Raw genomic sequence first — 71,481 nt, forward strand, 5'->3', positions numbered from 1 at the left:
GCTAGAAGCTGGTATTTAGGTTACCCCGAAGTGAGGAGCCCCGAGCTCCTCCCAAGTAAGGAGCTCCCAAGCTCCTCCTCAGTGAGGAGCCCCGAGCTCCTCTTCAGTAAGGAGCCCTCCGAGCTCCTCCTCAGTAAGGAGCCCCCGAGCTCCTCAAGAAGGGAGCACCCCGATCTAAGATCCCTGGGTAAGGAACATCCCGAACTGAAGGCACTTCGTGTAAGCTCGCCAGTAGGCTCCTGCCCAAACCTAAGTAGCCGCCTCAAAGACTTACTTCGAGTAGAAGCACCTTGACATGTCAGCAGTAGCTCGGTACCAGGTAACTCGGTGTATTGCCTGACAACCGTACCTGCCAGATCTGGAGACTGCACCCATGTCACTGGCTAGGCGGCATCGTGCCTGCCAGGCTCTGACGAGTGTCCCCTACCTGACAGAGCCGTACCCTGTAATGGTTACCTGCGCCCACCAGCTCAACTCTGGCAGTAACGGCTGTAGCAGAGAATCAGAGGCAGTTATGTCAGATTTGACAGGGCATCAGTATAAAAAGGCCCCAACCCCCAAGGGACAAAGGTAATTGCATTTGCGCTATCTACACTCTAGCTTTCTTCATCTTCTCTGCAATTCTCTCAGAGTTCTAACTTAAGCATCAAAGTGTTACCGCCGGGCGAGCCCCCCGGGAATCCTTCATCTTCTTCTCCTTCTCAGGTGTCGTCCGTTGCCAGGTAGGAGCAAGGCCCCTGCCAGCTAGGAGTGACCAGATCGCGCCCTATCATTTGGCGCTATCTATGGGAATCGCTTCAAAAGGCTTTCCTACACCAAACACTACAACTTTCAGTAAGACTTCAATGGCTTCCTCCAGCAACGTCAGACGAAGTGCCGACCAAAATACCTCCAAGGAACGACTTCAGCTCCCTACCGTCTGCATTGGCCAGTTCACTCTTCCCCTCTCCATGGACGGAGTTCCTACCCTGAGCGCGCCTCAGATCATGGTGCCAATAAGTGCTCCACTCCCCTCGCCAGTAGAGACGACCTTTGCAAAACCGTCAGTTCTCCCGGTGGCCGGACAGAACCAGCTAGAAAACCTGGTACACTGCATGCGGGCTATGCAAGCTCAAATGTAGTAGGTCCATCAGTTCCAGTTGTACCAGCAGAAAATGCTCCACCACATCTACCAACAGCAGTTCCCACCGCTGCCTCAGCATCACCAACAAGTTCCACATCGACACCCCACTGCGCAGAAGGCCCAGCTCTGCCGCCGCAGCGAGCGTCTCCCCTGCCGAGAAGAGACCTCCCGAATCCATAACCCTCTCGGAAGCCAGGTCTCATCCCATGGTAGGAAGGAAAGACAAGTTACTCCCCCACCTCGTAGCCTGCAGTCAAGTTGGGGGCCTCTCAGCCAGTCAGACCCGTGTCGCCTCGGCCTTCATAGTTCGAACTTTCGCTCGCCAGAAACCAGTTCGAGATCCTGGCCGCATACTGTAGACAAGGCCCTTCAGTTCACAGCCATCAGTAGCAATCCGAGCCCCTTCCTGGGCCCATCGAGCTCGGCAACACAGAAGCAAGCAGTACTAATGCCGAGCCAACAAAGTAGCGGAGACGCTGCCAAGCTCGCCGAACTACCACTCACAACCTGCCCGAGCTAAAGGGTAAGGAAGAGGTGAGCTCGGACAAGGTAAAAGCCACTCCGCTCCTCTCGGTTTCGTCCCCCCTGTCTCCAGAACTTCTAGTCATCCCTATGCCGAAGGACTTCAAGCTTTCCCCCTTGGACAAGTACGACGGATCGTTCGATCCAAATGACCATGCCGACGCCTTCCAGTCGCAGATGCACTTGGCTAGGGCCAATGAGTCCTGCATGTGTGTTGCCTTCTCCACCACTTTCAAAGGGGTAGCCCGCACATGGTACAGGAACCTGGCGCCCGGGTCAATAAGAAGCTGGGCGCAGTTCGTGCAAGTCTTTACCTCCCATTTCGTCAACAGCAAGCGGTATTCGAGAACCCAGGAGAGCCTCCTCGGCATAGTCCAGAGGGAAGGAGAGCCCATCCGGTGTTACATCAAGCGGTTCAATGATGCTTGTTTACAGATACCCGACCTGGACCCTGCAGTGCGGCTCACAGTAGCCAAGAGAGGCATCACACACAAAGAGTTCAAGTGGCACGTGGTGGTCAATCGGCCCAAGACGGTAACCGAGTTCCTCAAGCTCACAGACCAGTTCATAGGGACGGAGGAGGAGATCAACTAGAAAAATGAAAGTGTGCCCGAGAAGAGGAAAAGGGATGGTGAGTCCTCGATCCAAGGGGACAGCAAGAAGAAAAAAGACCCAGCTCGGGCGGCAAGGCCAGGACAACCTTTCCAAGCTCCTCCGGCAAAAAGAAATGACTACACACCCCTGAACGCAAAGCGGGCCGAGATCCTTATGGCGATCAAAGACGCCTCGTATATGAAGTGGCCACCCCGGCTGAAAGGGGACCCCAATGTAAGAAATGAGAACTTGTATTGTAATTTTCATAAAGATCACGGTCATAGTACCGAGAATTGTAAGAACCTCCGCGACGAGATAGAAGAGCTCATCCGTCGTGGATACTTAAGAAATTTTGTACAAAATAGTAATAATAAAGCAGGTCCGCAGGGGGAGCAAGGTAGAGATGCTCCCGAATCCAACAGCAGGCAAGCTGAGCAGCCACAGAGGCAGCCCCTCGAAGAGAGGCCAGTTCGGGGCACCATACACGTGATCGTCGAAGGGTCGATCGTCGCGGGCTGCACCTCGGCTGCAGCTATGACTTCAGCTCGAGAGGTCGGAAGGGAAGAGCAAAACCCCTCGAAGCGGCCAAGGACAGAAGACCCAATTTTCTTCACCGAGGATGATGCGCGCGGGGTCCACTACCCCCACGATGACGCCCTCTTCGTAAAGATAAGGATTAATGACTTCGAAGTCAAGTGTGTCCTCGTCGACTCCGACAGCTCGGCAGACATTCTTTTCAAGGCAGCATTCGACAAGCTTCAACTCTAAGAGAGCGATCTCAAGCCCGCAAGTACTCCCTTGGTAGGCTTCAGCGGAGAGGAGGTCAGACCCCTGGGGAGAATCACAGTAACTGTGGAAGTCGGCACCTGGCCTAGCATAGTGAGGCTCAACCACGACTTCTTGGTGGTCGCAACTCCCTCCCCGTACAACGCCTTAATAGGTCGGCCCATCACCCATGCTCTTCGTGCGGTGGTCTCCACCTATTATTTGGCGATGAAGTTCCCCACGGACTTCGGAGTTGGGGTAGCACGAGGTGATCAACTCGAGTCTCGCAAATGCTACGTCGCCGCCCTCAAAGGGAAAACCAAGGTGGCCGACGACCTCGAGCTGGAGCGACCTACGGAGCAATGTGAAGAGTGAGTTGCACCTATCGAAGAGACTGTTTCTGTGCCCACTTCGGCGGAGGATCCAGATCGGACACTCTAGATCGGTGTCTCAGTCCAAGAGCCCCTGCGATCTCAACTGGTAAGTCTTTTACTTCAAAATTTAGATGTTTTTGCATGGTTTGCGGCAGAGATGATCGGCATAGACCCAAGCATCATCACTCACAGGCTAAATACTGATCTTGTAGTTAGGCCCGTTAGACAGAAGAAACACAACTTAGCCCCGGAGCGTTGGAGAGCAATTGACGAGGAGGTCGGGAAGCTCCTCGCAGCCGACTTTATCAGAGAGGTCCATTACCCGAGCTGGGTAGCCAACCCAGTCCTGGTAAAGAAGGCCAACGGTAAATGGCGTATGTGCGTCGATTATACCGATCTGAACAGAGCTTGCCCGAATGATTGCTTCCCGCTCCCCAAGATTGACTGCCTGGTGGATGCGACCTCAGGGCACGAGTTGCTGAGTTTTTTGGATGCCTACTCGGGCTATAACCAAATAAGAATGGACCCTACTGACGAAGAAAAAACAACTTTTATAACCGAGCTAGTCCTATACTGTTACAAGGTCATGCCCTTGGGACTGAAAAATGTCGGGGCTACCTTCCAAAGACTTGTAAATAAGTTGTTTGAGCCGTTGATCGGCAAGAAAATAGAATGTTATGTAGATGACATGGTCGTTAAGACTCAGTTTTCACATGATTTAATAAAAGATTTGCATTATGTTTTCAAAATTCTACGTAAGTTTAAAATGAAACTAAACCCAAACAAGTGTGCCTTCGGTGTCACCTCGGGTAAATTCCTAGGGTACATCGTCAACCAGTGTGGCATTGAGGCCAACCCGGATAAAATCAAGGCTATCCTAGATATGAGACCACCCCGAAAATTGAAGGAGGTTCAGTGGTTGAATGGCCGCATAGCCACTCTGAGCTGCTTCATGTCCAAATCGGCAGATCGCTGCTTGCCTTTCTTTAAGGCAATTAAAAGCAAAGGCTTTGAATGGACCAAAGAATGCCAGCTCGCGTTTGGCGAGCTTAAAAGGTACCTCGCTAGTATCCCGATCTTAACCCGACCCAAGGAGGGTGATGTTTTGGAGTTGTACCATTTTGCAAGTGACAAGGTGGTAAGCTCGGTACTGATAAGAGAAGTAGATTGGGTCCAACGACCTATCTACTATGTTAGCAAAGTGTTGTAGGGTGCAGAGACGAGGTATCCAAAGATCGAAAAGTTGGCGTATGCGCTAGTCGTTGCAGCTCGGATGCTCCATCCGTACTTCCAAGCTCATACTGCCGTCGTCCTCACCAACAAGCCTCTGAGGCAAGTCTTGCTCAAGCCCGAGGTCTCTGGTAGGTTGACGAAGTGGGCCATCGAGCTCAGCGAATACGACCTCCAGTACAAGCCGCGAACTGCTATCAAGGCCCAAGCCTTAGCTGACTTTGTCGCAGGATGCACTTTCAGCACTGAAGTCCCCAGGCCAGTCGAGCCCGAGGCCCCCAGGTTGGATGAGCTCGAGGTTCCCAGGCCGGTTGAGCTTGAGCACCGTGAGGTAGCAACCCATGCGGCTTCTCTCCTAGTTAGATTGAACCCGACCTGGGATGAGGAGCCCTAGATCCTTCACGTGGATGGCTCATCCAATCAGCAGGGCAACGGAGCTGGAATCGTTCTGTATGGGCCAAGCGGGGTGAAACTGGAGTATGCGTTATGCTTAGATAGTGATGATGTGCAATCCGGCCGGTCTTAGCTGTCAACGACCTTGCCTCTGAACTGAGTAGCAGGGAACCTGAAACAGAGGAGATGAGGAAGCTCCGGGGGGAACCCGGTGTAAAGGCTCCGAAGCTCAAGTTAGAATCCTTCAAAGGCAAGATAAAACCAGATAGCGCAAAGTTTGCATACCTCTTCTTTGGGGGGGTGGAGAGCCTTTTATAACCACCTCGCGCACTCACTCTTAGACTTTTGTTAGGTCGGGTATGATTACTTCTGTGCTTCTACTAGTTCGGGTGTCATCGCCTCTACTAGGGCAGAACCGACACTTATCTTTTTGTCGGAGCCGTCTCTATAACTAGAGATGGCAGTGGCAGGTGACAGTGGCAGGTGGCCGTTGAAATGCGGCTATCAAGCGTCAGATCCCAAGTCAGTCAGGTGCGCCGCCCCTGGATACGGACTCCTTCGGTGTCAGGTACGATGTGGTTTGTCCAGTTCAATGCCCTGGAGGCGAAGTGCTTGCAGCGGTGTGCGAGGCGAAGTCTTGAGTTCAGATAGGGGAGTATCCTGAACTGCCAAGAGACGGGCCAGTTCGGGTCACTGCTTTGTGTGGCTCGGGGCCAAAGGGAGAGTTCGGGCTCCTCACAGGGAGTTCGAGCTCTTAGTAGGGAGGTCGGGCTCCTTTTAGGGAGTTCAGGCTTCTTGTAGGGAGTTCAGGCTCCTATTAGGGAGTTCGGGCTCCTCGTAGGGAGTTTGGGCTCCTCGAAGGGAGTTCGGTCTCCTCGAAGGGAGTTCGGTCTCCTCGAGGGGAGTTCGGACTACTGGTCTCTTCCCTTTGGTGTTTGCACCCCGGGTACACTGCTTCAAGTGCCAAGCTACTTGCTTTTTGCCACGTGGCATAATTGCAAGGCCGGGCCAAATCTTCCTTCATCAATTGCCCCCACTCCTCGTGCTAAGGGTCTTGCCCTGACGCGGGGAGTTCGCAAGGTGTCATGTAGATTTGCCCTGCACTTTGAATCTCGGTTCTGACGGCGCGAGGTGCGTTGTCAGGGTTCCTTGGGTTTCTTCGAGCGTCCAAAGGCGGGGAGCGCGCCGGCCTGCCTAAACGCTGATGGATGTGGCGGCGCGCGCTTTACTTCGAAATTTCAAAAAAGCGCGCCACTCGGGAGGCACGATAGCGAGCGTCTTTTCAAATATGAAAAAGACGTGCCGCTGCCACTTTTATTGAGGAGACGTGCGCTGGCATTCCGTCAATTTCGGAAAGATGTGCGCCGGTGCTCTGTCAGTTTCAGAGAGACGTGCGCCAATCACGTCTCGGTCTCAGGGGACGTGCAGTCAGTGCGGTTGTAGGCCGTCGGATTGGCTTTGATCTATGTCGTCGCTTTTCGGTCACTGAGAGTATAAATAGCGGCGGGGACCCCAATTGCTGTCACTTCTGTATTTCTCTCGAGCTCGCGTCCGAGTTTCAGCTCGCATCTACTTCGCGTCCAGGTCTTTTCAGTTCACGTTCAAAGTCTTTCGCTCATCCGAGCTCCTGTGGTCTACAGCCTTTTTCCGGGTGAGTACTTTCCTGGATCCCACTCACTGCTCGATGTCTAGCTTGGATGGCTCAAAATGTCCTTTTAGCGGGTCTGATGCAGGTTCTACGAACCGAGTTGCATCCCCCGATAGCCCTAGCGAGCCGGAGGTAGAGCTCGAGGAAGAGTTCGAACTCGTAGGCCGAGGCGCTTCGGGTAGTTTGGCGTCCACCTCTCGTTGGGGTCGGATGTTAGACAAGTTTGGTCTTTTGACCATGACGCCCGAGGGGCTCCAATCCCTCATTACCTACTATCACTTGCCCGGGGAGTACGCTTATTTCATACCTTCGGGTAGCTTTCCTTGGGAACACGGTTCTGATGAGATCGTGGTATTCCGGGAGCAACTCGCCGCGGGGCTGCGATTGCCTTTCCATCCCCTCCTTGTCGAAGTCTTGAACCACTTCGGCGTGACGGTCAGCCAGCTTCACCCGAACTCCATTCGAAATTTGGTGGGGACAATCTCCTTATTTTGCAAAGAAAGCTTTCCATTGGACTTGGAGATTTTTTCTTCAATCTTGATGCTTAAGAAGCAAACGGGTCCCCTCCCCGGGCGTAGGCGGGCATACTACCTATCTCCTCACCCGGGCTTCAAGCTTTTACATGAGCTCCCCAACAAGGTCCCAGCATGGAAGCGGGCCTATTTCGGGGTGCAAAGTGTGCTGGGGTGGCCGTTTAAGACCGGGTGGGGGATGACCACTCCTGACTCGGGGGTCACGCTTGACAAAGAGACGGCGAAGGGCCTCCGGCAATGGGCACGGCTTGGGCTGAAGTGTCAACAGTATCTGACGGAGGCCAAGCTCATTGCGGCCGGCCTGAGTTTGAGTAGGTTCTTCACTTAGAAATTCAGTCTTGTTGTTTTTCTTGCTTTTTACTGATGGCGAACTTCTTTTCGCAAGTGTGATGGATTCTCGAGGGACCCGAGGTGGGCACTTGTTCCAGGGCATGAAGAGGAGAAAGTGGGTTGCCAAGCGAACTCGCGCCGAGATGCCCCGGGATGCGGAGCCCGAGGTGCCGGACTATCAGCCAGAGGATCTGCCCAAGGAGCCCGAGATGGTTCCTCCAATGCAGGAGCCGGCAGGGGGCCCTTATGCTGAGACTACCTACATAGGGGCTCCTACATACTCCGGTGCTCCTACTTACTCCGGGTCTGCTCATATGCGAGATGGGCCCTCGGGCTCGGGAGCCCCGGGGGATTTCAGGAGTGTGTTGTCACCGACCCATGCTCTTCAAAAGAGTAAGGAGGCTATTTTCCCCAAGGAGGTCGTGGCATGGACTGATCTCCCTCTACATCAAGTGGCCTGTCGTGTCGTTACCCATGCCATGGTGGTAAGTGTTCTCTTTTTTTTAGAGCTCCTTGGCTTTCGTTTTGTTGGTTCTTTTGATCACTCGGTTCCTTTTGGTAGGTGAATTCTTCTATTCACGCCTTGGCGGCTCAGGTGGAGAGGAGCTCGAGGTAGGCGCTAGCTGCCGAAGAGGCTCGTCGCGCTGCCGAAGAGACTGCTCGTTTTTCATGGATCAGGCAGGCGAGGTCTCAGAAAGATGCCGAGGCCATGGGAGTGGTGGTGAAGCACATGGCGGACTTGAGGCTGGATCTGCAGCATCAGGTCGAGTACCTTCAGGAGGACATCAGGGAGAGGACGCAGATCTTTTCTCAAGGTATCGAAGATGCCAAGAAGAAGGCTGTCGATGAGTACATTGCTTCGCTGGGTTATGATGATCTGATGGTGGATTCATACAGGAGGGGTTTTAAACTAAGCCGGTGGATGATCCGGAATACGTACCCCGAGCTCGATATTAGCGCCATATCCACTTCGCGCATAACTCAGGAGATGGCCAATGCTACTGACGGTGAGCCAGACTCCGAGGGCGAGGCGGGGCCTTTGGGTATTGTTGAAATGCCTTCTGATAATGAAGAAATAGCTCCGGGCTTGTAAATTTTCTTTTTTTTTTTATGTACTACCTTACTTCTGAAATGGAATGACTTTTGTTTAAGTGTTGGTTGTTCTTTCTCCCGAACTGAGCATATTTGCCATACTAATCATTCATCCAATCTGTTTCCTGTCCGGGCTACCGCACGCGTGCGGCCTGTTTTGGTGGTGATTTTATCCATTTTGCTTGGCGGTCTATAGGTAGTATCGCCTTAGGTTAACAATGTTCCATGCTCGGGGTACTTGCTTTCCCTCTAAGGTTTCGAGCTCATATGCCCCCCCGAATGCTTTCTTTACTCTGTAGGGTCCTTCCCAATTTGATTCGGGTTTTCCCACGCCGGGTTCGGGTACCATGATCTTACGGAGAACCAGGTCGCCGATGCGGAAGCTCCTCTTCTTTACTCTAGCGTTATAGTACCGAGCTACCTTTTGCTGGTAGGCCACAGTTTGGATGTGCGCAAGGTCTCTTACCTCGTCCAGTAGGTCGAGGTTGGTGCGTAACTCGTCTCCGTTTGTCTGCTCGTCGTATGCTTCTAGTCGCAGCGTAGGTACTTCGATTTCCACCGGGATTACCGCTTCGGTGCCGTAGGTGAGGTTAAAGGGGGTCTCTCCTGTGGCGGTTTTTTCCGTGGTTCGGTGAGCCCATAGAACACTTGGTAGCTCGTCCGCTCACAACCCTTTAACTCGGTCTAGTAGTGCTTTCAGTCCACGGAGGATGGCTCTGTTCATTACTTTTGTTTGACCGTTTGCCTGTGGGTGTGCGACCGACGTGAAGTTCTGACGAATTCCCATACTTTGGCACCATTCTTGGAACTTAGTATCCTCGAACTGTTTGCCGTTGTCGGAGATCAATACCCAAGGTAGCCCGAAGCGACATACTATGTTCTTCCAAAAGAAGTTCTGTATGTTTCGGGCTGTAACTGTTGCCAGAGGTTCAGCTTCTATCCACTTTGTGAAGTAATCTACTGCCACCACTAGGAACTTTCTCCCACCTATTGCTGGCGGGAATGGCCCCAGAAGGTCGATGCCCCATTGTGCAAAGGGCCATGGACAGGTGAGGTACTTGAGGTCGGCAGTAGGCTGATGGTGGATATTGGCATGCTTCTGACACTTGTCGCATTTTCTGATGAGCTCGACAGCCTCTGCCTTCATCGTTGGCCAGTAGTATCCTTGTCGAAGTGCCTTTTGAGCGAGGGCTCTGCCCCCTAGGTGTCCGCCACACAAGCCTTCATGAGTGTCGCGGAGTACGAGCTCGGCTTCGGCAGGTCGCAAGCAACGCAGGTAGGGGAGCGTGTAGGATCGTCGGTACAACTGTTCGTCTATTATGACGTATTTGGCTGCCTGGCGCTGCACCCTCTTGGCTACATTGCGGTCCGCAGGGAGGGTTCCATCTAGCAGGAAGCTCGCAAGTGGGTCGATCCAGCTCGGCTCTGCTTCAAAGACGGGAGCGACCTCTTCTGCCCCATCGAGAATGCTGGGCCGAGGTAAGTCCTCTATGTACACAGTTCTCATGGCGTTGTGACTCGTGCTGGCTAGCCGGGACAGGGCGTCGGCCTCAGTGTTCTCTGACCTCAGGATTTGCCTGATGAAGTGTGACTGGAAGTTGAGCAGAGCCTCCTTTACTTTTGCCAAGTACGCAATCATAGTGAGCTCGCGTGCTTCATACTCGCCTGTAACTTGGTTGACCACGAGCTGGGAATCACTGTAGATAACTACGTGCTTTGCTTCGACCTTGTGTGCTAGGTTCAGCCCGGCCATCAGTGCCTCGTACTCCGCCTCGTTGTTGGATGCTGCGAACTCAAAGCGTAATGCGTATTCCAATTTTGTTCCACTCGGGCCACGTAGCACTATTCCAGCCCCGCTGCCCTACTGGTTCGAGGAGCCATCTACGTGAAGGATCCAGGGCTCCTCATCCCAGTTCACGTTTGGTCTAACCAGGAGAGACGCTACATTGGCTGCTACTTCACGGGGTTCAAACTCTATTGGCTTGGGAGCTCCTAGCTCGCCCGAACTGGGGATTTTGGGCTCGATCGGCTCAGGGGCTTCGAGGCTAAACGTGCACTCGGCGATAAAATCTGCCAAGGCTTGGGCCTTAATAGCAGTTCTTGGCTTGTACTAGAGGTCATACTCGCTGAGTTCGATGGCCCATTTCGTCAGTCGACTAGAAACCTCGGGTTTGAATAAAACTTGCCTTAGAGGTTTGTCAGTCAGGACGATGACGGTGTCAGTCTAGAAGTACGGGCAGAGTTTCCAAGCTGCTATCACCAGTGCGTAGGCTAGCTTTTCTATATGCGGGTACGTTGTCTCTGCTCCCTGCAAAATTTTACTAACATAATAGATGAGTCGCTGGACCCGGTCTGCTTCTTTTATTAGTACCGAACTGACCACTTTGTCGCTTGCCGAGAGGTACAGTTCTAAGACTTCGCCCTCCTCGAGCTGGGCTAAGGTTGGCACACTAGCGATGTAACTTTTTAGCTCGTCAAACGCGAGCTGGCAGTCTCGGGTCCATTCGAACCCTTTGGCTTTGATTGCTTTGAAGAAGGCTAGGCAGCGATCTGCTGATTTGGACATGAAGCGGCTTAGAGCGGCTATGCGGCCGTTTAGCCTCTGAACTTCTTTTACTTTCTGGGGTGGTCTCATATCTACGATGGCTTTTATCTTGTCCGGGTTGGCCTCAATACCGCGCCGGTTGACAATGTACCATAGGAATTTGCCCGAGGTGACACTGAAGACGCATTTGTTAGGGTTCAACTTCATGCTAAATTGACGCAGGATTTGGAAGACATAATCTAAGTCTTGTATTAATTCCTGTGGAAACTGTTTCTTGACGACCATGTCATCTACATAACTTTCTATCTTCGTGCCAATCAAGGGCCGAAACAGCCTATTTACAAGTCTGTGGAAGGTTGCCCCGGCATTTTTTAATCCGAATGGCATGACCTTGTAGCAGTACAGGCCGAACTCGGTTATGAAGCTGGTTTTTTCCTCATTGGATTGGTTCATCCTGATTTGGTTATAGCCCGAGTAGGCATCCAGGAAGCTTAGCAACTCATGTCCCGAGGTCGCGTCCACTAGGCGGTCAATTCTGGGGAGGGGGAAGCAATCTTTCGGGCAAGCTCGGTTCAGGTCGGTGTAGTCAACGCACATGCGCCACTTGCCGTTCGCCTTTTTTACCAGCACTGGGTTGGCCACTCAGCTCGGGTAATGGACTTCCCTTATGAAGTCTACTGCGAGGAGCTTCTCAACCTCCTCATCGACCGCCCTCCAACGCTTTGGGGCTAAGTTGCGTTTCTTCTGTCTAACGGGTCTGACTACAGGGTCAGTATTAAGTTTGTGAGTTATCAGGCCGGGGCTAATACCAGGCATGTCGGCCGCGGACTAGGCAAAAATATCTAAATTTTGAAGTAAAAAACTCACCAGTTCGGTTCGTAGGGGTTCCTCGACGGAAGCACCGATCTGTAGTGTGTGAGCTGGGTCCGTAGCCGAAGTCGGGACTGCGACCGTTTCCTCTATGGGCGAAGCTCGTTACTCGCCTTTCTCCGCAGGCCGCTCCAGTTCAAGGTCGTCAGCCACCTTGGTTTTTCCCTTCAGGGCGGCAACATAACACTTGCGGGACTCGAGCTGGTCGCCCTGCGCTACCCCCACACCGAAGTCTGTAGGGAACTTCATGGCCAAATAGTAGGTGGAGACCACCGCCAGTAGGATATGCGTGATTGGCCGCCCTATTATGGCATTGTATGGGGAGGGGGTCACGACCACCAGGAAATCATGGTTGAGTCTGACCGTACAAGGCCATGTGCCGACTTCCACAGGTACTGTTATTTTTCCGAGGGGCATAACTTCCTCTCTGCTGAAACACACCAGAGGAGTGTTCGCGGGCTCCAGCTCGCTCCTCTGTAACTGTAGCTGGTCAAATGCTGATTTGAAGAGGATGTCCGCTGTGCTGCCCGAATCTACGAGTACGCGTTTGACCTCGAAGTCGTTGATCCTTAGTTTAATGACAAGCGCGTCATTGTGGGGGTAGTGGACCCCTCGCGCGTCGTCTTTCGTGAAGAAGATTGGTTCTTCGGTCTTTGGTCTTTTTAGGGGGTTCCGTTCCTCGAGGGTCGCGTCGCAAATTGAAGCCCGGGCTGCTGCCGAGGTACATCCTGCTACCACCGGACCTCCCACAATTACATGGATGGTTCCCCGAACTGGCCTCTCTTCCGGAGGCTGTCGCTGCAACGGTTCGGCAGGTCTGCTGCTAGATTCTGGGGCATCCTTTTCGTGCTCCCCTTGCCGACCTGCCTTATTGTTATTATTGTTATGCTGTACAAAATTTCTTAAGTATCCGCGACGGATGAGTCCCTCTATCTCATCCCGGAGATTATTACACTGCTCGGTACTATGACCGTGGTCTCTATGGAAACTACAATACAAATTCTTATTTCTCTCGTTCGGATTTCCCTTTAGGCGAGGTGGCCACTTTACGTATGGGGCATCCTTGATCGTCATTAAGATCTCGGTCCGCCTCGTGTTTAACGGCGTGTAATCCATCCGAACTGCTAGGGGAGCTCGGAATGATTGGTTCGGCTTCGGCTCCCGGACCGGGTTTTTTCTGTCGACCGGGTTGGAGGGCTCGCCTTCCCTCTTTCTTTTCTCGTTCCCGCTTTCGGTTCGTTGGTAGATTTATTCCTCTGTCCTCAGGAACTTGTCCGTGAGCTTGAGGAATTTGGCCATGGTTGAGGGCTGGTTAGCTACCATGTGCCATTTGAACTCTTTGTGCGTTACTCCTCTCTTGGCCGCTGCGAGCTGCACCGCGGTATCTGCAAGCATGCTTCATTGAATCGCTTGATGTAGCCCCGGATGGATTCTCCCTCCCTCTGGACTACTCCGAATATGCTTTCCTCTGTTCTGGGACACCGTTTGCTGGTGACAAAGTGTGCGGTGAAGACCTGCATGAACTGGGCCCAGCACTTTATCGACCCGAGGGCCAGGTTCCTGTACCAAGTGCGGGCTACCCCTCTGAAGGTGGTGGTGAAGGCCACGCACATGCACGATTCACTGGCCCTGGTGAGGTGCATTTGGGACTAGAAAGCGTCAACGTGGTCGTTGGGGTCGAATGACCCATCATACTTGTCCAAAGGTAGGAGCTTGAAATCTCTGGGCATGGGGACCGCCAGGAGTTCTGATGCGAGGGGGGAAGGAACTGAGAGAATCGGGGCTGCTCCTACCTCGTCCGAGCTCTGACAAGACACGGGTGGCAGTTCGGCGACTTCGCCGACGTCTTCGTTGTTGAGTGGGCCTGGTACTGGCGCTGCTGGCCTCCGTGTTGCCGAGCTCGATGGGCCCGGAATGCTGGTAATCTGCTACTAGGGCGCCAAATCGATTTTCCGTGAGCGGGAACTCAGGCTTGGAGCGCCGAGGTGCCGATCTTGCGGGCGAGGTTCCCGACCCGCCAGCGAGCTGCGAGGCGGGGATGATTTCTCTCTCTTCGGCCTGGGGACGAGGCCTGGCTGTTAGGGGGGTTCTGGGGCCGGGAGGCCTTTCCTTGGTGGGGGCGTCCATCCTGTGGGGAGGCCTTAACCGGCCTCGGAGCAGGGTGTCGAGGTGGAAGTAGTGGTTGGTTCAGCGGCAGTTGGGGGAACTGCTGTTGATAGTGATACTGGGAGATGTTGTGCAGTACTTGGTGTTGATGAAGCTGGTGTTGCTGGAACTGTTGCATTTGGGCTTGCATTGCTTGCATGCACTGCATCAGGTCGTCCAACCGGTTTTGGCTGGCTGCCAGGGGGACGGCAGTTGGTTCAGTAAAGGTTGTCTCAATAGGGGGAGAAAAGGGGATGCTCGTGGCAGGAAGGTTTACGGGCGCCACTGCTTGTGGCGCATTCAAGCTAGGGATCCCATCCACCGAAAGGGGGATGGTGAACTGTCCAACGCTCACCATGGGGACTTGAAGTTGTTCCCCGGTGGTGTTTGTCCCCGTGTCACGTCCGGCGTTGCTAGAAGAAGCCATGAGTGTTGGGTTTTTGGAAGAAAAGAGGTTATGAGAGTTTGGAGGGAGGCTTTTTGAAGCTTTTCCCACAGACGGCGCCAATTGATGATGCGCAATCTGGTCGGTCTTAGCTGTCAACGACCTTGCCTCTGAACTGAGTAGCAGGGAACCTGAAATGGAGGAGATGAGAAAGCTCCAGAGGGAACCCGATGTAAAGGCTTCGAAGCTCAAGTTAGAATCCTTTAAAGGCAAGATAAAACCAAATAGCACAAAGTTTGCATACCTCTTCTTTGGGGGGGTGGAGAGCCTTTTATAACCACCTCGCGCACTCACTCTTAGACTTCTATCAGGTCGGGTATGATTACTTCCGTGCTTCTGCCAGTTCGGGTGTCATCACCTCTGCTGGGGTAGAACCGTCACTGCTCTTTTTGCCGGAGCCGTCTCTATAACTGGAGATGGCGGTGGCAGGTGGCCGTTGAAGTGTGGCCGTCAAGCGTCAGATCCAAAGTCAGTCAGGTGCGCCGCCCCTGGATACGGACTCCTTCGGTGTCAGGTACGGTGTGGTTTGTCCTGTTCAATGCCCTGGAGGCGAAGTGCTTGGAGCGGTGTGCGAGGCGAAGTCTTGAGTTCGGATAGGGGAGTGTCCTGAACTGCCATGAGACGGACCAGTTCGGGTCACTGCTTTGTGTGGCTCGGGGCCAAAGGGAGAGTTCGGGCTCCTCGCAGGGAGTTCGAGCTCTTAATAGGGAGGTCGGGCTCCTTTTAGGGAGTTCGGGATCCTTGTAGGGAGTTCGGGCTCCTCGAAGGGAGTTCGGTCTCCTTGAAGGGAGTTCGGTCTCCTTGAAGGGAGTTCGGTCTCCTCGAGGGGAGTTCGGACTATTGGTCTCTTCCCTTTGGTGTTTGCACCCTGGGTACGCTGCTTCAACTGCTGAGCTACTTGTATTTTGCCACGTGGCATAATTGCGAGGTCGGGCCAAATCTTCCTTCATCAGATAGCACTAGTGATAATACCATGAGAACCGTGTATATAAAGAACTTGCCTCGGCCTATCATTCTCGGGGGGGCAGAGGAGGTCGCTCCTGTCGTTCAAGCAGAGCCAAGCTGGATTGATCCGCTCGCGAGCTTCCTGCTATATGGGACCCTCCCCACAAATCACAATGCCGCCAGAAGGGTAGAGCTCAGGCGGCCAAATACGTCATAATAGACGAACGGCTATACCGAAGATCTTACACGCTCCTCTATCTGCGCTGCTTGCGACCTTCCGAGGCCGAGCTCGTGCTCTGCGACACTCATGAGGGCCTGTGCGGCGGACACTTGGGGGGTAGGGCTCTCGCCAAGAAAGCGCTACGACAGGGATATTACTGGTCAACGATGAAGGCAGATGCGATCGAGCTCGTTAGAAGATGTGACAAGTGCCAGAAGCACGCCAACATCCACCACCAGCCTGCCACCGACCTGAAGTATCTCACTAACCCGAGGCCTTTCGCACAGTGGGGGATCGATATACTCGAACAATTTCCACCAGCGATAAGGCAAAGGAGGTTCTTAGTGGTGGCAGTTGATTATTTTATCAAGTGGGTAGAAGTTGAACCTCTCACAACGATCACAACGCAGAATGTGCAGAACTTCTTTTGGAAGAATATAGTGTGCCATTTCGAACTTCCCTGAGTACTGATCTTTGACAATGGTAAGCAATTCGAGGATATTAAATTCCAGAACTGGTACAAAGATATGGGAATTCAACAAAATTTCACCTAGGTGGCACACCCTCAAGCAAATGGCCAAGCAGAGGTCACGAATAGAGCCATTCTCCGCGGACTGAAGGCACACCTCGATCGAGCTAAGGGGCTATGGGTAGAAGAGCTACCAAGTGTACTATGGCACCGAAGCATTCATCCCAGCTGAGATCGAGGTTCCCACGCTGCGTCTGGAAGTGTACGATGACGAAGCAAACGAAGACGAGCTACGCACCAACCTCGACCTACTTGACGAGGTACGAGACCTCACAAACATTAGAACCGTGGCCTACCAGCAGAGAGTAACTCGGTATTATAACGCTAGGGTCAAAAAGCGGAACCTCCGCGTCGGAGACCTAGTTCTTCGTAAAGTCATGGTACCTGAGCCCGGTGTTGGTAAGCTCAGGCCAAATTGGGAAGGACCCTACCGAGTAAAGCGGGTGCTCGGGGAAGGAACGTATGAGCTCGAAACCCTAGATGGGAAACAAGTACCTCGAGCATGGAATATTGTCAACTTAAAACAATATTACCTATAATTACCGAGCTGAGTGGACCACAAGTTGCTCCCAGGGCCTAAGGGCTAAAAAGCCGAGCTAAGGACCTCGACACCTAGTCGCCTCTTTGGCATGGGCGAACTCCAGGAGAGTGGACTATTAAGTCGCTCTCCCAGCCTAAGGGCTAAAACGCCGAGCTAAGGACCTCGGCACCTAGTTGCCTCTTCAACACGGGCAAACTCTAGGAGAGCGGACTATAAGTCGCTCCCTCAGCCTGAGGGCTAAAGCGTCGAGCTAACAGAAGACCTCGGCACCACATTAGACCTAGTCGTCTCGTTGGCATGGGATAAGTACATTTAATGCCAAGGCATGGGCAGCTCGGGTGTGAACCCTATGATGCATAGCCTGCCCCGACATACAATAGGTTGAACCCGTTAGGGACAACCGATGTAAGCTTAAGTAGCCCGGGTGCAGACAGTTCGGGTATATACCCTACTATGTTGCTCACCCTGGTGTACATCCAGAAGTTACCCTTACTAAGTACTGGGAAACAGTTCGGGGTAACAACAGTTGAGAAATCCCCACATCGGGTGCTTAGCTCGATAGCTTGACAGTTCGGGGAAACCCTTACACCCATTATTCCGATAAAAAAGGATAATTGCACAAGAAGGTCAAATGCACAACACTTAGCAAAAAACATATTTCATTACCAGAGTTTCATTACAATGAGTTCGGTACAAAAAAAAAAGAAGAAGAAAAGAAAAACTGAGCTCGTAGGCTCAAAGTACAAGGATCGTTCGAACTACTTGGGGAACTTCTCGCATGGGGCCTTCGCAGAAGTGCCGGCCTAGTCGGCAGCCTGGTCAGTAGCGCCGACCTCCCCAATGTCTTCGTCACCCTCCTCTTCAGAGTCTGGGTCTTTGGCAGCTTGACGGGCTACCTCTCCCATGATTCGCGAGGTGGTGATGGCGCTCACATCGAGCTGGGGGAACTCACACTTTATTAACTACCGACTGAGCTTGAAGCCTTTGCGGTAGGCGTCCACCATCACCCCGTTGAACTCCTCCGACATCATGTAGTCTTGGACGGCCTTGACCTTGGCCTCCTCCATAGCACCAAGAAGGATGTCAGTTCGCTCCTTGACATCTACTTCGAGGTTCTCTACTTGGCGCCTCAGAACTCCCTTATCTACCTCAAAGCCCTCCACCTTGCGCAGCAGCTCCTCCTTCTCGCGCTGCCACCCCTCCTTCTCTGACATCAGTGACGTAACTAACTCTTTCTGAGCCAGCATGTCACCCTCCAGACGATGGATTTGGTCGCGAGATAGTTTCAAATCAAAGTGGGTTGCACGGGCTGAGTCTTTGGCAGCCAGAGCTCGCTTTAAATGCTGCTCAAATTGGTAGGACAGGGCATGCACGACATTGTTCACCTGCCAAGAGAATGCCAGTAAGTGTCAGTAAAGCAACAATTGCAGAAATTGAAGTCGAAGTGCAACGAGACTTACCACCATGCAATGGGTAGCTGCTCGAGCTCCGAGTTGAGCAGGCGTTAGCTCGGCCCAGCTCGAGACCTCATCGGCACACGCAACCCCTTTGCTCTTCTGGAGGCTGTACTGTGGGTTCAGAATACTCCGGGCTGATCCCCCACTTCCCGAAGTAGTGGCAGCAATCTCAAGAGTGGGCTCCGTAGTTGTCTCGGGAACGGGCTCCGCAATCGCCTCGGGCTCCCGATGTGAGGGGTTCTTCGACTCCTCCAAGTTAATCACTGGAGGAGCATCAACAGTCCGCTCAGCAAGTCGCTCAGCAGGCCGCTCGGGTTTGGGAGTAGATGCCCGTGGAGATTCAATACGAGCTCTCTTTGCTGCTCGCTTCTTTCTCCCCTTCATCTTGCCGAAGAGTTTCTCTGTGCTGAATTTCTCCATGCGACCTGTAACAGAGTTCGACGTCAGTAATACTACCAAGAAGTAGAAACTGGCTACCGAAGGAAAAAATACTAACTCTTGACAAGGCGACCTACCGGGACTCAAACCGGCCTCAATAAGCTTGTTCTCAGCAAGGTAGTCCTTGTAGTCGAAGCCGTGCTCCACCCAAGACTGAAGTACCTTACTTGTATCCTTGTCTAGCCTAATGCTGGAGTCTTGAATGGCCACCCTCCAGTGAGTAGGGGAGGGCCACCCCGTAGTGTTACGAACTACAAAGTAGTCTCGTTTCCAGGCCGGGACTTTACTGGGAAGCTTATGTAACAACTTGAAGCCCGGGCGGGGGGACATGTAGTAGGTCCGCTTGTGCTCGGGGAGAACGCTAGATGCATTCTTCTTTATCGACAAGATTGAAGAAAAAATCTCAAGGTCAAGAGGAAGGGCGTAGTCAAAGCAGAGGGAAATCGTACCAACTACATTTCGGACAGAGTTCGGGTGGAGTTGATCTATGGTTACATCGAAGTGATTTAACACTTCAACAATGAGGGGGTGCAGTGGGAGGCGGAGTCCAACCGTGAGCTGTTCCCCAAAAATAACGATCTCGTCACGACTGTGTTCCCAAGGGAAGTCGCCCGCAGGAAGGTGGTAGGTGTACTCCCTAGGAAGGTTGTACCGAGCTATCATGCCCCTAAGCCTGTCTACCGTCATAGTAGAAGGACCGAACTTGTCCGGTACCCAACCTCGATTAGAGGTGGATGCCGGGTTACCCGAGGTACTCCGCACCTTGTAAGTGGAATGTGCCTCAGAGGCACCTACTTGACCCGAGGTATCCACCTCGGGCTCATCCAAGAAACTATCTGCTGGAGCCGAGGCACCCACCTCGGGCTCGTCTAAGAGACTGTCGAAGCTATTGTCTGACATAGCTATGGACTGAGAAATGAGCTAAAGGAAGCTAACTACGAAATTGAAAAACTGGAAACGAACTGAAAGAAGGAGCTAGGGAGACTCACCCAAGGAAACTTGAGCTGAGGGATTTTTGCACGACCTCAAGGCGAGTTCTAAGAACTTATGGCAGGGAAAAATGACCTAGGACCCCCACTATTTATAGCCGCTATGCTCGGGCATTAACGGTCAAGATCAAGATGATCTGACGGCTCTCAAGAAAACCGGCTACATGACCCCGAGGTGAAATCGGTTTAGCGCGTTTTTTGATGTCCGCGGAGTCTATAAATCGCGTGACGTCCGCGCGTGAACTGTACGCGACCCGGGTCACCCTTGATTGAGCCGAGCAGCGAACTAGTCTGACCGACGATCTGCCTAGCTAGACGCCTGAACTCCGAGCCAAATCCACCTGTTGTATCGTGAACTCCTCGCGCTGGGTCAAGACCCCTAGAACGGGGAGTGAGGGGCAATTGATGGAGGGTGATTTGGCCTGACCTCATAATAGGGGGACACGTGGACATGACTCGACATAAGTGACAACTCGGCATGACAGCCTGGCCGCAACTCGGCGTGATGAGCTCGCTGGAGCCTAGCCTGACAGCTCCGCATGGGCAGCAGCTCGCTACAAGGTGGTATTTAGGTTACTCCGAAGGGGCAGCGCCCCGAGGTCCCTCCAAGTGAGGAGCCCCGAGCTCCTCCCAAGGAGCTCCCGAGCTCCTCCTCAGTAAGGAGCCCCCCGAGCTCCTCCTCAGTAAGGACCCCCTGAGCTCCTCCTCAGTAAGGAGCCCCCGAGCTCCTCAAGAAGGGAGCACCCCGATCTAAGATCCCTGGGTAAGAAACATCCTGAACTGAAGGCACTTCGTGTAAGCTCGCCAGTAGGCTCCTGCCCAAACCTAAGTAGCCGCCTCAAAGACTTACTTCGGGTAGAAGCACCTCAACATGTTAGCAGTAGCTCGGTACCAGGTAACTCGGTGTATCGCCTGACAACCGTACCTGCCAGATCTAGAGACTGCGCCCACATCTCTGGCCAGCGGCGTCGTGCCTGCCAGGCGCTGACGAGCGTCCCCCTGCCTAACAGGGTCGTACCCTGTAACGGTTACCTGCGCCCACCAGCTCAGCTCTGGCAGTAACGGTTGCAGCAGAGAATCAGAGGCGGTTATGCCATATTTGACAGGGCATCAATATAAAAAGGCCCCGACCCCCAATGGACAAAGGTAATTGCATTTGCGCTATCTGCACTCTAGCTTTCTTCATCTTCTCTGCAATGCTCTCAGAGTTCTAACTTAAGCATCGGAGTGTTCCCGTCGGGCGAGCCCCCCGGGAATCCTTCATCTTCTTCTCCTTCACAGGTGTTATCCGTTGCCAGTTAGGAGCGAGGCCCCTGCCAACTAGGAGTGACCAGATCACGCCCTATCAAAGTGTAAGCGCATAGGGGTGCAAATGGATGGTTTGATCCGATTCGAGTTCGTTGAATTCGGATCACCCCTATCTGATTCGATATATGATATATATTTGTTTATATAAATATATATATATATATATATATATATAATACATATATATGTTATTTAATTATTTATTTATAAATATATTATTTATATTATATTTTTGTAAATTTGTTATATTGTTTACTTTTTTATAAAAACATGTATATATATTATGAAAATAATTAAAAAAACTTGTGTTTTTTTGTTTTTATTTGAATTACTATATTTTATTTTTCTTTTAATAATGTATTAATTTTTAAAGAAAACAAATTGGACCGAATTAGATCCAAAGATCCAACTTCTCGATCGGAATCAATTCAGATCCTTGCTTGTCAGATCCGATTGGATCTTCGAATTGGATCGGATCCACCATAAATAGTGTCAGATCGGATTCAAACATACCTTGATTCAAATCCAATCCGATCCGTGTGCATCTCTGTATAAAGTGCACTGTATGCAGGGTAATATTGGCGATGTTTGGCATCAATGTCACTTTTTGAGAAAAACGGCACCATGTAGGTGCCACATTAGAGAAAATGGTGCTTCAAACAACACCCTCTTGTTTAGTATCGTTTTCCAAAAAAACATTGCTCCAGACCATGCCTTAGAAATCGGGAAAGTGTGAACTGGAGCAACACCAAATTCAATATTTTCTACAAAAACGGTATATTGCTGCCAACGATATAATGACGTGGTATCAATATAACATTATCTTAAACGTTAAATAATATAAATCAATATTGAAAATATTACTGGCAGCATTAATATCAAATAAAACCAGTGCTGTTTTCTGTACATGCCCAGCACCCCTTCCCTAAGAAAACGGTATGATGTTCACACTTCACAGCACCGATGCCAAATACCTACATTATGGCTTTTGCGATTTTTTCATACAAAGGAGAATTGATGCTTCATGGGATGTTTCGTACTGAAACAAACCGGTTAAGTTGATGTGTGCATCTATAAAATATAGATTGAGAAGTTAGTCCGTGCACGACGTGCACCGTGCACGCACGGATTTCCTTGGCATAAAGAACACAGTTGCATCAGTGAAGGATTAAACATTAACCCTTAATTGTAGTGCACCGACCCTATGGTTAATATTTTATAGTTCACCGCCTGTCAATTTAGAATGGATTATTATCATTTAATTATTTTCTTTAATCCAAAAACAGTAGTATGTTTGTCAGATGTGAGATGTCTCTCCTATCCCGTTTAGGCTTGTATTTGGTTTAAGGAAAAAGCATAAAATTTTTTCATAAATTTTATATAGATTTTTTTGCATTTTCCTTCGAACCAAACATAGCCTAAAAAAAAGCGTGATCTGCCCAATTTACTTTGCTTGAAGATATCTTGCCATCCCATAATCCCATCTCGTTAAGGGCCAGCTTTTGACAAAGTGGGCAGCTAAGATAAACGACTTACCCATCTTATTACAGGTGCAGGCACCCGTACAAATTTCATTGCTTTGAGGTTAGTCAAACCGTATCTATACGTGGTTGAATTTTATACCGTCGATCTTGTACTACATCCACGGTATTCAACGCAGCCGCATGTAAAGTAACATCTTTTTGACCAACTCATATTGTTGAATGGTACGATGGTACTGTGATCATCATCATACCACTGTCCCTTCCAACGAAATTATCACTCCTTTCCTCCGTAACTCCAAGGTTGAAATCAGCGGCTAAAATCCAAGAAAACCATGTCATTTCATCTTTCGGATTTCAGTGCTTACATCAAAGAAGAGTATAAGAATATGCACGTGTCCATGCACAGATTCGGTCCCAAATCGTTTGTTTTCTTTGTTTGGGTACCAGTTTCCCATCCTTTTCATTCTTTGCTGTTTTGATAATTTTATCGCAACTATAACTTAAGCTGACTAATAAATAAAAAGCAATGGGGTAAGGGGGACGGTTGGTGATGGGATCACTTAGCAATGAGACTAAATTGGTACAGGAATCTTTCACATGGCAGTTTAGGTGGTGGTCCAGGAGGACTCGTTTACTGAAGATGTCTCCCTCACATGTGGTAGTTTTGTCTTAATAATGTTCTCTTTTGTGTATTTGAACTTTTTAGTTTTTATTAATGGAAATCTTGGAACTCATGTCAAGTGTGACCAATGAATGATAAACATTGTAGTTCATTAGATTGAGATAAGTAACTAATAAAACATAGTAACACGTAGCTACTCAAGAGGGTCCAATTACAGCTTACTAAATACTCAAATTTGGATTTTAACTTAAAAAATAAAATATTAAGATTTGGATTAAATGGGAGCAGAATCTTGTTCGCATCTTGATGGCATATGTAATTAATTAAAATGGCTTGCACATAATTATATGCATCCATATTAAAAGAAGGAATTGAGTTATTACATCAGTTTTTCTCTCTACTAATTATTCCATTTCTCATCTTCTACCTCTGACAAACCCTAGTGGCAATGGGATTCGATCCTACATTTATACACCAATAAAGCAGGATCCTACCAATTGAATCATCAATCAATTGATGATTAAGTGGTAACCCTGCCAAACTAGGCTTTGAATGTGCCAAGGGGTCAGTTCTGCCTGATTGTCTGAATTGAATTGATCATGTCAGTTCTAGTTCCATGATTTTGCTCCAATTAATACTTGGGTTGTTTTTTATTATTGTATGTCTTAAATGGATTATTTTATTAAATGTATATAAGGTTTTTTAGTTTTCTTGTAATTTTTATAATATTTTATATTTGAAATGATAAATTTATAAATAATATATAAGATAATAAATCAAGTCTATTGGGTTAGACTTAGAGCCAGTTTGTTTCCTCTTAACTCTTATTTCTTAAAAAGAATCTTTTAACTTTAAGAGAAAAATGATTGTTCGTTTCCTGTTATTTATTAAAGTGTAAATAACTCTTATTTCATTAACAATTGTTCGTTTCAACTACATCAATATAACCCTTTTCGTTAATGATATAATAATAAACAGACCAAATCTTTACCAATAAATTTACTTTTAATTGATAATTAGCATTTGCTTGTATACGTAGGATGAAACTTGGATCTGATGCCTTCTCTTCAATCGTTAATGAAAAAGAAAAAGGAACAAAACAGACTCAAGCTGTTGAATGCTAACAAAGCTAGTGAAACAGGCAACGAGTTGAGTGTTGAGGCATTAATTTACAGCTTGAACAAAGTTTACCTACACAACATATAAAAAACGCGAATGATATATAAATATAAAATATTAATAAAATTAATTTTAAATTTAATTAAAACGGGCAAAGAATCAAATTGGTCAAAACTTCTGAAATTTAATCTAATAATCTAAAGATCTAGGTTCTAAATATCAAAATGTATCGTCAATGCATATCAGTGATGCATATTGATTTTCAGAATCATCAAGACCCTGAATAAAAAGTGTATGGAATATCACATCCGCTATAGCCTTCGCTGTCTGGGTTTAAGTTCAGAATTTTTTGGATCAATGAGACGTTGGGATTCAGGCATCCATGGGTGGTGTTACTTCTTTCCACGCAGCGCCCATTTTGGAGGGCTGAAGTTTTAGTTGAGTTTCTTCAGAAAAATCACTGAAAGAGTCTTCAACGGAAAGCTGTTTTATTTTTATTTGTTTTTTTTTTTTCACCAGACATTACTTACAGGCTGTCTAAGAGAAGTCACCTTACAACGCCAAAAGCCACAATGGGAAGAGAGTTTGGTTTCAGTCAGTGCAAGTCCATATTCACACCATTTAAACAGTCTCTTGCAATCTTGTATTGAGAATATCTCCTCATAAAACAAAATACATAAGTATAGAGATATTCCCAATGCTAGGCTGCAAAGACTGTTTGAACGGGGTTATACTGACGGAAGCCCTCTCCCAAAGGGGGCACGCCATTAACTGCTAATCTGAGATTCAAGGAACAATAACCATGCAAAGAATAGTTGTTTCTTGTTTGTGTCTCAACTGGGTCCTCAAAAGGTGTCCAGATTTTCTGCCCATTACTCTCTACTCACCTTGATGTACATTGCCATTTTGTATTGTGAGATGTGCCTTGCTTTATATTGTGAATAGGGCATGGATAAAAGTGATTATGAAATCTGAATTCCCTCAAAAAGGTCAACAAATACAACCCCACATCTAGTAAGCCTTTTATTGGGCCAATAAACTAGCCACAACTTGATCCATTACTTCTGTAAATGGCTAAATGCTCAAGTGCTAATTGAACTAATGCTTAAGCTGTGTTTGGTTGCAGTGCAATTTTATTTGTATTAATACAAATGTATGGGAGCACAAATGAAAAAAATGCAAATTCTTGTTTAATTTTATTTTGATTTTTAATTTATTCTGCTTTATGTCTTAATTTATTTTATTTGTATTGCGACCAAACAAAGTAAGCTAAATTTTGAAACACAAATAGGTAAGAATTTACACTCAAATCATTCGTGTTGCCATAATTTTACATAAATGCAAATAAATTTGCATTGCAATCAAATACAGCCTTAGGGTCAGTTGGCCTAGGAGTCCACTTCCATTTGATCTTTATGGCCATTAACCCAAATTATTCCAAGGCCCATGCAGGCACGGCCCACTTCTTTGGTTCTTCATAGTTATCCAAATATCAGCCCAAGCTGTCAAAAACTAAAAGGGATTTCACCTCTATGATGATGGCTTGGCTCTAAGTGTTTTTTATGGTATTTGATTTTGTGGCCGTTTATTTGAAAACTGGTGTCAATTCATTGTTATATAAACATTTATTCAAAAATGTTATTTGATAATAATGTTTATTAAATAAATATTTTATGTGTTTGTGTAAGAGCCAACAGTTGAAAGAAATACTATTTTTAATATTTCTCTAACACCAAACTGTTCATTTGTTATTCAGCTTATGTGACACCTTTTAACTGTCAAGTAACACTAATAAACGTTTATCAATCGCTTTCTTATTTTCTACAAATATTTATTAAATAAACGGTCATGGTACCAAATATCTTCCTTGTTAAACATGTTACCGGGCTAATTTGAGCTTTGTCTGGGTCTGTGCCAAGACTTATATATCCGATCGAAACCCAGCACGTAATAGTAATAAAATAATATAGGCCCATGGATGCAATTAAACTGAGGCGTGAATGAAGCCGCTACATAAGTTTTGAATATGGTGCAAGTGTGAGCTATCATGGAGCCATGGACAGACTCTGGGCTTTATCCTTTTCAAATAACAACGCAGAACTTGGCCCAGTGGATCTGTATGTATTGACTGACCATGGATTGTTAAAGAGTTGGGACAAGGGCCCATTGTTCATTTAGCCCATTAAGCTGCTTTTTCCAATTGGCTGAGATAGGTGATTCTACGGTAAACATGTTTTGGGAATGCATAAGTACTTATTCTAATAAGCACTATGAGTGTTTGGTGAAAAAGTATTTATTTCAAACAGAGTAAAACAGAATAATATAAGTATTTTAAAAATGATGTGATAGAAGACAAATTAGAAAAGAAATAAATACTTATTGAATAAATATAAAAAATAAGCCCAAAATTTAGGTTTTTTGAGTAATACTTATTTTTATGTATACACTTATTTGGGCCTTTCCTAAACACAAATAAGTGCTTATTAGTGTGGTCCCAACTCAAAATAAGTACTTTGTCAAATAAACACATTAAAATAAGCACTTCCAAAATACTCGTGTCTTTTAATTGGCAAAATGTTCAGTTTCAACCATTGTTTCAGAATGCTATTGAGGTGAGGTCAAAGGCCTGAGTCTTGAGGCGAGGCTAAGAAAAAAAGGCCTGGCCTCAATAGCCTCATACCCTACTAAGAAGGCTTAGGCCTTGAGTTATTTGAGGCTTACACCTTTGGGCCCTTGACCTCAAAATGTTCAAGGCTTGGGCCTCAATTGTTTGACATGTTAAGGTTAAATATGAAGGTTTATATAAGGCTAAAACAAAAATTTAAGGAAAAAAAACAATGCTTTGTTTTGTATAGATTAGTGTATTGAATAAATAAATAAACATGCAAATAACAAATAAATGCATGTAAATGTTTAAGAAAATAGCTTGCTTTATTGCTCATATTCTGTATTGTTCATGCTTTTATTTTTCTTACCCACTTGCCCACTTCCCCATACTTGATGATTTATTTTACATCACATAGTTGGTCATTATTCACTATGTATATAAGTGCAAGAAACTAAACTAGAATGCTTTATTCTTAAAAGTTGGTTCATGTCCCTGAACTGAAAGTCGGATCAAAGTATCGATCCAATATGCATTGGGGGTACTGATGCCCATTTCTAAGGCATTTAAAAAACTATTTTTGTTAATTAAATAACATATAACTAACCATGCTTTTGATGCAAAATTTTGAAAAAATTTTAAAAAGGAGATATGTATAGTTTAAAGTGTTTAAATATTTGATACACCCCTTTCGGCATATTAATACTAATTTTGTGTCTAATATATCAAATAAATTATATAAGATTTTAATTTTATGTTTTCCTTGTTTTTATTGTTTTATTCTTGCTTTTTTACTTGAGACTTTTGCGCCCCTATGAAATCCAATCACCTCGCCTCCCTCTGCTTTTACCCTTTTTTAAAACCTTCATTTTAGCCATTAATGGGATTTTTTATAGATAAAAAATTTTTGGAGTTTTTCCGTTTCACTTCATCCCAGAAATCCTAATTCAATATTATAATTCAGGACAAATGTCAGTTCCAAATTGATGCCAATTCGCGGGTAGAAATCTTATAGATTGGTGTTATTTACGTACTTTTGCTCCACCCAATTTGACTCTTGAGTCTAGACCCTAATTTTTTGGGTCGAGTTGGATTGAGGATGGCCCGACCTAAACCTATTGAAATGAGGCGACAGAGCATCGCTTTTTTCCACGAACCTGCGATTCATGGGGAATGTACGGATGTTCCTCAAAGGACGTGATCGGAAAGAAAAGTTCGTTTTATGCTTCCGTTCCCGGCGTCACTAGCGGCACCAAGTTCCTCTGCAGGCTGGTCCCATGACTCGTCAATCGTAAAGCGTTTCTGTTAAATATCGTATTGTAACTCATCCTCTCCATCTTCCGGCGTCTCGTACCCTACATCTTTGAAAAAGCAGAAGAAAACCCTTCATGTTAAGTAAAGTTCGATTACCTTTCTGAGTCCACTTCTCTATATTCCTGCCTTTTTTTCCCTTTTCATCTTTCGTCGGCATTTGTTTGTAAAGGAAAAGAAGAAAGCAAGTGAAGTGGTTCGTGGGTTCTTTTTGGGTGGCTTGTATGTCCAATTCGCATTTGAAGCCATTAACTAACAAACCCTTATAAAAAGGATCGAAGGATCTATCTCCTGAACTCGCTCGAATTTTTCATGGTAATCTATCGTTACTTCCCAAGAACTAAGGAGTGCCTTATTTTATTTTTGATGTTTTGAGTTGTTTATCATTTTGACGACGATTTAAGAACGGAGCTTGATTTGGGAAAGCTTTGATAAATTATTTTTCTTTTGTTTACTTATTTATGTTCCTTTAAAATTAAATTTGCAGATACACGAGCTTGTAGTTTTCTTGTTACTGAGCCAGTGAATCTTGGAAGTTGTTCATAGAAACTATTATGCAACATTAGGTTAAACTCATAATTACTGACAGATAGTTTTATCGGGATTTTGACTGTTATAGGTTTTTCTAGGCTACGGTCTGAAAAGGGTTATTTAACCTCTTACAACTGCGTACTGCCATTAGTTTGTTTGTGCCGAAAGGTTCAAATTAGAGATTTGATTTGTCGCATGATGTTTGTAATCTCTAAATCTGATACACCTTGACCTTGTATGGGAACCTCTTACATGCTCGACCATGTTCAAAGGAGCGGTCATACAAACATTTTATTAGCATGTTACCGCCCCTGCTACCTTGAAAAGTAAACTAGCAACCAATGATTCCTGATTGTCAAAATGCATACTTTTGTCTCTGAAGTGCCCAAGTCACCTCCTAAAATACACTTCTCATGGGCTTTCTGTGCAATTCACTGTGCTTAATACCGATTTGTATTTGATCTCTAAACTCCTTGCACACTGATACATCCTTTTTCTACTGAATTACTTATCCTTAATGCTTATTATTATTCCTGCATAAAACAAAATATACCAGAGGTCAAACCATATTCTATGGGTTAATAATTGATCTGTCCTGAATCCCAAGTTCTAACATATTTATCTCCAACCAGGCCTTTTTAGATTCAATTTGTGTAGTGAATTTTGTGCACTTTTTTTTCTTATCTTTTGAATTCTTAAGGGGCTGTTACCCTGAGAATCTTCAGTTGTGTTGTGTAAAATGCTTGCAGATAGATGTGCTACTCTTAATCATCATGTTGTAATTGGAAATTGAAAGTTTTAGGTGTTATTTGATTTCACCTTTTATGTATACTCACTGCTTATTTATTCTTTCCTACTGAAGGCTATTCCTTTCATATAACTTTTTGCTATACTGAGCAATGCTATCTTCTTGTTTCAATACAAATTAGAAGCTAGAAATGAGTACCCCTCATGTTCAATATCATGCTTTGGAGATCGTTTTGAAGGATATCCTTTCTGCAACCAAACCAAGACAAGAGGATTGTGCCATTCGAGTCCATATAATTAACGAGTTCCGAGCTGTGGTTGAATCTGTGGAAAGTCTGCGAGGTAATTAGTTCTGTAGTTGTTTATGATATTTAATCTTACATAACATTTTGTTATACAAAGGAATTCATTTTGACTCAATTCTCAATGTTTACTCCACAACAATGAAATAGTCTTGGTGGACCATCAGATGACAAATTATATTCCACTTCTAATGCATTGTGGTTCAATGACTTATACTTTACCTAAAAAACGTAGATCAATTACTGATAACCTGACATTATCCAAAAAAAAAAAACTGATAACCCGACCTCATTTTCACCCTCTTGTGTGAAAGGGATGCCATTTTTGGCTTGACTACATTCCTAATTCTTGTTCCATACTAGCAAAACTTAATGTTATCTTTTTGTTGGATGACATAGATTATATCCTCCATTTACTTAGACATGGATAAGGTGAATTTAATATCAATTCTAGAGATATTGTCTCTTCTTTTTGGAATTGGCCTGATATATTTGTTTAGTTAGCAACTGTAGGTAGTATGATCCTGCATGGTTCTCAACACCCAGAATGCAATTGACATTATCTAAATGAATAAGAAAGGACCAATAAAATGTTCCAAGCCTCTTACAAAGTAGAGAAAATGGCAAAGGCCTTGTGTCTTAGTGTTCTTCTTTTAATGTGCCTTTAATACTGGGAGCCTGTGATATGTAAACGTGGAGAAATAATATTTGGATAACTTAGAGGGACTTTAACTAATGGATAGAGGTGGAACCCCCTGCCAAATGTGCAAAGAATGTTTGACCCTACCTTTGTTAATTAGCATAAATAAGAAGAGGGGAAGAACTTTATGGAGATGTACAAGGGCCGCAGTTTGCTGGGCATTATGGGAAGAAAGAAATCAGAGGTTGTTTGAAGATAAAGTAAGAAGTAGGGATGCCCTAATTGACGTAATTGACATCATTACATTATGGAGATACATAGGGTGAAATCTATGAAGCTCTTTGATGGAATTCCTGCTGCCAATTTGATGAGAAAATGGGGAAAAGTGGCTGACTTTGTTCCCATGGAGGTAACAATGCCATCTTGGACTCCCCCCAGAAGTGGATTTGTTAAATTGAATTTTGATGGTAGTAGTGAAGGTAATCCTGGACCATTGGGCATAGAAGGAGCCTTTAGGGATGGGGATGGCAGAATAATGGCTCTATTCTCTGGTCCTATTGGTATTGGGGATTCTTTAAGAGTTGAAATATTAGTTGCGGTTGGAAGGAATTAAGGAAGCAAAAGAATTAAATCTCTCTAAACTGATAATTGAAGGAGATTCAAAGCTGGTTATTGACTGGCTCCAAAAGGAGGAGAGAGGGTGGTGGGACTGCATCAATGAGAAAAAGGAAGTTTAGATTCTTGACACAAGGAATGAAAATTTAGTTGATTTGGTTTAAGAGGGCTGCCGACTTTTTGGCTGACACATTGTCCAAACAAGGGGTGGGAAGAAGCAATATATTTTGGGCCATGTTGTAATTTTTTATTGCATATGTTCAGTGGAGCTAAGAAAGTTTATCTCCCCTTTGTATTCTCTTTTATCCTTTTTCTATTTAGTGAATTGATTTTCAGTTATTGATAAAAAACTAATGGATAGTCTATGTTGGCCACTTCATCTCTCTGTATGCTTGAGATTGTATAGTCATCTGTAAAATAAGTATAAGTAAGATTTATATAACCTTTTTTTTTCTGTATATGATTTATGGACAAATTCAAAAAGAAATCTGATAATTGAATAATATAGGATAAGAAATTATGCACTAATAAATAAAAAATGATCAACAAGCGAAAATATATTAAAAATATGATAAAGAAATGGCTGGTTCAACTCTTGCATCTTTTTATCTGGGTAACTTGGTGTAGACACCCATTCAAATACATGCACACACACACACACAGCACAGTACATGCAATCAAGGCTATATTTTATATGTACTAGGTATAACTTAGCGGTGGAGCCAGGGATTTTTTATGAGGGGGACCAAAATCTAAACTTGGGGGGGGGGGGAACCATTGGGGTGGGGAGTGGGGGGGAGGGGAAAAATTTAAATGGAAGAGTCTAATTTAAGTGGGGATTTCTGGGCCATAGCGGGGCCATGGCTCCCCTGGCTCTGCCCCTGGTATAACTTCTATCACTATCTTAGACTATATATACATATTCTTTTGTTTTTTACTTTTTTGGATCACATTCTAACTTAAGATGGACTAATAGATGTTAGATAACCAAGTTCACTTAAGATATCTTTTCCCTTACAAAATTATGTTTCACTTGTGAAAATTCACTGTCACTAGATATTGCTTCTACTTATATGGTTGGGTATGGGTGCTATCATTTTTATGATGCAAATAGGTACAACTGTTGAGCCATTTGGATCATTTGTTTCAAATCTATACACAAGACGGGGAGACTTGGATATTTCTGTTGAAGTACCCAATGATTCACTTGTTTCTGCTGCTGGAAGAAGGCATAAGCAGGACATACTAAAGGATATACGAAAAGCTTTGAGAAAGAGAGGTAATGTATTTTCCCCTGCATGTATTCTTTCTTTCTTTTGTCATCATCACCATCATATATAAATTTTGTGTCTCTATATCACATTGCTTGCATGTGGACCTTTTTTGGATGCAAATTTGCATATTTTAATTTAAGATTAGTGCTCAACATAGTTGTAAGGCCCAGCTATGTTGTATGGAGCAGATTGTTGGGCAGTCAAGAAACAACATGTCCAGAAAATGAGTGTGGCAGAAACACAAATGCTAGGATGGATGAATGAAAAAACTAGAAAGGATAGGATCAAGAAAGAAGTCATCCGTAGGAACCTAGGAGTAGCTCCAATAGGTGATAAAATGAGAGAGAGTAGACTATGATGGTTTGGTCACGTCCATGCAAGACCACTAACAGATCCAGTTAGAAGAAGTGATTTGTTACAAGTTAAAGGGGCCAGAAGAGCTAGGGGTAGACCAAAAATGACATGGGTAGAAGCAGTAAAAAATGATTTAAGGACTAATAATGACGTCAAGCTCTTTTCAGACCTTTCAAGGGAGGAGATCTCTCACTTTCCGAGCAACAGGATCTGGATCAGGCCTGTTCCATCAAAACTAGCCTTTTTGTTTGGTCTGCAGTGCTGGATAAGATTTTAACCAAGGAGAATTTAGCTAGAAAAGGTTTAGAAGTGACAGTTCTGGAATGCAGATTCTGTAATGGAAATGTGGAAAGTACTAGTCATTTATTACTGCATTGTGACTTCACTTACTGGGTTTGGACAAGACTGCTAGTGTTTTTTGGAGTTAATTTATGTTTCCCAAAGGATGTGAAGGATTTCCTAGAGGCTTGGTTCCTAGGTGGCCTCAGCAAGGCTGGAAAAGTAGCTTGGAGTATCCTCCCCGCTGCTGTTTTCTGGGCAGTGTGGGGTGAAAGAACTATTAGAATTTTTGAAGGAAGGCAGAAATCAAAAGAAGAGGTGCTCAAAAGGATTATGGGAATGGTGTTTTCGTGGCTGACAAACCATCCACTCTTTAAAAACCGGCAAACTTGTTCTTTTTTTGAGCCTGATTTCCTTTTTGTAAGAAGAGCATAGTGTTCTTTTGAGTTGTTTTTTGGAGCTTGGCTTTTCTGAGATTTTTCTGTCTATTTCTGCTGTACAGTCTCTCATTGTACAGGGGCCTTTTGTATGCTGCCCTTTTGTTATTAATGAATTACTTTACCTTACAGTTTTCAAAAAAAAAAAAACAGTGGATATGGCTTTAAATAGAATATTCATAAAAAAGATATGGCTTTAAATAGAATGGATTGGCGAAATAGGATTCATGTAACCAACCCCATATAGTTGGAATAAAGCATGAATGATGATGACAGTGACTTTGTACTTCAATTGGAAGATAGAAGAAGTTCAAGGAGTCTGATAAAATGATCATGACAGAAACCTAAAATGATTATATTATTATGAAGACATATCATGTACTTTATACATACTAACATACCTATTCATTTAGATTGTCCAATCTTCCTATCTATCCACATGAATTACCTACTTGAGTATTAGTTTTCTATGTACATTTTGTAGTGCTAACCATCCATTAGAAGGCAAAATTTTTTGTGACCAGATGCTAATATTAACTGATTGACTTGATTTTTAGGCGAATTGTGATGCAATATTCAACTCTTTCATTGGATGATTAATATCTATGAGCAGGTGCACCAATTATAGATTTGGTGGAAAACAGGTTATTATAATCAATGTTTTAAAACAAGGAGGTGTGACGCGAGGCATTCCACTACCTAGAGGCGTGAGGCATAGTTCAGAACGCAAGAGGCATAAGCCTCCCGAACACAAGGAGGCGTAAGCCTCCTTAAGAGGAGGGGGGTTAGGAGGAGGATGAAGAGAATGGGGGGATCTCATTTTTTTCTTTATTTTTAATAAAAATCTTTTATATTAAGAAGAACAAAGATGCATAACATTAGTTCAAAGGGGGGGGGGTCTTGTCGAAGCGAAGAGCAAGACCCCCCTAACTCAAAAAAAACAAATTGGGCTGCATCGAAAAGGGGGCGGGGGGATCTGGGGGGCGAAGCTCCCCAGCCGAAGGGGCAAGGGGCAAGCCACTTTCTTTCCCCTTATCTTTTCTTCTCTTCTCTTCTCTTCCCTTTCCTTTCCTTTTTTCTTTTTTTTTTCTTCTCTTTCTTTTTCTTTCCCTTCCCTTTCTTTTCTTTTCCTTTTTTTTTTCTGTCTTTTTATATCAAATGTGCATGAGGTGCATGAGGCGTACACCTCTAGCACGCCTCATGAAAAAAGCGCAAGAGGCGTATGCCTCAGAGGTGTCAGTGCCTCTGGCATATGCCTCGGGGCATTTTGGGAGCGCCTTGCCTGGAGGCATGCTTCCTGGCGTACGCCTCCCACGCCTTTTAAAACACTGGTTATAATTTATAATACTGTAGCTGTTATGTTTTTGCACAACACATTCAATTGCTTGAAAATTACATATAATGTAGTGATATATTTTATGTTAATCATCTATAACATCTACTGAAAAGACAACTGTGCAAAATCACTATTCTAAGAGCTAGTAGACTCTCTAGCCAGGGGTGGATTGCGGATAGCATATAGATCGTGTAAAGGGTCCAGTTCCCCTCTTTTTTCTTTTCTTTTTTTTTTTTTTTTTTTGTGTGGTGGGGTGAGGAAGGGAGCTAAGGACTGAGAAGAAGGAGGTTGGTTTATTGGTAATTTGGTATGTTCCCCCCCTCCTTTTAGGCTGTGTTTGGTTTCAAGGAAAAAGGTAGGGAAAGGAAGGGAAACCTATACAAACCTTGTATAGGTTTCCCTACCTTTTCCTTCAAACCAAAAGCAGCCTTAGGGACTGTATATTCTTGTACATGTTCTTTCTTTTTCTTCATATTAAAAAAGATTTCTGATCGGGGCTGCCAATAGAGAAATAAAAAAAAAAAAAACTATTTTAGGATTTATGGATCTAATGATTTCAGTACAGTACAATGTTTGTTATGTTGCTGATGAAGTTAGACTCTTCATATCAACATGTGTTCCATTTCTGATATATAAATATTCATATTGGAATATATTACGTTTTCACATGAAATATTATTGGTATCAGGTGGCATACATAATTTGCAGTTCATTCCCAATGCAAGAGTTCCAATCCTTAAATTTGAGAGCAACCGGCAGAATATCACTTGTGATATCTCAATCAGCAATATTCTTGGTCGAACCAAATCCAAATTATTGCTTTGGATCAGTGAGATAGATGAACGCTTCCGTGATATGGTTTTACTGGTCTGTTTTCAATATTATATCAATATTTTCTGCTAGTGTTCTGTACAAATGCTTGTGTTTTATGTTTCATTCCTACATGCAGGTAAAGGAATGGGCCATGGCACAGAATATTAATGATTCAAAGTCTGGAACTTTAAATTCATACTCTCTTTGTTTGCTTGTTATCTTCCATTTTCAGGTGATCTTTTGCTGTTTGAAGTACTCTAGCTGTTAGTATTAATTATCAGAAATAATCTAGACAAGAGGTCATCCACTTATTGCACAATTCGTGGCACAGAAGTGATCCACTTTTGCCGATTTTTTTCATGTATGCTTCCAGAGGAATGACACATTGACACGTAACTTCAGAAACTAGACATATAAGTATGGTATAAAAATATTATATGGGATACCCCTAGCCATTTTCATGTCTAGGTTTTTTAGAAATGGAGAGTCACATCCCTGTTTCCCTTATCTATGTCCATGTTGGATCCATATCTGGGCATCATAGACGTGCTGAACCAACACATTCAGAAGTTTGATCGATTACCTTTTCCATCCTCTTTTTCCCTCTGACCCTGCCAACCCCTTTTTTTCCCTTTAGAGGACAGACACTACAAACCTGTCCACTCTATTACTTGCCTTGCAGCTGCATTGAAATCACTCAAATCAGCCAATATAACCACAATAGATTGTTCAGTCTCTCCTCACCTTAATGAACCTTCTTTTATTACAAGCTAAACAATTTCATTCCTCTCGACTTCTTGAAGTATGCAAAAACTTGCTTACTTCCTCTTTAATAGAAGAATGGAACTTCTTGATTGCAAGTCAAAGAGCTTCCTTAATAAAAGGCCTTCCCAGAAAAAAGGCCTAGTCCTGATCAATGCTGTATATTATTACAATGAGATGAAACGTTGTCAGTTGGATCACACAGTATTCAAGTTGATTTTAAGCTAAATGTGATCTCTTGTTGGGACCGCATATGGATGATATTGGTCCCCTTGGTTATGAAATGTGCATTTCAGGCACAGGAAGATTGATTCTTCATGGCTTCATATCCTACTTGCTGTTACCTGAAATTAGTACCCCAAAAAAACATCTTTTCTACAGCTTGGACGTTAATTTTCTGTTTCTGTTTCTTTTTTATTTTATTTTGTTATAGAATTGCAGGCCTGCGATTGTACCTCCTCTGAAGGAAATATATCCAGGGAATATTGCTGATGATCTTACAGGTGAATATCATATTAAACTTCATTAATTCATGGGATGGCGTTCTGGATGCTGCATTTTTAATGGTACTTTGTAGGAGCTTCATAAACTTTTAGCAGGAAAGGTTCTCAAGGGAATAATTTTATATATCCTTTTGGCTTCTATTACTAGGGAACATGCCTTTGTGTGTACTGAGTGCTTTTATTATAAATTGTCCCCCCCCTTTTTATAGAGTTTTTAGCCACATTTACTCGTATGCAGGTGTTGGGGACATTGTTGAGGGAAATATAAGAGATGCATGTGCTGCAAATATATCAAGATTTCGAGAAAAGTTAAAATTAAACAATAGCTCTTTGTCTGAGCTTTTTGTCTCATTTGTCAATGAGGTATTTTTTTTATAGAAACCAAGAAGGTAATTTATGCATTGCGATAATGTATGTGCTGCAATCAACATAGAACACCATGTACATTACACCTTTATATCAAAGTTACTCGATTTCTTGGCATAATATACGAGGAAAAAATTTTTTAAGTTATTCTTCTTAACTATTTATGTTTTATGCTCCTTATGTTTATACGTTCCTATGATTCACATGGTCATATTCATTGAGGATGATTCAGGCTTCTTTGTACCTCTTTTGTAAGCTATGCAGTTCTCTAGAATCAACTTGATAGCATCAGAGTATGCAATTTGCACATATACAGGACAGTGGGAAGAAATAACCAGCAATAGTAAATGGATGGCCAAGAAGTACCCACTACTAGTAACTCTCTCTCTCTCTCTCTCTCCACACGCACGCACACAAACTTCATTTCTGATTTCTATTCAATCTATTCCTACATTTCTGATTTCTGGTCAGATCGAAGATCCATTTGAGCATCAAGAAAATACCGCAAGGGCTGTTGGCGCAAGTCAGCTAATTAGGATTTCCGAGGCGTTTATGACGACCCACCATATGCTTACCTCATATACTGCGGACCGAAGTTCTTTGGTATCAACTCTATTCAGGCCACAAATCCTTTCGCAACTGGTTGCAAGAACACCAAGAGGAGTTCCTAGTACTGCTGGTCGAGGAAGGCATAGGCTCAATCAATCATTATCCGCTTCAATACCGTCGCGAAACCAAACCCAGTTTCTGGCGTTGGGAAATCGTACTTCGACCAGCTATTCCCAAAGGCGTGGACCAGTTGTCAACAGTCAAGCCCAGCAAGAATGGAGGCCAAGATATTCAGAAAGATAACCAATGTTAATTAACATTGATTGCGTCTCTCTCGTCCTTACTAGACTTGTATTTGTATACCAAAAAAATATGTACTTTTTTTTTGTTTCATTTCAATCCAAGTTTAAAAAGGCGCCAAGGTCTCTAACTGGTTATTGCCAAGGTTCAAAATATCAGCATCGCATGATGTATGGGTGCAACTCAGGCGGGTCAGGTTGGATTTAGGCTCAAACTGGTTTAACCCGTGTCTTTTGCTATATGCAATCACTATTGGATCAAGCTAATTTTAAATCTAATACTCGGGAGGTTCATCACCTCTAATTCATTCCTATCATCAGGTGACTCCATCTCAGCCTCTAAGTGAGACATCTGGTTATGCTCAAAGTGTGGCCTAACATCAGGTCAAGCCCAAAGTTGCCAGCCTAGGCCTAGATTGAGGTAAACCTAACACAATGGGCCTTGGATTTAAGGTTGAAATGATTATAGATAAATACATAAGAAATGCATACATTTTAATAGTTTATATGAAGAATACATAACAATGATTACAGAGGAATATATAGATATCATACAATCTATCAAAAACATGCTTACAGTTAGATGTGTGTGTCCTACAATGTGTTGTGGTCAGCAGAACCGGAGACTCTAAGACAAATTATTATGTGTAAGGTTATTAATATGTTATTTATTTATTATAAGTTATTATTTAATAATTAAATAATATATAATTAATCTGAAGTCGGGAGATGTTAGGTTAATAATCATACCCCTAATTGGGAAGACTCTGCTTCAAGTCTTACCAGTAGCATGGGTGTTGAAATTTTTTAAAATTTAATAAGGAGACACTAAATGACAAGATTTGAAAATCTACAATTAGTAGCATTAATGGTGATAATTAATGGGCTTAAGTTGAAGTAGAACCACGATTAGGCTGCATTTGGCATTCCTTATTTTAAAGACTTATCTCCTTTTTTTAGTTAAAATTGCCCTTAATAAACATCGGGTTTTTAACAGCAAAAAGGAAATAAGCCCTTATAATAAAGAATGTCAAATGCAGCCTTAAGGTAATATCTACAAGAGCACGATACCAGAACTTTGATCAATTGACTCTGCTGATCCAGCTGATCCTGGATCTCACTTATATCTGCAAAGATTTGATGAAATATTTGGATCCAGTCATTGGTATGACAGTTCCAAAAAGAAGGCTGTCTCAATTGCTGAACTGGATTTTGTTGTATATGCTTTACGATCTCATTGTTGTTGTTATCTGGTTGGATCAGCAGCATCCGAACTTGATTCAACTATTGGACCGTCAAATCTATATCTGCTTCAATTCAAAGTTCAAAATATCACTTATGAGTGTATTGTGCTTTAAGATCACTGATATTCTAAATACTAGAGTTCTGTAATTTTATTTGTTTCGAGTGTTAATACATGATGTGTCGTATCTATTGACAAAATAACAGATAAAAAATAAAAAATTAAAATAGTTTGAACTGAGTGAAACTTTTTAATACACAATTTTTACATATTAAGATTTAAGAGTATTGATGCATTGAACAGAGTATTGAATGCATTCAGATTTTAAGATCCAAAATCCAAAATAATAAAGATGAAGGATTCAAGGTTCACTTTTTGGAGTCCGTTGAAGGCCCTAACCCCATTGTATTCAAAAGAGATTTAGGGCAAGAACTTTTGTATCATGTGCTATGAGCAAAACCATATTCTATCCAAGATTCAAAATATCAAATATGAAATGGCCGATGCCTGCATTGGATTTTCAAGGGCCTGCTCTATATAAGTCTTGGGATATTGAAATGACGTGCAATTTCATTTGAGCGGCACAGCATGAGTAGGTATTGTATCCATTCGTCTGTATGGGCCGAAGGTGTTAAAAATATAAAAAATTAATTGACCCTTAAAATGATTATTTTAAGGAAATTTGTATTTAAGGCTCAGTTTGGAAGGATGTACAGTACAAATAAAAATATGTACAGTATAAAATAATACAAAACACAAGGTTTTGTACTCTATATATGTATTTCTACTTCCAAATGGAGCTTATAAATGCAAATACATAGAGTGCAAAATCCTGTATTTTGTATTATTTTATATGTATTTATATTGTATATATTTGTATTTGTACTCTTTCCGAAACAGTACAAATACAAAAGTGTACAATGCAAATATGTTTTTTTTTCAAATTTTGAGAGGGGGGAATTCCCATTGACCAAGAATCACATGTTTTTTTTTTCAGATTTATGTGAAGACTAGAAAAAGTTTATTTTCCTGGGTATCACTTACCCGGGTAAAATAAGTGATACCCATCTCCTAGGTGAGTAAATAACTTTCCCACCTACGGGGGAAGTTGAGAACACTTGAATGGGACAAAAATGCCCCTTTTGATAATTGATTTTTATAACTAAAATAGTCATTGCTTTATTTACATGAGAAATAAAAGAACATAGATAAATGTACTTATCCGAATAAGTATTTCTCAGAAAAAACTTATTCAGATAACTGTATTTACCTCGAGAAGTAACTTACTGAAAAACGAACTAGACCAAAATATAAAGTTTTACAATCTATATATTTGCCTTTGTACTAATTCCAAACTAAACCTAAGGTTCAAAAACATCCTTAAGATAAACCCAATACCTGATATCTGAAAGCAAGCGTATGCAACACAAGTGAAACAGCACGAGGTCGAGGACTTATGGTGGCGGTGTTAGCGAATGGTTAAGAGACCGGTTTACCCCAAAAGTAGTACGAATGGTTAAGAGAAAAGTCTATTCATCTTTCGTTGGATTAGATTGATTATTACATCTTCAATTAAAAACATATCTATATTATTTACCAAAAGCAGAGGGTTTTATTTGAATATTTCTCAATAAAGAAACGAGAAAGATAAGGCCAAAAGTAAGAAAAATCCATCACTGTCTGGTATTGGGGCTGCAGACTGTATCCAATGGTTTAAATTCGAATTCAAATTCAATCTCATTAAGGGTGATTCAACATTGATCCATTTATAATTGGATCAAATATATAGATCCACCCCTATCTAATCCGATCAATCCAATATAATCCTATATCTATTAAAAAGGCCGGTTTGAATGTTGTGTTTTTAAAATTGTAATAGATTAAAATTTCATACAGTAATTCTCAGATCATTTTGTTCATGAAATGCAACATCAAAGTCATTCATTTAATAAATAACATAAATCTTTAGATCATTTTTAGTTTAATTTACTCTTACTATTCAATATCCAATTTCAATCCAAATTCGATTCAAATCCAATATAAATTTGATGAATAAAATCTTATTTAAATTCAAATATAAATGAATCAAATTTGGATTTACCCATATTCAATTTAGTTTGATCCATTGGCAGCCCCATCTGGTTTGTTAGTAGACCGGTGGTAGACCTTGTTTTGCTCCCATCTTGGAAGGGAACCCTGCTTCCTCCCAGTGGTAGACCTTAAATCCCCTAAATTATCAAAATACCCCCACTAAATTCTCTTTATTTTCTTGCCCATTTTTTCTTAACCCAAACTGATCCGAAAATACCTCTGTTTCTTCCCGCCGAAAAATCTTCTAGACTGGTGATATAACAACATAAAGATCAAAATACTAGACGATTTTGACAAAGTCGAGAGCCTTCTTGACAGATACCCAATTAATCTTGAACTCAGAGTGAATGGGAAAAGTGGAATTTTTTCAATCCAATTTGTACACCCACTCAGGCTTCATTTTAGAACCTTTATTTATTTTGGATTTAGAACCTTTAGTATTTATAGATTGAACATTGAAGGTTATAATCCCAGAACAGAGGAATACAAGGTCGTAAGGTCGGATTTGTCATAGTAATGGTGGCGCACACAGTGACACAGTGCAGGGGCGGAGCCAAGTATCTCGGTGGGGGTTCTTCCCCTTCAAACCTTTTATTGAAACCATTATTTATATGTGGTTACTAAGTAGAAGTTGGATCAAAACCTAACAAAGTGCGTCTTTGCCCCCCCTCCCCCTCCCAAATATGTAAAACTTCAACTAAAATGTAAAGGATTATTTTTAACACTCCTCCAACTCTCAAAATAAAAAATATATATTTATTTTTTCTTTAAAAAAAATTGTAATAGACCCAAACCTTCACAAGCCATTTTCTCTCAAACCATAATTCTTCTCCCTATCTCATTTTCTTGTTTAAAAGTTTAATCCCCCCTCCTGACTCCGCCACTGATACAGTGGATACCGGTTCATGGAGGACTCTCAAGAATATCCCTTCACTCGTTAATTACAGCAGCCCACGGGAAGTATGTATTGGTAGAGATATGCATTGGATCGCAATTAGTGACAATATCATTTCTTTTGACATTGAAGATAAACAATTCATTGATTTAGAGAGATTCTTGTTCGGGTGATGATTGAGCTAGCCAAGGATGCCACGTGACAACCTCCACAACCATTTTCTCTCTCTATTCATGTCGGCACCACACATGACGGAAGAACACGATTAAGGAGTATTCTGTACAAACAAGGAAGCGAACTCTACCGGGAAAGAGAAAACCTCGACAGACGATCTTATCCTGAAAGCCCTATCCATCTAGGACAGGGATACCCAACTATAAATAGGTATTCCCTACTCGAGGTAAGGGACTTTTGATAGAACACTCTTTAAATATCTCTCTGCACTATTCAAAGATATTCCTGTTTGGGTGATGATTGAACTGGCCAAGGATGCCATGTGACAACCTCCACAACCATCCTCTCTCTCTACCCATGTCGGCACCACGCATGACAGAAGAGCACAACTAAGAAGGAGTGTCCTGTATGGATAAGGAAGCGAACTTTGCCAGAGAAGAGGAAACCTCCTAAAAACTTCGGCGGACGACCTCATCCTGACAGCCTTGAAAGCCCTATCCATCTAGGACACGGACACCCAATTATAAATATGTATTTCCTACTCGAGGTAAGGGACTTTCGACAAAACTCTCTTTAAATACCTCTCTGCACTATCTCTTTGGCTCGGACCAACATTACTTCAACTTGCTCGGCCCGGCCACCTCTTTCTCAATTCTCACCCAACTAACTTGAACGTTGGAGAACCTGTCCGGGGAATAACTCCTTGGCCCTTTGACCTTTCTCCTAGTTGCAGATCTCAGTGCACGGCTTTATCCTTTCACCTCGGCTTCGCCCAATTGGCAACAAGGATCAAAATTTCGTCACGTATCAACTTGTATCGGTTGATACGTATCAATACCGGAGCCTTTCCGATACACTCCTACATGGGATGTTTCGGGTTGGCAAGTGGTTCAGAGGGTAGATTGGCCTTAAACTGGCCCCTTTGAACCAGTTTAAAAAAAAAAAACATATTACCGATACGGCATATCAACCTGTATCGATATTTGAACCTTTGTTGATAAGATTGTCTGATTGTATGCTCAGTTCAGAACACCTCAGTCAGACGGCATCAAATTCCAATGCCCAAATTTCATTCTTCTAACCAAAGCAGTCTTTTCACGTTGGAGAAGTCAGTTCGAGTTGGAGTAAAAAAGAGGAAGCAAGGTTTTAAGATAGGAGAATTGGGAGGTTGTCTTTTGTTAATAAATATTTTGTGTGATAATTGCTTCAAGATATTTGTAACTTGTAAGGAAGGAGGGTCCTGGTCTTAACAGTTCACTGTTAGAATTGATGTCGGTATATCACATGGGAATTGGCTTGGATATATCACAAGAGGCTACACAAACAGGATATATCGCGGTGGACCGCCTGTGGTTGACTCTACTTGTTCAAGATGGAGGACTCGATTATCATGATCCCCATTATTAGTTGGCTCTAAGTAGCCTCTCTTAAGCCGCAACTCTACCTGAGATTTTGCAATTCTGTCAGGTCTAAAATGGTATCTGCTCCTCATGTGCATTGGAAATATCTCCCGTGAATAATAACTTAAAACTACGGGAGATATTCCCATTATAGGATGTATGTGTAAGGCGCCTTCTGTGATAAGCAGATTCGATCTCATCTAAATCCTAGTCCTAGGCAGACCAAATTGAAGTATGAGTAAAACTGTAAAACTGTCGAATAATAGAAGAAGATCAGATGCTGTAAGAAAATTATAAACTAAAATAAAGATCCTGATTATCCTAGCGTCCACTCTATCCTTCTTAAGCTTTGTAATCGGTGCTCTGTTGCAACAACCAATTATTGATAGAGAAAATAGAGACGAAAAAGGCATCGCCGTTGATGACAAAGAAAGGGTAAAAAGGGGAAAAAAGATTAGCTAAGATTTTTGTCTTGAAAGGGAACAAAAGGAAAAAAATGATGTTTTAAAAAACGATCTGGAATTGAAACAATTCTGGCCATTAATTTTTGGGTTGACAGTTTGACCGTCTGGTTCGAATAGACTGCATGTTCCGATAAAAAATAAAAATTAAAAAATAATTAAAATAAAAAGGTCAAAACTGTTGAAAGGTCAATGAATCAACCACCCGAGTCAATAGGTCATTGACCAATTCAATGATTTTTTACCAGGAATCAGGTTTAAAGTAAAAGGGAACTGATTGCATATAACAGTTCCCAAGCTGAACAGTCCAGCCATCCATGTCAATAGCAATTTGAAAACATCGGAAAAAAATAGAAGAGCTACTATCGATGAGAATCCCTTTTAAAATTAACTCAACGGAAGTGGGTCTTTGTCACACTTAAAAGTTCAGAGGCTATTTCCCATTAATGAAATTACAAGGGGTATTTGATACTGACATCATATTACAGGGTCTTGTAATTTACCCTTTTTGTAAATATATCATACGATGAAATATAATTTCTGCATATCAAAGAATATCAAAACTTTTGAACCATGCTTATTAATACATATTTTTGGGGTGGACGATACACAAAATACTACAAATTTGGTAGAATAAAGATTCAAAACTTGATCTTCATCATGGATTATGACGATTTCAAAGCTTTTTATGGTATATTTTCATTTTAAGAGAGTGCCAATGTACCTCATGTATCAATGCTTTTGCACCTTGCAACATCAGAATGATTTTTTTCCACTTATTTTAAGTAATAACTAATAACACATCCCTAAGTGGTAAGCCAGGCAACGAAATTACAACTGTAGAGCAAATTCACGAATGGCACAAGGAAAGCCAAATTGGAGTTCCAAAGTTAATAGGCCTAGATCACCATGTCAAAGACGGGAAACATGCCTTCCCAAAAGTGAAATAAGTTGAAACTTGAAAGCAACAAGCCAATGAAATAAAAACAGTAACTTTAGTTAAGAATTGAGGTCAGATCATTATTTATCGGAGAAATCCAAACACCCAAAAGTTCAGAAGGATGGATCCTTAGTTGTTATCTGAGACTTAAGCCATTATTACAATTTGAAACTAAAAACGAAACAATTAAAACTTCGAGAACAACCATTGTCCAAAGCCCATTTCGTAAGATATTTTGAATCTATCATGTGTCAAGCTTATAGGCGCAATCACAAAGCGGAGAAAGCACTATCATTCCTTCTTCCCTATCCCATGAGACATATTGTAGATCCCTCGTGCCTGGACAAAGCATAAGAGTCTTAATGATGCAAGAAATCAACTGAACGTTGTTAAAAATTAGAAAATTTTCTTGCTTCATGGAAACAGATAACTCACAATTAGAGCTATAGATGAAGCTGCCAGTGCAAGGGGAATGGCCACTGAGGTGATCTTGTCAAAAGGACCCTTAAAGTAAGTGTGCTTGTGAATGTTTTGAAAGTACTGTTGCTTCTTAAGGAGTCTCTCCCTGGGGACAAAGGGTGGTTCCGTCATTCTGCATGGTCAATTAAAAAGATGAAATGAAAATTCAATGTAAAAAGCAAGCAGAAAATAGCACATCACAGAAGAGCAACTTCCCCCGTCAAACCCTACCTCATACACACAAATTCAATGTAATATGCACACATTCCATAATTCAGATTGTCCCATTCATTCCCACACGTTGAGGCAATTGGACTTTGGTTTCCCACTTTCACTTCAGGCTGAGGGTCTATAGAAGATTGAGGATAAAGACCAGCAATTAACACTCCTTGTAACAGCTTTTTGTCCCAATAGAGAACCTTTCTTTGGTGCCAAAGTAGTTATAAATTATGGTATATGACTACCAAGCTTCATTTAGAACAAGCAATCTTTTTCCGACAACTATCAATAAGGAGCTCTGTTGGTCTCTTTATTGGCATAGGATAAGCACAAACTGCAATTTGGACAAGGAAACACAATACTAAAAAACATATAACTATGTTATGAAGGTAAAACCTAGAAGAGTGTATGTTCTACCAGTAATAAACTCCCACGAGGAAAAGAAAAGGAAAATAGGGCACTGGGGGGTGGAGGGTCCATTTTGACCAAAGAAATGTCTTAAAATGATAAAATGATAAATATATAAGATTCACACTTTGGATATGTAACATAGCAGCCTGGAAAGGGAAACTGATATCTTAAGCTGGGATAACAATGTTGATGAATTCATTTATAAAAAAAAAAAAACAATGTTGATGAATTCCGTAGCTCAGGCTACTTCTATGTCAGCAAATTTCTTATATAAGATTGTTGACAATAAACTTGAATACCTAGAACATTTTTTATTGTGGAAAGGGATATCAACATGTTATGGTTTACAATACAAAGCAAAGCTCAAATCTTAAACTCCCAAGGATTTCATTTGAATCTTGCATCTAAATAGAAACTCCTAAGGTTATTCTTTTTTTTTTTATCAATAACAGTAAATTTTATTAATAATTGAGAACTTAGGAAGTTACATAGAAAAAGAGCTAAAGAATCTTGACTCCCTACTATACCAATGTACACCCAAACCATGAAAAACTTACAACACAGCCCAAAAGAGAGAGTTTTTGTTCACCCCTTGTCTAGCTAGCCCATCTGCCAAGGAATTTGCATTTCTTTTTATCCATGTGCAATGAACTTCTCGATGTCCTTAGTCAGCCACTTAAACTTCCTCTTTTCATTGTTGTAAATCTAGAGCTTAGAGCTATCCTCTTTTAGCCAATTCACCACAATTTCAGAATCACATTCTATGATCAGTTTTTTAATATGCATGTCCTTAGCCCTTTGGATCCCTCCTTCAAGAGCTCCTAGAATCTCAGCCCTTAGAGAATCGCCCACCCCAATTGGACCGGAATACATAGCTAACAAGTTCCCTTTTTCATCTCTTATCACTCCCCCTATTCCGGAAGGCCCTGCCATCAGCATTCAGTTTGGTAAACCCTTGAGGTGGATGTGTCCAACAAGAACTTGAGGTCTTCTTCACCGAAGCTGAATCTGCAATCTCCTTCCAATTTCTTATCATTTGATCAACTGAGAAGTCTGTAAACAGTTCTAAAGTTTCCAACCAATGTATCACCCTAACATGGATACTCTCCAAGATTTGCTTCCAAGCTTCTCTCCTTATCTAAGAAAATCCGTGAATTTCTCTCCTCCCAAACAGTCCAACATACTGCAGCCCTAACACATCTCCACATGATCTTGGCCCTTTTGTTGTCCAGCGAGGCATGGATGTGAATAAACTTTGCACATTCAAAGGAGGGGTCCACCTGCACCCAAACAAAGAAGTAACATTCCCAAATACTTTTAACAAACTGACAAGAAATTAGTTAGTATCCAGACTCACCATCAGATTTACAGAGGACACACCAGTTAGGAGATAAACATCTATTGGGTCTTTTTCTTTGAAGTAAATCCCCTTTATTAACTCTTTCCAAGAAGGCTTCCCAACAAAAACTCCCAACCTTAGGAGGAATAGGTTGACACCACACCTTTTTAATCGGGAAGGACAAACCAATAGGAGAGGGGGTAATAGGGCCTTAAAGAAGGAGGCACAAGTGTAGGACCCCGTAGGAGTGAGAGTCCAGATTCTATTATTTGCCTTTGTTGGAGCTAGGAAAATCCCATCCATAATGGATAATAAGGCAATCTAACTCTGTGTCCCTGATAGCTCTTCTCAAACCCAGGTTCCAACCAAAACCAAAAGGTGAATTAGAAGGTACAAGGAAGGAGAAAATTGGTTCATTTTTCATGGTAGAGATAGCAAAAAGGCTTGGAAATTGATCTTTCAAAGCGGAGTCCCTAACCCAAATATGTTCCCAAAATTTAGTGAGGTTACCTGAGTACACATCATACCTTATCCAGGGAGAGAACAAGGGCAAAATAACTTGAATAGCTTTCCAAGGAAATGCTCTTGTAGTCCTTGCAAGAATCCCAGAATCCCATCCATTATTTGCCATCCCATGAATACTCCCCACTATCTTAACCCAATGTTTCTCTCTCCAGCGAGAATCTCCACAACCATTTCCCTAGTAGTGCTAGATTTCTACTCCTAAGGTTATTCTTTGAACCTTACTATTTATACAATCCATACAATTCAAATCAATTCAATTAAGTCATGGTTCTCTATCCTCAGTTTCTCTAAACTTTCTTTCAAGGGACTTTTCTTTTAAAACTCTTATTAGAATAAGATTTATTTAGATAAAAGAGAGACTATATATGGGTTAATTAACTCATAAGTCAAACTTGACTACATCATCTACCATTCTAGTTTCTAAGTGGCAAACCCTGGTGTATTAACTGCTTATATAGTAGCTATGACACAAAAATGGGATCACTAATCCATGTGGCTGCGTTTAGAAAGAGTACAAATCCTGGTTCAATGCATATATGCACTCTGCTTCAGTTTTGCTAGTGTTTGGCAAGTGGCAACGGTGCAACTGTGTATTGACAATGACAGAAAACACAATTTCCAATGCATGTTTACACCCAAAATGAGAAGTAATTCTGCATCGAAAAAAGGAAGTAAACATTTGCATTCAAAATGATCAATGTTAAAAAGGTATATTTCAATATTGGGATTTGTGTTTGCATCCATTACAATTAAAAATCGTTTGGCAAGAGAGTAAATTTATCAATGCAAAACTAAACCAACTTTGCATTTGTATGGACCAAAATGCACTCTGCATATTTGCATTTACACTCTATTTGCACTGTTTCCAAATGCAGCCTATATGTTTTAGTTTTAAGCACGTGTTTTAAATTTTTGACAAATATCTAAAGGGTGATTAGGGCACATCCAAATTTTGATAAACCAGCCAAATCCCTAGAAAAAGACAAAGAAAGCACTTTTTGTTATCACAGAAGTCAAAACATAGGGGTGTTACTGTCTTATGTGGCATCTACTCCATGAGTAGTGATTGGGTGTGTCCCTTTATTACAAATGGGTGATGCCCAAATCACTCCCAATTTTTAAAATAGAGAAAGAAAGATCTTATAATTTGTCATACAATTCACGATTTGATTTAGCTCAAGCTTCACCATGATTTAGAGTATGTTTATAATTTTAAGCACAATAAAGCATGTGAGACATACTGTTGCTTAGAACAAGACAACCAGTCAACAGGATGTGCTGTTCCAAAACTTGAGTCAGTTTAGGAGATGAATAATGCAAGGCTAAACTACGCTGGCATTGTAAAGAGAACGGTTCTTACTGGGAAAAGAAATTTAGAAAGAAGTACTTCCCAGAGGACATGTTCCTTCAATTAAGTAGGAAGTTCTCAAATTCAATACTAAGGCAACCATGGTGACAAAGGACTCACTAAAGCAAGACATCTATTGAAAGGTCACATATGGAGGAGCACAAGATTCTTGGATAACTCCGGTTAGGGGTGGCCACGAGCCGAGCTTTTCACGAGCTATTTGAGCTTGTCTCGTTATTGTATTTTATTTTTTTCAAACATTTGGCTCATAGTCAAGCTCAAATTGAGCTCGAGCCATATACTGTATTGGCGAGCAGAGCTCAAATAGTTAGATATTCGGCTCAGCTCGAATCCACCCCTACCTCTGGTAATGCAGCACATTCACACCCTCAACCACAATTTCCACTTAAGGATAGTAAATCTGGGTCTTCCTCCACTATTTGACATTGAATAGTAATTCCATATTGTTATCAATCTCATTATTTTTAAATTGTCTCAGCATCACTTAGGAAAAACGTATAAGACCTGAAAAATAAAATGTCTGATGAATAAAAATTCATTTTTGTCTTTGTCCACAGAAACTGCCCTAATAATGCAATTAATTCTTCCCACCACCCAAAAAAATGATGGGTAATTCTTCCCTAAAAAATTGGCATCTGATGTCCCCTCCACATAATATCAGTCATTTTCTGGTGGGTTTATCAATTGTTACGAATGAACATCAAATTCTGCCAACCTACTATCGATATGCATTGTTCCGTGTCTCTGCAAAATCAAAATCGTAACATTTCATTTGTTTATAACTATTATTATAGTTCCTTAGAAGAACCTTCCATTTAGTTTTCGTAAAACCACATCCAATGATGAACCATGAATGTGGAGACATGACTCAATTTGGCCATCAAAAACGTACAAGCCAAACCATTGTGCACATGGAAGCTGGTTTGCAGCAAAAAGTACTAATGGTTAGAAGAAAGCTCATGCATAATAATGGATTAGACTGGTTATCAACATGCTTAAGAGTGAAAACAAAAGCATATGAAAGAAGACGCAATTGTTTCTCTGTTCCTCCAAAGATTTCAACTAAAACATCACATACACTACCCATATTAGCCACGAGAGAAACAATTTTACTTAATCATCTATCGAACAACAGAAAGAAAAAAAAAATCAAAAGAGAACAGATTCATGGGTGTCTGTTTTTATTTTATTTCATCTGTCTGGTTTCTTCATTTAAGAAAGAATAAACAGGAGAAATAAAGGTTATGGCTGTGTTGCTTTCGGGGGATTCAGAGAGTTACCTCGGCGGCAGAGATTTCGCGGTAGCCCTTTTGAGTGCTGAAGGCTGAGAGGTAGATCTAGGGTTATGGCGTCAAGGAAGCGAGGTGGAGATGAGAGAAAACCAAAGTATCCTCCCCCGCCTCCTTAACAACATGTACAGAATTACGGATTTGTCCTTTGCGGCTTTACCTTCGATATCTGATCTATTTGATCGAATTCGGATCATCCCTATCCGATCCAATATATATTATATACTTATAAATATAAATATAAATATATATAATACATATATATATTATTTATTTATTTATAAATATATTATTTATATTATATTTTTATAATTTGTCATTATTTATTTTTTATAAAAAACATGTATATATATGATTAAAATAATTAAAAAATACTTGTATTTTTTTGTTTTTACTTTATTTAAATTAGTATATTTTATTTTTCTTTTAATAATTTATTAATTTTTAAAGACAATAAGTCGGATCAATCAGATCTGAAGATCCAACTTATCGATAGGATTCAAATTCAAATCAAGTCCTATAAAATCCGATCGGATCCGACATGAACAATATCGGATTGGATTCGGATATACCCTAATTCGAATCCAATCTAATCCATTTGCATCCCTAATGAAATGTTCATACAATCGAATTGAGATCTCTTGCCCACAAGAATCCTACCAATGTGATATTACAGTTGTACATTGGGAACATCTCCCCATAAATGGTAAGATAAAAACATGGAGTCTCATAAATTGCGCCTCACACCAACCTCACCACATGTCTTGGCTGTATATTGGGAACATCTTCGGTACTTATATTTATTATTCATGGGGAGATGCCCCCAATATAGGGTGAGATGTGGTTGTGAGAGCAGATCCCAATTTGCAAACATGGGAGATGTTCTCAACATACAACTATAATGAGGCATAGACATGTTCATGGGCTAGGCTCGGGCTTAGGAATGGCAATTTTCCCCATCCCCGACGGGGACTCGACTTCCTCGACCAGATGGGGTCGGGGATGGGGATTGAGGTCCCTGCCCCGCCCCAACCCCGATTATATATTTATATGTTATTTATATTAAATGTATATATATATATATCAAAACATATTTAAAACAGTATTTATAGTTTAAAATTTTTATCTATTTTAAGTAAATTTAGTTTTCAAAGAAAATACTATTATCTAAAAATATTTCGGGGATTCTAGTCCCCGCAGGGAACCCATCCTCATCAGGGATCGAAGATGGAGGACAAATTTTATCCCTGGTGGGGATCAGGGATGGGGATGGAGGTTAATTTTAGAATCGGGGCAAGGACGGGAAATATGATCCCCACCCTGTTGTCATTCTTACACGGGCTTGGCTTCTGCCAAAATCTAAATGGGGCCCGGCCCAAAGCCCAAGCCCAACACAATGTAGGTCTAGCTCGAAGCCCGGCCCGTGAACAGGTTAAGCGTGGGTAGGAGATTTGAGCTCTGATCGATCACACCTTAGCCAGACTTATCATCTGATTGCTTGCTTTGGAAGCACACAAATAATGGTATTTTTTACTGTTAAATCCGTTTATCAGGTAATTATTTATGCTAAACCATCAACATCTTTTAATTTTTTCTATTGGAGCTTAATCTAGAAGCTCAAGGTCCCATATAAAGTCCAAGTTTTCATGTGGAAGGCTTTATGGCAAGGAATTCCTATGTTGGACAAATTTGGTTTCATCACACATGCATGACAAACTTTATTGTTTTTGTCAACAACACCAAGAAACCTTAAATCATATATTCTTTTAGTGTTCATATTCAGGGGTTATATGGCGTCATGCTCAACTTGGCATCAATCCGAATCACCATGAAGAAGCTTCATTACACCAGATTCTAAATAATTGGCTCTTGTCCACCAAACGGGAGTTAACAAAGTTAGATCAAGTCTTTCTTATCCAAAATTAGTATCTTGCTAAGATTAATATGGGATGAAAGGAATCTTAGAAGGCATCAAGGTGGGGCATCTTCATCAGAGGAATTATTCCAAAAAAATGCCATCTTTCCTTCATAGCCACTCACGATAATCACTTACTATTTGCATCAAGAACTATCGTTGCAGTTTAAGGAATTCAAGATACTGAATTCAAGGCAGTTGTTAAGGGATTGGAGAAAGCAAATTAAGAAGGTTATAAACATATATCTCTCTTCTCTGATGCAACACAGGTTATACAGGCCATTCAAGAAAGAACCAACATTGGCAACTGGATAACTCAGATGCACATCAGAACCATAATGCACAATATCACAATTTTTGAGAACTTTCAAGATCCCTAGAGATCGGAATACTTTAGCTCATCTTTTTGCCTACTACTCTAGTAAGTTTGATGTAAATATTATATATAACTCTTCTGGGCTTCATGTACTTTCAAATTATCAATGAATATTGCATGAAAGTTGTTAAAAAAACAAATTATAACTCTCCACACCAATAATAAAATATATAGGACCCATAATTATTTGATTTTATTTCACCATCTATTTTATCACTAATGTGGCGCACTACCATTCATTGTCAGCATACTAACACTAATCCCAATTCGTTATTCGGATTAGCTGCATTTGATCACTCCAAACCAGCCACAAAATGTATATGCCCCACAAATACAATTAATTAGTATATGTTTAGTTGTGTTGGAGTTTACAGAGAGGCCATTTATTACTTTAGGGGTGTTCTAGAGTGTGGATGAGAAATTGGTGGGTGTGGACTGGTCGACACCACACCCTGTGGCAGGGATTAATCCACATCACACCACAATCCATAACTGTTCTGAATTATGGATAGATTGTGTGGACCGGACCAGTCCACACTCACGGTGGCGTTTTGTAGGTGTGGTGTAGATTGGTCCATACTACACTTTTTGATTCCATGTATCTCATATACTTTTTATGGGAGATCTACATAGCCGATCATAAATACCTAATTTTTGCATTTAATATGGTAAATGAAAAAAAGACAATAAATTAATATGTAAGCAACAATTGCATTTTTTAAATAATTAAAAATATTACTTTAAATATTTAAAAATATATATATTCTAAAAATTATTTTATTGATAAAAATATTAAAAAATTAATATTTAAATAATGAAAAAAGAGTTGAGAAAGAAAACCATCAGACTTGTGCTAGAATTAACATTACAAATTATTATTTTATTGATAAAATATTAAAAATTATTAAAAGATTAAATAAAATGAGAGTAATTGAACCAGTGTAACATGGGTGCGTTATACTGAAACCTTCCCACAAACTGTCCACACCATAGTGTGGACCATCCACAAGAAAATGCGTAGACGATAAATTGAAGTGTGGCCCATCCCTGTTCATACTATTTTATGGACGAGGACCATCCATACATAGCAGAACACCATATCTTACTGTGGACAAGACCATCGAACACCACCTTAAATGCTTATTTTTACTATCTTACTTCCAACGTTTTCCACTTTAAATGTTTATTGCTTTTCTTTATTTGGTTATGCATCACTTTAAACATTTATTGTTTTCCATCTCAAATTAACACCCATAAAAGTATGTCACATCATCATTTCGTTTCAAGAAATATTGGGGGTTAGGAGAAACGAAAATTTGATATTCCCCAAATGCCCCATGCACAAAAAACCAAGCATTTTCAATTTCTTGGTATTTATTTGATCTCAAATTAACACCCATAAAAGTATGTCACATCACCATTTCGTTTTAAGAAATATTGAGGGTTAGGAGAAACGAAATTTTGATATTTTCCCAAAAGCCCCATGCACAAAAAACCAAGCATTTTCAATTTCCTGGTAATAAACACAAACGCCTATGTAACACTAATGTGGCAGCATTTTTTTCAATAAACTCCAACGGAATCAAACATCCCCTCAATTTCTTATGTCAGTCAACCATGATACAGCCTAAAACAAGGTGGGCCCCACAATCACTCAATCTCAAATAAGGTGAGCTATGCAACCTATCAGGTGCGAACACGCCAATGTTTTGTATGCATGGGCGCATGTGAAATTCACACATTATGCGGCATGGAACACTGGTATCTTCACTGTTGATTGCTACTTTTTTCTTCCCTATATGATCTCCTTCTGGTCAGTCTTGAATCCCAATCAGCACTATTTCAACCTTGAAGCTTCGGTTGTAGATTTTGTTCACGTGGCAAGAATATTTTTGGCTGAAATCTCCCAGTAGCAAAACCAATCCCTCATAATTTTTATTAGGGATTTTTGGACTGCAATCCCCCTCATAAATCTAATTTGTAGCCCCCTCCTAGTCTATTAATAGCCCCCCTAAAAACTGCATCCTACCCGTGAATTTGGCATCAATCCACGGGCAGAATTCAGTCCACCCCTAATCCATAAGTAGCTCCACCTAGGGGTGGATTGAACGGGCATGGTTTTCAAAACCGGACTGGACCGACGGTTGGACCAAAAAACCGATAACCGTTTAGCCCCCCAGGTCCGGTTATATTATAAACCAGTAAATCTTTAAAACCCGTTGAAAAAGTTAGAAAACCACTAACCCGAGTGGTCAAACCTCTAAACCATTCGACCCGGGCAGCGGTTCACAGGTTATCATTTTAATTTTCATTGATTTAAATAAAATAAAAAAAAAACAAATAACCCCCATATCCCCAATCCCATCTCTTATGTTTAGGGCTAGAACGATCCCATTTTCATTCTAACCTTCCCTCCTCTCATCCGTTACACCCAATCGACCACCTGCGGCGGCCACGACCTACGACATCTGACAGCAACACACACTGACCGACGACGATTCACGATGACCAGTGACGGTAGTGAGTTTCATATATGGCGGCCAGCATTGATTTTGCAACAGATCCAGCAATAACAGTTGTGGGTTGCGGCAGTAACAAGTCCGACGACCGACTTGCAGCGGTGGCCGACGATTTTGCAACCTTACCTGTAGTGACGGTGATGGTATATTTCTTGCCCACTATTCTCCCATGCTTGTTCTATCTGCAACTTTTGGGAACTACCCGACCTTCAATCCTTTGAGCGTGAAGGTATAAAATTCAAAAAAAAATGCAAAACTTTTGGGTTCCCAATTGAGTGTCAGGCTCGAAATTGGTGGTTCCCAAAAGTTTTCCTTGGGAACCACCAATTTCAAGCTTGACAGGTTGACACTCAATTGGGAACACTAATTTGGGAACCCAAAAGTTTTGCATTTTTTTTTTTGAATTTTATACCTTCACGTTCGAAGGGCTGAAGGTCGGGTGGTTCCCAAAATTGAAAATATATTTTTTATGTTTTAATTTATTTATAACATCACAGCCCAAACCGTTCGATTCGAATGATTGAACCGCTTAACCGGGAACCAGTCCCCTGACCGGTTCTATTTCCGGTTCATTTTTAAAAACCTTGCTGAACTATAAAAACCCCTTTTTATTAAGGCTGCATTTGATTGCAAAAGGCGAGGGAACGTGAAGCATTTCTTTTGTCAACAGGAAAATGAACCATTTTTCTGCTTCTTCTAATGTTTGATACTTTATTTTAACTTGGGAAATAAGATGACCACTGCTCCGAAAAATGATTCATAGAAAATCAGAATGAATACCATTTTCCATCTCCAACTTATGTTCCGAAAAACATTTGCATTTTTTTTTCGCTTCAAAATTTGTAGCCGTTTGACATGCATCAAAAGAAAACACCTTAAAAATACTAACTTTACAAAATCACTTGTTTTCCTTGATTTTACATGCAACCGAACTAAATGGAAAAGAAACCACAAACAGTTATATGAAAATGGGTTCTCCCAGATGGATAGTTGAAAATTGACTTGCGACACAGAACGATAGGCGATGATTGCAATGCAGTTCAGTGAAAATAGGCGAGGCTTTAGAAATTACTCCTCAGCTAGCCGATGATTGTACTCTTGCTAGAGTATGAACCTCTTTGATATTGCTCCTAACAAGAGTCAGAGAAGTTGATTTCAATTTCGTTGAGAGATCCGTGAGTGGATCTGCTCAGCATTTCAGCTCAAGCTGTAACAAGGAAGACCTTAAACACTCACATTACACGCCTTCCTAGAATCCTATGTTGACTTACAAAAAGAAAAATGGGTTTTTATAGTTCAGTCCACCCCTGGGTGGAACTAAGATTTGTAAGGGTGGATTGAATTCTGTCTGTGGATTGATGTCAAATTCATGAGCAAAATGCGGTTTATAGGGGCAGACTACTAGTAGACTGGGCAGACTACTAGTAGACTAGGAGGGGGTTGCAATTTCAGATTTCTGAGGTGGATTGCAGTCCACTTATCCCAAAGACAAAATCGCCCAACATTAACATGGCAATTTCAAACATGGCAGACGTGTAGTAAGTGAGATGCTTTTTTAAAGCTCGTATGTGAGAAATAACCAATAAAACAACGGTGAAGTACACTGCACTTCAGCACAGAAATCTGAAATTACAACCCCCCATAGTCTACTAGTAGCCCCCTATAAACTGCATCCTGCCCATGGATTTGGCATCAATCCACGGTTGAGATTCATCCCACCTGTACAGTGGGGCTAAGAATTCTAGCATAGGCTGAACACTCATTCTCAAGGGACAGTATGATGACAGAAACACAAAAAACTTGTAACCAATCAAGTGGGTTTTCATCAATATTCACAGTGGAGAGGGGTTGATTGGTCAAAGCCGGCATCATAGATTATTCCTAAAACAAAAGGTCATTATTCAATGTTGGTCTGAGCCATCTATGATCTTGGGATTCTTTCGCACAAAGTGACCTCTGGCATTTTTTTCTCACAAAGTGACCGATCTCAGACTTGAGCCAGCGTTCTCACTTGCCTGTCGTAAGTACAACCAATAAAAACAAAAGTGTATGATAATAAAGACATGGTTAGACCTGAGAATAGTTCATTCTTTATCATTACTAATGGTGTGCAATCCGGCCGGTCCTATTTGTCAATGACCATGCCTCTGACTAGAGCAATAGGGGGGCTTGAAACGGAGAAGAAAGTGGGCAATTTCCGGGGAGGAACCCGACGAGATCACTCCGAAGCTCAAGTTAGTATTCTTTCAAAGGCAAGATAAAACCAGATGGCACAAAGTTCACATACCTTGTCATCGGGGGGTAGAGAGCCATTTATAACCAGTTCGCGCACTCACTCCGAGGTTTCTGTCAGGTCGGGTATGATTACTTCTGTGCTTCTGCCAGTTCGGGTGTCATCACCTCTACTGGGACAGAACCGCCACTGCTCCTTGTCGGAGCCGTCTCTATAACTGGAGATGGTAGTGGCAGGTGGCCATTGGAATGCGGCTGTCAAGCGTCAGATCCCAAATCAGTCAGGTGTGCCGCCCCTGGATACGGACTCCTTCGGTGTCAGGTACGGTTTGTTCAGTTCGGTGTCCGGGGGGCGAAGTGCTGGAGTGGTGTGCGAGGTGAAGTCTTGAGTTCGGACAGTGGTGTGGCCCAAACCGCCATGGGGCAGGCCAGTTCGGGTTGTTGCCCTTTGTGTTCATAAGGCTCGGGGCCTAAGGGAGAGCTCAGGCTCCTTATTGGGAGTTCGGGCTCCTTGCAGGGAGTTCGGACCACTGGTTCCTCCTTTCGGAGCTCGCGCCTTGGCGAGCTGTTGTGCCGAATTGTTGCCTTTGCGACGTGTTAAGTGGTTACGAGGTCGGGCCAAATCTTCCTTCATCAATTGCCCCCCACTCCTCGTGCTAAGGGTCTTGCCCGGGCGCGGGGAGTTCGCGAGGTGGCGGGTGGATTTGTCCCGTACTTCGAATCGGTTGACTGATAGCGCGAGGTGCATCGCCACGATTCTTTTGGGTTTCTCGAGCGCCCAAAAGATGGGAAACACGCCGATTTGCCTACAAATGCTGACAGACGTTACAGCGCGCGCCTTATTTCAAAATTCAAAAAGCGCACCACTGGGAGATGTGACAGTGCGCGCTTTATTTCAAAAAAAAGCGCGCCGCTGGAAGATGCGGCAGCAGGCGTCTTTTCAAATTTGAAAACGTGCTGCTGCCGCCTTTAATGTGAGGAGACATGCGGTTAGTTTCGAGAGACGTGTGGCCAGTCACGTCTTGGTCTCAGGAGACGTGCGATCAGCACGACTGCGCTTTGCTTCTTGAGTTCGCGTCCAAGCCTTTACTTCGCATTCAAGGTCTTTTGCTCGTGTTCAAGTTCCCGTAATCCGTTCAAGCCTTTTTCCGGGTGAGTACTTTCCTGGATTCCATCTTCTCTCCCCGATGTCTAGCTCGGATAGCTCAGACGGTTCTTCAAGGGGGTCAGATGCAGGTTCTACGAACCGAGTTGCATCCCCTGATGGTCCTAGCGAACCGGAGGTAGAGTTCAAACCCGTAGGCCGAGTCGCCTCGGGTAGTTTGGCGTCCACCTCTTGTCGAGGTCGGATGTTAGACAAGTTTGGTTCCTCGACCATGACGCCTGAGGGGCTCCAATCCCTTATTACCTATTACAACTTGCCTGGGGAGTACGCCTATTTCATACCTTCGGGTAGTTTTCCTTGGGAACACGGTCCTGAAGAGATCGTGATATTCCGGGAGCAGCTTGCTGCGGGGCTGCGACTGCCTTTCCACCCCCTACTTGTCGAGGTCATGAACCACTTCGGCGTTTCTGTCGGCCAGCTTCACCCGAACCCCATTTGTAACTTGGTGGGGACAATCTCCCTACTTTGCGAACAGGGCTTTCCTTTAGACTTGTAGATCTTCTCTTCTATCTTAATGCTTAAGAAGCAAGCGGGTCCCCTTCTCGGGCATAAGCGGGCGTATTACCTGTCTCCCTGCCTGGGTTTTAAGCTTTTACATGAACTTCCCAACAAGGTCCCGGCGTGGAAGCGGGACTACTTCGGGGTGCGAAGTGTATTAGGGTGGCCGTTTCAAAACGGGTGGGGGATGGCCGCCCCTGACTCCGGTGTTACGCTTGATAAAGAGACGTCGAAGGGCCTCCGTCAATGGGCACGGCTTGGACTAAAATGCCATCATTATCTGTCGGAGGCCAAGCTCATTGAGGCTGGTTTGAGTTCGGGTAGGTTCCTTACTCAGGTTTGTCTTTTGTTTTGCTTTGTTCTTCCGCTTTTTCCTGATGCTGAGCTCATTTTGCAAGTGTGATGGATTTAGAGAGGACTCGCGGTGGGCACCTATTTCACGGCATGAAGAGGAGGAAGCGAGTCGCCAAATGAACTCGTGCCAAGGTGCCTCGAGACGTGGAGCCCGAAGTACCAGACTACCCATTTGTGGATCCGCCTAGGGAGCCCGAGATGGCCCCTCCAGTCCATGAGGTGGCAGGGGCCCCTTATGCCGAAGCTACTTACACGGGGGCTCCTGCTTACTCTGAGTCCGCTTACACGCGAGCTGGGCCCTCAGGCTCGGGGGCCCAAGGCGAGTTCAGGAGCGTGTTGTCACCGAACCACGCTCTGTAGAAGAGTAGGGAGGCCATCTATCCTGAGGAGGACGCGCCATGGTCCGAGCTTCCTTTGAACCAGGTAGCTTGTCGTGCTGCCACTCATGCCATGGTGGTAAGTCAGATTTCTTGTCCGACTCTTTGCTTTTATCCTTCTTGCTGTCGTTCTTTTGATCATTTTGTTCTTCCCTTTTGGTATGTGAATTCTTCAATCCATGCCTTGGCGGCCCAGGTGGAAAGGAGCTCGAGGCAGGCGCGAGCTGCCGAAGAGGCTTTTCGTGCTGCCGAGGTGGCTTCCCGAGCTGCTGAGGCGGCTGCTCGCGTTGCACAAGCCAGGCAGGCGAGGTCTCAGAGAGATGCTAAGGCCATGGGAGTTGTGGTGAAGCATATGGCGGACCTGAGGCCGGACTTGTAGCATCAGGTTGAATATCTTCAAGAGGATATCAGGGAGAGGACGTAGATTTTTTCCCAAGGCATTGAGGACGCCAAGAAGAAGGCCGTTGATGAGTACATCGCCTCGCCGCGCTTTGATGACCTGATGGTGGACTCATACAGAAAGGGCTTTAAACTAAGCTGGTGGATGATCCAGAATACATACCCCGAGCTTGATATTAGTGCGATATCCACCTCGCACATTACTCAGGAGATGGCCGACGCCGCTGATGGTGAGCCGGACTCCGAGGGCGAGGCAGAACTTTCGGGTGTTGTTGAAGTGCCTTCAAATGAAGAATAAGCGCCTCTGGGCCTGTGAGCTCGATATGTTTTTTTTTTGTTCGAAGTGTACACTCCCTTATTTTGAAATGGAATGACTTTCTTTTGGTTAAGTGTTGGTTGTTTTTTCTCCCGAACTGACCATATGCCCGATCTGTTTCTTGCCTGGGTTACTGCACTCGCACGACCTGTTTTGGAGTTAATACATAGTCTCTGAGATGCCGATGTCCCTATTAGTTCGTTGTCACCACTTCGTTAGCTCGGCATCCTAGCCCTTAGGCTCTGGTAGCGATTTTCTCCACTTCGCTTGGTGGTCTATAGGTAGTATCGCCTTAAGTTGATGATGTTCCACGCTCGGGGTACTTGTTTGCCCTCTAAGGTTTCGAGCTCGTATGCCCCCCCAAGCGCTCTCTTTACTCTGTATGGCCCTTCCCAATTTGGTCCAAGTTTGCCCATGCCGGGTTCGGGTACCATGATCTTACGGAGAACCAGGTCGCCGACGCGGAAGCTCCGCTTCTTTACTCTGGCATTGTAGTATCGAGCTACTTTTTGCTGGTAGGCTGCTGTCTGGATGTGCGCGAGGTCTCTTACCTCATCCAGTAGGTCGAGGTTGGTACGTAACTCATCTCCATTTGTCTGATCGTCATATGCTTCTAGTCGCAGTGTAGGTATTTCGATCTCCGTCGGGATTACCGCTTCAGTGCCATAGGTGAGGTTAAAGGGGGTCTCTCCCGTGGCGGTTTTTTTCGTAGTTCGGTGAGCCCATAGAACACTTGGTAGCTCGTCCGCCCACAACCCTTTAGCTCGGTCTAGTCGTGATTTCAGTCCGTGGAGGATGGCTCTGTTTATTACTTCTGTCTAACCGTTTGCCTGCGGGTGTGCGACCGATGTGAAGTTCTGACGAATTCCCATATCTTGGCACCATTCTTGGAACTTGATATCCTCAAACTGCTTGCCATTGTCAAAGATCAGTACCCGAGGTAGACCGAAGCGACATACTATGTTCTTTCAAAAGACGTTCTGTATGTTTCGAGCTGTAACTGTTGCCAGAGGTTCAGCTTCTATCCACTTTGTGAAGTAATCTACCGCCACCACTAGAAATTTCCTCCCACCTGTTACTGGCAGGAATGGCCCCAGGTGGTCGATGCCCCATTGCGCAAAGGGCCATGGACTGGTGAGGTACTTGAGGTCGCCAGCAAGCTGATGGTGGATGTTGGCATGCTTCTGACACTTATCGCATTTTCTGACGAACTCGATTGCCTCTACCTTCATCGTTGGCCAGTAGTATCCTTGTCGAAGTGCCTTTTGAGTGAGGGCTCTGCCTCCCAAGTGTCCGTCGCACAGACCTTCATGAGTGTCGCGGAGCACGAGCTCGGCTTCGGTAGGTCGCAAGCAACGCAGGTAGGGCAGCGTGTAGGACCGTCGGTACAGTCGTTCGTCTATTATGACGTATTTGGCTGCCTGGCGCTGCACCCTCTTGGTTGCATTGCGGTCCGCAGGGAGGGTTCCATCTAGCAAGAAGCTCGCGAGTGGGTTGATCCAGCTTGGCTCTGCTTCAAGGACGGGAGCGACCTCCTCTGCCCCCCCGAGAATGCTAGGCCGAGGTAAGTCCTCTATGTACACGATTCTCATGGTGTTGTGACTCGTGCTGGCTAACCGGGACAGGGCGTCGGCCTCAGTGTTTTCTGACCTCGGTATTTGCCTGATGAAGTGTGACTGGAAGTTGAGCAGAGCCTCCTTTACTTTTGCCAAGTAGGCGATCATAGTCAGCTCGCATGCTTCGTATTCGCCCGTAACTTGGTTGACTACAAGTTGGGAATCGCTGCAGATAACTATGTGTTTTGCCCTTACTATTTGCGCTAGGTTCAGTCCGGCTATCAGTGCCTCATACTCCGCCTCGTTGTTGGATGCCGCGAACTCAAAGCGTAGTGCGTATTCCAGTTTCGTGCCACCTAGGTCGCGTAATACTATTCTAGCCCCACTGCCCTGTTAGTTCGAGGAGCCATCTACGTGAAGGATCCAGGGCTCCTCATCCCAGTTCGCGTTTGTCCTAACCAGGAGAGATGCCACACTAGCTGCTACTTCACGGGATTCAGACTCTGTTGGCTTGGGAGCTCCGTGCTCACCCGAACTGGGGATCTCGGGCTCGACCGGCTTGGGGACTTCGAGGATGAACGTGCATTTGGCGATAAAATCTACTAAGGCTTGAGCCTTAATAGCAGTTCGTGGCTTGTACTGGAGGTCGTACTCGCTGATTTTGATGGCCCATTTCGTCAGCCGACCGGAAACCTCGGGCTTGAGTAAGACTTGCCTCAGAGGTTTGTTAGTCAAGACGATGATAGTGTGAGCCTGAAAATACGGGCGGAGTTTCCGAGCTGCTACTACCAGTGCGTATGCTAGCTTTTCTATCTGAGGATACTTTGTCTCGGCTCCTTGCAAAATTTTACTAACATAATAGATGGGTCATTGGACCCAATCTACTTCTTTTATTAGTACCGAACTGACCACCTCGTTGCTTGCCGAGAGGTACAGTTCCAAGACCTCACCCTCCTCAGGCCGGGCTAAGATCGGCACACTAGCGAGGTAGTTTTTTAGCTCGTCGAATGCGAGCTGGTAGTCTTGGGTCCACTCGAACCCTTTGCCTTTGATTGCTTTAAAGAAAGGCAGGCAACGGTCTGCCGATTTGGACATGAAGCGGCTCAGAGCGGCTATGCAGCCGTTTAGCCTCTGAACCTCTTTTACTTTTCTGGGTGGTCTCATATCTAGGATGGCCTTTATTTTGTCCGGGTTGGCTTCAATAGCCGGTTGACAATGTACCCTAGGAACTTACCCGAGGTGACACCGAAGAAACACTTGTTTGGGTTCAGTTTCATGCTAAATTAACGCAAAATTTGGAAGATAAAATCTAAGTCTTGTATTAATTCCTGTGAAAACTGCATCTTGACGACCATGTCGTCTACATAACATTCTATTTTCATGCCAATTAAGGGCCGAAATAGCCTATTTACAAGTCTTTGGAAGGTCGCCCCAGCATTTTTCAATCCGAAGGGCATGACCTTGTAGCTGTACAGGCCGAACTCGATTATGAAGCTGGTTTTTTTCTCATCGGACTGGTCCATCCTGATATGGTTGTAGTCTGAGTAGGCGTCAAAGAAGCTTAGCAACACATGTCCCGAGGTCGCGTCCACTAGGTGGTCAATTCTGGGGAGGGGAAAGCAATCTTTCGGACAAGTTCGGTTCAGGTCAGTATAGTCGACGCACATGCGCCACTTGCTGCTTGCCATTTTCACCAGCACTGGGTTGGCTACCCAGCTCTGGTAATGAACTTCCCTTATGAAGTCTGCTGCGAGGAGCTTTTCGACCGCCCTCTAGCGCTTTGGGGCTAAGTCACGTTTCTTCTGTCTAATGGGTCTGACTACAGAGTCAGTATTAAGTTTGTGAGTTATAAGGCTGGGGTCAATACTGGGCATATCGGCCGCAGACCAGGCAAAAATATCTAAATTTTGATGTAAAAAACTCACCAGTTCGGTTCGTAGAGGTTCCTTGACAGAAGCACCGATCTGTAGCGTACGAGCTGGGTCTGTAGCCGAAGGGATTGCGACTGTTTCCTCTGTGGGCGAAGCTCGTTCCTCGCGTTGCTCCGTAGGCCACTCCAGTTCAAGGTCGTCAGCCGCCTTGGTTTTTCCCTTTAGGGCGGCAACGTAACACTTGCGGGACTCAAGCTGGTCGCCCCGCGCTACCCCCACACCGAAGTCTGTAGGGAACTTCATTGCCAAATAGTACGTGAAGACCACTGCCCACAGGATATGCGTAATTGGCCGCCCTATTATGGCATTGTATAGGGAGGGGGTCGTGACCACCAAGAAATCGTTGTTGAGTTTGACCACACAAGGCCATGTGCCGACTTCCACAGGTACTGTTATTTTCCCGAGGAGCTTGACTTCCTCTCCACTGAAGCCCACCAAAGAAGTGTTCGCGGGTTTCAGCTCGCTTCCTTGCAACTGTAGCTGGTCAAACGCTGACTTGAAAAGGATGTCTGCCGAGCTGCCCGAGTCCACGAGTACGCGCCTGACCTCGAAGTCGCTGATCCTTAGTTTTATGACAAGCGCGTCATCGTGGGGGTAGTGGACCCCTCATAAATCGTCTTCTGTGAAGAAGATCGGTTCTTCAGTCTTCGGCCTCTTTGGAGGGTTCTGTTCTTCTCGGGCTGCTTCACGAACTAACGTCCGGACCGCTGCCGAAGTACACCCTTCTACCACCGAGCCTCCCACTATCACATGGATGGTTCCCCAAACTGGCCTCTCTTCCGGAGGCTGTCGCTACAACGGTTCGGCTGGCCTGCTGCTGGATTCGGGGGCATCCTTTCCATGCTCCCCTTGCCGACCTGCCTTATTGCTATCATTATTATCATGCTATACAAAATTCCTCAAGTATTCGCGACGGATGAGTCCCTCTATCTCGTCCCGGAGGTTATTACACTGTTCGGTACTATGACCGTGGTCTCTATGGAAACTATAGTACAAATGTTTATTTCTCTCATTTGGATTCCCCTTTAGGCTAGGTGGCCACTTTACGTATGGGGCGTCTTTGATCGTCATCAAAATCTCGGTCCGCCTCGTGTTTAACGGTGTGTAATCCGTCTGAACTGCTAAGGGAGCTCAGAACGGCTGGTTCGGCTTCGGCTCCCGGGTCGGGTTTTTTCTGTCGACTGGGTTGGAGGGTTCGCCTTCCCTCTTTCTTTTATCGATCCCGCTTTCGGTCCTTTGGTTGATTTCTTCCTCTGTTCTCATGAACTTATCCGCGAGCTTAAGGAATTCGGCCACGGTTGCGGGCTGGTTAGCTACCATGTGCCATTTGAACTCCTTGTGCGTTACTCCTCTCTTGGTCGCCGCGAGCTGCACCGCGGGGCCTAATCGCGGTATCTGCAAGCACGCTTCATTGAACCACTTGATGTAGCCCCGGATGGATTCTCCTTCTCTCTGGACTACTCCGAAGATGCTTTCCTCGGTTCTAGGGCACCGCTTGTTGGTGACAAAGTGTGCGGTGAAGACCTGCACAAACTAGGCCCAGCATCTTATCAACCCGAGGGCTAGGCTCATGTACCAAGTGCGGGCTACCCCCCTGAAGGTGGTGGTGAAGGCCACACACATGCACGATTCACTGGCCCTAGCGAGGTTCATTTGGGACTGGAAAGCATCGACGTGGTCGTTGGGGTCAAAGGACCCATCATACTTGTCTAAAGGTGGGAGCTTGAAGTCGTTGGGCATGGGGACTGCCAGGAGTTTTGATGCGAGAGGGGAAGGAACTGAGAGAATTGGGGCTGCTTTTACCTCGTCCGAGCTCGTCTCTTCTTTACCTCTGAACTCGGGCAGGACACGGGTGGCAGTTCGGCAACTTCGTCGGCGCCTTCGTTGCTGAGTGGGCCTGGTGCTGGCGCTGTTGGCCTTTGTGTTTCCGAGCTCGATGGGCCCGGGTTGTTGGTAGTCTGCCTCTAGGGCGCTGAACCGATTCTCTGTCAACGGGAGCTTAGACTTGGAGTGTCGGGATACTGACTTGGCGGGCGAGGTGCCCGACCCGCCGGCGAGCTACGAGGCGGGGGTGATCTTTCTTTCCCATCAACCTGGGGATGAGGCCTGGCTTTTGTGGGGGTTCTGAGGTTGGGAGGCCTCTCCTCGGTGACGGCGTCCACCCTAAGGGGACGGCTTAACTGGCTTTGGAGCAGGGTGCCGAGGTGGAAGCAGTGGTTGGTTCAGAGGCAGTTGGGGGAACTGCTGCTGATAGTGATTTTGGGATATGTGGTGCAGTACTTGGTGCTGCTGGAGCTGATGTTGCTGGAATTGTTGCATTTGGGCTTGCATTGCCCGCATGCATTGCATCAGGTCGTCCAACTGGTCCTGGATGGTCGCCAGGGGGACAATTGGTTCAGTAAAAGTTGTTTCGATAGGGAGAGGAAAGGGGATGCTCATGGCAGGAAGGTTTACAGGCGCCACTGTTTGTGGCGCATTCAAGCTAGGGATCCCATCCACCGGAAGGGGGATGGTGAACTGTCCGACGCACACCACGGGGACTTAAAGGGGGCCCCACAATCACTCAATCTCAAATTCTCAATTCTGGTCGTGTCTGGATGGGCTAGAAATAAGGTGAGCTATGCAACCTATCAGGTGCGAACACGCCAATGTTTTGTATGCATGGGCGCATGTGAAATTCACACATTACGCGGCATGGAACACTGGTATCTTCACTGTTGATTGCTACTTTTTTCTTCCCTATATGATCTCCTTCTGGTCAGTCTTGAATCCCAATCAGCACTATTTCAACCTTGAAGCTTCGGTTGTAGTTTTTGTTCACGTGGCAAGAATATTTTTGGCTGAAATCTCCCAGTAGCAAAACCAATCCCTTATAATTTTTATTAGGGATTTTTGGACTACAATCCCCCTCATAAATCTAATTTGTAGCCCCCTCCTAGTCTATTAATAGCCCCCCTAAAAACTGCATCCTACCCGTGAATTTGGCATCAATCCATGGGCAGGATTCAGTCCACCCCTAATCCACTAGTAGCTCAACCTAGGGGTGGATTGAACAGGCATGGTTTTCAAAACCGGACCGGACCGACGGTTGGACCGAAAAACCGATAACCGTTTACCCCCCAGGTTTGGTTATACTATAAACCGGTAAATCTTTAAAACGCGTTGAAAAAGTTAGAAAACCACTAACCCGGGCGGTCAAACCGCTAAACCATTTGACCCGGGCAGCGGTTCACGGGTTATCATTTTAATTTTCATTGATTTAAATAAAATAAAAAAAAACAAATAACCCCCATATCCCCAATCCCATCTCTTACGTTTAGGGTTAGAACAATCCCATTTTCGTTCTAACCCTTCCCTCCTCTCATCCGTTACACCCAATCGACCACCTGTGGCGGCCACGACCTACGACATCTGACAGCAACACACACTGACCGGCGACGATTCACAACGACCAACGACGGTAGTGAGCTGCATATATGGCGGCCAGCATTGATTTTGCAACAAATCCAACAGTAACAGTTGTGGGTTGCGGCAGTAACAAGTCCGACGACCGACTTGCAGCGATGGCCGACGATTTTGCAACCTTACCTGTAGTGACGGTGATGGTATAATTCTTGCCCACTATTCTCCCATGCTTGTTCTATCTACAACTTTTGGGAACTACCCAACCTTCAATCCTTTGAGCGTGAAGGTATAAAATTCAAAAAAAAATGCAAAACTCTTGGGTTCCCAATTGAGTGTCAGGCTCAAAATTGGTGGTTCCCAAAAGTTTTCCTTGGGAACCACCAATTTCGAGCTTGACAGGCTGACACTCAATTGGGAATACTAATTTGTGAATCCAAAAGTTTTGCATTTTTTTTTTGAATTTTATACCTTCACGTTCGAAGGGTTGAAGGTCGGGTGGTTCCCAAAATTGAAAATATATTTTTTATGTTTTAATTTATTTATAACATCACAGGCTAAACCGTTCAACTCAGATGATTGAACCGCTTAACCGGGAATCACTCCCTTGACCGGTTCTATTTCCGGTTCATTTTTAAAAACCTTGTTGAACGGTAAAAACCCCTTTTTATTAAGGCTGCATTTGATTGCAAAAGGCGAGGGGCAGACTATTAGTAGACTAGGAGGGGGTTGCAATTTCAGATTTTTGAGGTGGATTGCAGTCCACTTATCCCAAAGACAAAATCGCCCAACATTAACATGGCAGACGTGTAGTAAGTGAGATGCTTTTTTAAAGCTCGTATGTGAGAAATAACCAATAAAACAACGGTGAAGTACATTGCACTTCAGCACAGAAATCTGAAATTACAACCCCCCATAGTCTACTAGTAGCCTAAACTGCATCCTACCCATGGATTTGGCATCAATCCGCGGTTGAGATTCATCCCACCAGTACGGTGGGGCTAAGAATTCTAGCATAGACTGAACACTCATTCTCAAGGGACAGTATGATGACAGAAACACAAAAAACTTGTAACCAATCAAGTGGGTTTTCATCAATATTCACAGTGGAGAGGGGTTGATTGGTCAAAGCCGGCATCATAGATTATTCCTAAAACAAAAAGTCATTATTCAATGTTGGTCCGATCCATCTAGGATCTTGGGATTCTTTCGCACAAAGTGACCTCTAGCATTTTTTTCTCACAAAGTGACCGATCTCAGACTTAAGCCAGTGTTCTCACTTGCCAATCGTAAGTACAACCAATAAAAACAGAAGTGTATGATAATAAGGGCATGGTTAGACCTGAGAACAGTTCATTCTTTATCATTATTGATGGTGCACAATCCGGCCGGTCCTAACTGTCAACGACCTTGTCTCTGACTGGAGCAACAGGGGAGCTTGAAACGGAGAAGAAAGTGGGGAATCTCCGGGGAGGAACCCGGTGAGATCATTTCGAAGCGCAAGTTAGTATTCTCTCAAAGGCAAGATAAAACTAAATGGTGCAAAGTTCACATAACTTGTCCTCGGGGGCTAGAGAGCCTTTTATTACCACTTCGTGCACTCACTCCGAGACTTCTGTCAAGTCGGGTATGATTACTTCTGTGCTTCTGCCAGTTCGAGTGTCATCACCTCTGCTATGACAGAACTGCCACTGCTCCTTGTCGGAGACGTCTCTGTAACTGGAGATGGCGGTGGCAGGTGGCCGTTGGAATGCGATTGTCAAGCGTCAGATCTCAAGTCAGTCAGGTGCGCCGCCCCTGGATACAGACTCCTTCGGTGTCAAGTACGGTTTGTTTAGTTCGTTGTCCTAGGGGCAAAGTGCTGGAGTGGTGTGCGAGGTGAAGTCTTGAGTTCGGACAGTGTGTGACCCGAACTGCCCTGGGGCAGGCCAGTTCGGGTTGTTGCCCTTTGTGTTCGTAAGGCTCGGGGCCTAAGGGAGAGCTCGGGCTCCTTGCAGGGAGTTCGGACCACTGGTTCCTCCTTTCGGAGCTCGCGCCTTGGCGAGCTGTTGTGCCGAACTGTTGCCTTTGCCACGTGTTGAGTGGTTACGAGGTCGGGCCAAATCTTCCTTCATCAATTACCATGAGACATCCAAAGTCCAAACATATACAAATTGAAAAGGATAGATCCGTAGTTGTCATCTAAGACTAAACCATTATTTGAATCTGGAACTAGAAAAGAAAGAAAATAAATATCACTTCAAGAATTTATAAAATCATTGGGAGCTATGACATGTCAGACTTTGGGTCATCACCGTTGAGAAAGCACCCTCATTCTTTCTTCCCAATCCCATGAGACATATTGTAGATCCCTCGTGCCTGGACAAAGCATAAGAGTCTTAGTGAGGCAAGAAATCAACTGTACACTGTTAAAAATTAGAGAACTTTCTCGCTTCTAACTCACAATGAGAACTATAGATGAAGCTGCCAATGCAAGGGGAATGGCCACTGAGGTTATCTTGTCAAAGGGACCCTTCAAGTGAGTGTGCTTGGGAATGCTTTGAAAGTACTGTTGCTTCTTAAGGAGTCTCTCCCTGGGGACAAAAGGTGGCTCTGTCATCCTGCATTACCAATTAAAAAAAAATCAAATGAAATTCCGATGTAAAATGACCAGAGACATGAACCACATGTTCTCACTTCTCACAAAAGTAGCTTCCCCTGCCATATCCTCATCCCTCTTACAATTCAGACTATCCCATTCATTCCCATGTTTAAGCAATATTTCATTTTCTCACTTCAACTTCAGACTTAGAAGGGCCTTTCAGAAAATCAATGATGACAACATTCCTTGTAACGACTTTTGGCCCAACTGAGCTCCTTGCTTTGGCGCTAGAACAGTAAATAAATTATAATACAAACTCACAAACTTCATATAAAGAAAGAACATTTTATTAATAAACAACTCTGTTGGTATCCTTGACATAAAATTGTGACAAAGAACCACAAATGCCAAAACATATAACTAGGTTGTGAAGATAATACTCCAAAGATTATTTTCTTCTGGTAACTACCCCCAGGATGAAAAGGAAAAGAAAATCAAACTGTGGTCCAGTAAAACAATCTTCATAAAGAGTTCACTTTTTGGACCATGCTACTAAAATGGTAAAATTCAATGGATTTTCTACTAGACCAGTTAATATCTGTGTCTTTGAAACACAAAAACATTAGAAATCAGTTATAATGTTAAAAGGCCATTATCCAATGCTGGCTCCTATTATCCAGGATCTTGGTCTTGGGAGGGGTGGACTGGATACAGACCTAATCACTGGCATTTTTAGCATGAAGTGGCCACTCTCAGAATTTCAATATACACTAAAAATAAGAAATAAGAGTATGCAGAAGGTGTTGACTAGAGATGTGCACAATCAAGCACAATTATGGATTGCAACTTGCATGTCCTTCTTTCTGATGGGCATGCAAAAATGAGCTCGTCTCTCCCAAGATGAACAAACTTTGTTCTAGACTTGTTATCTAGCAAGTGAGTCCATTATGGAACACCTGGGTTAGCAAAACTAGTCCAGACAACATAACTTCAAATCATAAACAAGAGCAAGTGTTTATGTTTTTTTCACATATAGAATCATTTTTTGATAGATTATATAG

At 43.7% G+C, this 71,481-nt stretch overlaps 3 protein-coding genes across 11 annotated transcripts in view; 1 reads left to right on the forward strand and 2 right to left on the reverse strand.

Moving 5' to 3' along the window:
• The first annotated feature begins 27,914 nt into the window (after positions 1–27,914).
• On the forward strand, positions 27,915–38,138 carry HESO1 (Nucleotidyltransferase family protein). Of its 8 annotated transcripts, none has more exons than XM_010264311.3 (10): positions 27,915–28,261; positions 28,350–28,492; positions 29,638–29,797; positions 32,127–32,291; positions 35,381–35,559; positions 35,642–35,737; positions 36,701–36,770; positions 37,009–37,133; positions 37,401–37,511; positions 37,608–38,138. In XM_010264311.3, the coding sequence occupies exons 2-10, from the start codon at positions 28,490–28,492 to the stop codon at positions 37,986–37,988; spliced, it is 1,290 nt and encodes a 429-aa protein (XP_010262613.1). In that variant the 5' UTR covers positions 27,915–28,261; positions 28,350–28,489; the 3' UTR covers positions 37,989–38,138. The 8 variants fall into 8 exon arrangements, with proteins under 8 accessions (XP_010262613.1, XP_010262615.1, XP_088754154.1 ...); XM_088898026.1 differs by adding an exon at positions 28,665–28,743 and having other exon boundaries at positions 27,918–28,492; XM_088898027.1 differs by having other exon boundaries at positions 27,918–28,492; positions 29,571–29,797.
• A 7,086-nt stretch (positions 38,139–45,224) lies between these two features.
• LOC104601112 (uncharacterized) lies at positions 45,225–50,951 on the reverse strand. 2 transcript variants are annotated; one of them, XM_088896998.1, is made up of 4 exons: positions 50,791–50,949; positions 45,879–46,200; positions 45,624–45,780; positions 45,225–45,527 (listed from the first exon to the last, which is right to left on the reverse strand). In XM_088896998.1, exons 2-4 carry the CDS (start codon positions 45,911–45,913, stop codon positions 45,480–45,482), a joined length of 240 nt encoding a protein of 79 aa, XP_088753124.1. In that variant the 5' UTR covers positions 45,914–46,200; positions 50,791–50,949; the 3' UTR covers positions 45,225–45,479. The 2 variants fall into 2 exon arrangements, with proteins under 2 accessions (XP_088753124.1, XP_010262619.1); XM_010264317.3 differs by lacking the exon at positions 45,879–46,200 and having other exon boundaries at positions 50,791–50,951.
• Positions 50,952–69,962: 19,011 nt separating this feature from the next.
• LOC104601113 (uncharacterized) overlaps positions 69,963–71,481 on the reverse strand; it is a 3,622-nt gene continuing 2,103 nt past the window's right edge. Inside the window, exons 2-3 of the mRNA XM_010264318.3 lie at positions 70,283–70,439; positions 69,963–70,197 (exon numbers count right to left, since the gene is read on the reverse strand). Coding sequence (XP_010262620.1) covers positions 70,150–70,197; positions 70,283–70,438 — 204 coding nt within the window. The 5' untranslated portion in view covers position 70,439 and the 3' untranslated portion in view covers positions 69,963–70,149. The remainder of the gene's footprint in view (positions 70,198–70,282; positions 70,440–71,481) is intronic.

Source organism: Nelumbo nucifera, chromosome 2 (genome assembly GCF_055504915.1).
Source record: "Nelumbo nucifera cultivar China Antique chromosome 2, China Antique-T2T, whole genome shotgun sequence".
In the NCBI taxonomy this organism is placed as follows: Eukaryota; Viridiplantae; Streptophyta; class Magnoliopsida; order Proteales; family Nelumbonaceae; genus Nelumbo; species Nelumbo nucifera.

Coding starts and splice junctions, on each gene's coding strand:
- HESO1 (XM_010264311.3), top strand. Junction 32,292..35,380: donor AAAAGCTTTGAGAAAGAGAG/GTAATGTATTTT, acceptor TATTGGTATCAG/GTGGCATACATAATTTGCAG. Junction 35,560..35,641: donor TCCGTGATATGGTTTTACTG/GTCTGTTTTCAA, acceptor TCCTACATGCAG/GTAAAGGAATGGGCCATGGC.
- LOC104601112 (XM_088896998.1), bottom strand. CDS start 45,913: ATGTGTGCATATTACATTGAATTTGTGTGTATGAG. Junction 45,781..45,878: donor ATTGAATTTGTGTGTATGAG/GTAGGGTTTGAC, acceptor TTGACCATGCAG/AATGACGGAACCACCCTTTG. Junction 45,528..45,623: donor CTTCATCTATAGCTCTAATT/GTGAGTTATCTG, acceptor TGCTTTGTCCAG/GCACGAGGGATCTACAATAT.